Below are 72,089 nucleotides of genomic sequence, written 5' to 3'. Positions count from 1 at the left end.
GGCATACTTACTCTTTTCCATGGCACTAACCAAGAAAAAGAGCATGTGGCTATCATCTTTAACTGTCTATCCCTTCCAAGGTCAGCCTGGGGAGGAAGGTGCAGCTCCTGCTCAGTAATTACCTCTCATCTCTTCAAAATAGAAGGTTCCTGCTGCTACTCAGACTTTTCCTTTGTGGTACTGAGAATCTTTGTCAAAGCCAGGGACAGAAGTAGTAGAGTTTCTACTTCTCAAATTCTATATTTGATAACTGATTTAAGCATTTGCATTGTACTTTCTTGTTGCTGTTCTTCCTGTGTTGTGTCATCCTTCTCTGAAGCAAAGACAGCTGCAGATCTGATGCTTGGGACAGGCTGGGGCAGCAGAGTACGGAGGGTAAAGAAATTTCTAAAGAAATGAGGCAATCTGCAACTTTGTCTGCAGAGAAAAGTCTTGGAAGCCCCAAACAGTTGGCTTTAAGCATGGGTAAAGTTATTAGTTTGAATCACATAAAATTATTAAATAAACTAGGATTCAGTTCAGTTGCTCCGTTGTGTCCAACTCTGCAACCCCATGAATTGCAGCACACCAGGCCTCCCTGTCCATCACCAACTCCCGGAGTTCACTCAGACTCACGTCCATTGAATCAGTGATGCCATCCAGCCATCTCATCCTCTGTCGTCCCCTTCTCCTCCTGCCCCCAATCTCTCCCAGCATCAGAGTCTTTTCCAATGAGTCAAATCTTTGCATGAGGTTGCCACAGTACTGGAGTTTCAGCTTTAGCATCATTCCTTCCAAAGAAATCCCAGGGCTGATCTCCTCCAGAATGGACTGGTTGGATCTCCTTGCAGTCCAAGGGACTCTCAAGAGTCTTCTCCAACACCACAGTTCAAAAGCATCAATTCTTCGGTGCTCAGCTTTCTTCACAGTCCAACTCTCACATCCATACATAACCACAGGAAGAACCATAGGCTTGACTAGACGGACCTTAGTCGGCAAAGTAATGTCTCTGCTTTTGAATATGCTATCTAGGTTGGTCATAACTTTTCTTCCAAGGAGTAAGCGTCTTTTAATTTCATGGCTGCAGTCACCATCTGCAGTGATTTTGGAGACCCAAAAAATAAAGTCTGACACTGTTTCCACTGTTTCCCCATCTATTTCCCATGAAGTGATGGGACTGGATGCCATGATCTTCATTTTCTGAATGTTGAGCTTTAAGCCAACTTTTTCACTCTCCTCTTTCACTTTCATCGAGGCTTTTTAGGTCCTCTTCACTTTCTGCCATAAGGATGTTGTCATCTGCATATCTGAGGTTATTGATATTTCTCCCGGCAATCTTGATTCCAGCTTGTGTTTCTTCCAGTCCAGCGTTTCTCATGATGTATTCTGCATAGAAGTTAAATAAGCAGGGTGACAATATACGGCCTTGACGTACTCCTTTCCAGATTTGGAACCAGTCTGTTGTTCCATGTCCAGTTCTAACTGTTGCTTCCTGACCTGCATACAGATTTCTCAAGAGGCAGGTCAGGTGGTCTGGTATTCCCATCTATCTCTGAATTTTCCACAGTTTATTGTGATCCACACAAAGGTTTTGGCATAGTCAATAAAGCAGAAATAGATGTTTTTCTGGAACTCTCTTGCTTTTTCCATGATCCAGCGGATGTTGGCAATTTGATTTCTGGTTCCTCTGCCTTTTCTAAAAGCAGCTTGAACATCAGGAAGTTCACGGTTCACGTCTTGCTGAAGCCTGGCTTGGAGAATTTTGAGCATTACTTTACTAGCATGTGAGATGAGTGCAATTGGGTGGTAGTTTGAGCATTCTTTGGCATTGCCTTTCTTTGGGATTGGAATGAAAAACTGACCTTTTCCAGTTCTGTGGCCACTGCTGAGTTTTCCAAATTTGCTGTTATATTGAGTGTAGCACTTTATTATCTTATAAAAAATAATTTTGTATGGCTTAACCTAATATAAGTGTATACATGTTATAATAAGTCAGTTCATCAGCTTAACATATTTTCTCTTTAACAGGGAAATCAAGGACCATTCTGAATCTATATAAAGTATCTTTCTCTGTAGAGGAGGAATACAATTCCTTTCATAAAACCAGAAATGGCGTTGAATATAAATTGATATAGCCATTATAGAGAACAATATGGAGATTTCTTAAAAATATTAGGAAAAAAACTATCATACGACCCCACAGTCTCACTCCTGGGCATATACCCTGAAAAAACTACAATTCAAAAAGACACATGTAGCCCGACGTTCATTGCAGCACTATTTACAATAGCCAGGACATAGAAGCAACCTAGATGTCCATCAACACATGAGTGGATAAAGACGTTGTGATGTGTGCATGCTAAATTGCTCAGTTGGGTCCAACTCTTTGCGACCCACTGGACTGTAGCCCACCAGGCTCCTCTGTTCACGGGATTCTCCAGGGAAGAATACTGGAGTGAGTTGTCATGCCCTCCTCGAGGGGATCTTCCGGACCCAGAAATTGAACCCATGTCTCTTATGTCTCCTGCATTGGCTGGTAAGTTCTTTACAACTGCTACCACCTGAGAAGCCCTGTGGTACATATATACAATGAAATATTACTCAGCGACAAAAAGGAATGAATTTGAGTCAGTTGCAGTGAGCTGGATGACCCTAGAGCCTGTTATACAGAGAGAAGTAAGTCAGAAAGAGAAAAACAAATATCGTATATTAACATATATATGGAATCTAGAAAAATAGTACTGATAAACCTACTTACAGAGAAGAAATGGAGACACAGACATAGACAATGGTGGACACAGCAGGGGAAGGAGAGGGTAGGACAAATTAAGAAGTATCACTGATGTATATACACTATCATAGATACTGAGCAGGAAACTGCTGTTTACTACAGGGAACCCAGTCTGGTGTTCTGTGACGAGCTAGAAGGGTGGGGTGGGGGAGGGGAGGAAGGTTCAAGAGGGAGGGTGTATATATATATATATATATATATAATTATGACTGATTCATGTTGATGCACAACAGAAACCATCACAACACTAAAACAACTATCCTCCAATAAAAAAATTTTTTTTTAAGAGATTAGGGTCATAAACTCCATTACCTCTGAAATTTTATAATATAAAAGCAATTTGGACAGATTATGAATATCTAGAAGTGGCACTGTGTACTTTGGCATGTAAGAGAAGGTACCTTGGAGCCAGATAGCCTGGGTTCTAACCCCAAACTCACTATCTGAAAGCTGTATGACCCTTTGGTGCCTCAATTTTTTAAATCTGTAAAGAAGGGATAATACTAGTACCCATATCACAGGGTTTATGAGGATTGACTGAGTTAACATCTGGAAGCGCTTGGCAGAACAGTGTGTGGCTCATTCTATGCTGTGTGCTTGCTGTTGATGTTTAAATATTATTAGGTATTACCTATTGTATTCTGTCCCCTAAATGTTCATAGGTTGAAATCTTAATCCCCAGTACCACAGAATGTGATCTAATTTGGAAACAGTGTGGCTACAGGTGCAATAAGTTAAGACAAAATCACAGTGGAATAGAGGGAACCTGGACACAGACAGACATGCCCTCCAGGGAACACCCTGGGAGGATGAGGGCAGAGATGGGTGATGCTTCCGGTAGCCAAAGGATGGCAGAGATTTCCAGCAAACCTCCAGAAGCTAGGAGAGGGTTGTGGGACTGATCCTCCCCTGAAGCCCTGGGAAGGAACCAACCCAGCTGACATCTTGATCTTGGACTGCCAGCCTCTGGAGCTGCAAGACAATAAATTTTTGTCTTTAAGCCATCCAGTTTGTGGTATTTTGTTACAGCAGCTCTGGCAAACGAATACATTAGATAAAATGCTCCTATCTAAAGAAATGACCAAGAAACCTACAATAAATATGCTTACTCTTTAAAAATACATCCACTTTCCTTAAAACACAGTGAGCTATGACAAAGAATAGCCTCCCCAAGTATTGATCACAGCTAGAGAGAACAGTGGCCGTGTTCGTAGACAGCCCACCCGTGGTGATAAGACACCGACAGCCTGGGAATTCCTGGTGCCTGCCAAACAGGCTTTCTGCATGCACACATACAGCCAGCATAGGGTTCAATATGGTGTGCATCAGGCCTCCTTCTGACTCAGAAAAACACCTGAGCCAACAGGTCCAACATTTAAACTCAAGATCAACTACAACTCAGGATGGACTCAAAATGATCTGAAAAAGTATTTCTTTTCTCATTGAAAAACCAACAGAGGGATTATCGATCAACATTTTCATCTCTCAGGTGATATGTCTTGGCATCTAATTTATTTGTTTCATTTCTTCATCTCTACATGAATAGCTTCTGCTCTTTCTTAGGTCAGTAGCTGTGGTTCCTATACAGAATATAACCTTTAATGTTATGATTTGCTTCTGAAAGAATAATGCTAATTTTGCCATCCTTTGTTGTCGGGAAACTAACAGATCTCTTTTTTTCACTCTTAAAAAAAAAATACATATACATTCCCCATAGTCATGACCTCACAGAATTCAATAAAGGATATTTTATTATGAAATCCTCAGAAAAGGTGACTCTATAGAGACAGAAAGTGGACTAGTAGTTGCTGGAGGCTGGGGAGAGGCTGCAGTGGGCACGCAGTCTTTGGGTTGTGAAATTAGACTGTGGCTTCAAAATGAGTGAATTTTATGGTATATGAATTATTTCTCAATAAAGCTGCTGAAAATATTTCATAAATACGTCTCCATGTGATTTGTATTTTCATAGCCATCAACACAGAGTTGTAGACATACAGAATGGTAAAGTTTAGGGTTGTTAAAAAAAAAAAAAAGAAAAAACCGTTGCCATAGTACAGCTAATTAACATCTTTACTATCCCATTTCCTTCAACAAGCAAAAGTATCTCTGGTCATCCTCACCACGGAAATATTCCTAGTGTTGGGTTATGCGTGTGTCTTTATTAGTTTTGCAATCTCCATTTAAGGAAAAGCTAGTTGATTCCACGCCAGGACTGGCTGCCTAACATTCAGACAGCATCCACTCTTACGTTCAAGATACTATCAATTGAGAAAGGATTATTTACGATGGCAAATTTTAAATGGAGAATAAAACATAAGTTAACTTGAAAAATGTTTCTGTGCCAGAATCATAAGTGCCTTGCCAGAGGGAAATCAGACTTCCCTTTAAAGTGGTTTTAATTATTCAGTCTCTGACGTGGTTTCAATGTAATCCAACCCAAATGCTGTCTGACTCTTCTGCGCCAGCTCGGAAGAGCAGTGTGACAGTGCACTGCGCTGTTTAGGAAGAATCCTTTTCCCTTCCCGACCGTGTGGGTTCTGTACTCAAGCATCCTGAATCCCCGTGAAGACTGAGTCAGTGAACTGGAGGCGCTTACGTTAGCTGAGCTTCCTGTGTATCTTAAACCCTCTTTCAAGGGTCAGATCAACACAGTCTACAACCCCAGGTTCCTGGGCTGCCAAGTCACTCATCCAGGAAGTCTTCATGATTTCCCCAGAAAGACACAGTCCCACAGTATCTTTTCAATATTATCTTGCATAATTATTTTGTTTTTAAATTGAGGGGTAGCTGACTTACAATGTTAGTTTCAGGCATACAACACAGTGATTTGATATTTTTATACAACTGATCACCACTATGAGTCTAGTAAACATCTGTCACCATACAAAGCTATTGTAATATTACTGACTATATTACTGTGCTATACATTATATCCCTGTGACTCTTTATTTTATGACTGGAAGTTTGTACCTCTTAATCTCCTTCCCCTATTTCTCCTACTCACCTCCCATTTCCTCTGGCACCCATAAATTTGTTCTTTGTATCAATGTGTCTGTTTCTGTTAAGTTTGTTTGTTTGTATTTTAAATTCCACATTGAAGTGGAATCATGCAGTATTTGTCTTTGTCTGATTTATGTCACTTGGCATAATACCCTCTAGGTCCATCCCTGTTGTCACAAATGGCAAGATTTGTATTCCATTGTATGCACATGCATATATACCACATCTTAACCATGGACATGTTGGTTGCTTCCATATCTCAGGTACTATTGTAATAATGCTGCAGTGGAGTGTTTTTTCTAGTCCTCTTTTCTCTGGGTGCTCATTTCTGCCAAAAAGCCTTACCTGTTCTTAAAGGCAGAGACCATGTCATTGTTGCTGCTGTTCAGTAGCCCAGTCGTGTCCGACCCTTTGTGACCCCATGGACTGCAGCACGCTAGGCCTCCCTGTCCCTCACCATCTCCCAAAGTTTGCCCAAGTTCATGTCCATTGCATCAGTGATGCCATCCAGCTATCTCATCCTCTGACGCCCTCTTCTCCTTCTGCCCTCAATCTTTCCCAGTATCAGGGACTTTTCCAATTAGTCAGCTGTTTGCATCAAATGACCAAAATACTGGAGTTTCAGCTTCAGTATCAGTCCTTCTAACGGCTATTCAGGGTTGATTTCCCTTAAGATTGACAGGTTAGATCTCCTTGCTGTCCAAGGGACTCTCAGGAGTCTACTCCAGCACCACAGTTCAAAGGCATCAATTCTTCTGCACTCCACCTTCTTTACCGTCCAGCTCGCACAACTGTTCATGACCACTGGGAAGACCATAGCCTTGACTATACGGACCTTCATCGGCAGAGTAATATCTCTGCTTTTCAACACACTATCTAGATTGGTCATAGCTTTCCTGCCAAGAAGCAAACGTCTTCTGATTTCATGGCTACAGTCACCATCCACAATGATTTTAGAGCCCAAGAAGAAGAAATCTGTCAGTATTTCCACTTTTTCCCTTCTATTTGCCATGAAGGAATGGGGCCAGATGTCATGCACTTAGTTTTTTTAATATTCAGTTTTAAGCTGCTCTTTCACTCTCTTCCTTCACCCTCATCAAGAGGCTTTTTAGATCCTCTTCGCTGTCTGCCATGTCATTAATCACCTTCAAATATCCAACTATCAGATTTCATCCATTTTTCAAGCACTATCTCAATACTACCCCTTCCATAATATACTTATATCATCAATCATACATAATTTATTATTTCTGGTATACCCTCTCTTTATGCCAAATCATTTTTCAAAAATTACTGTACTCCCTTTCATTGCAGAGTAACTTGAGTATTCCTCCCATTCCTCATTACACTGTAAGCCTGTGAAAACAGGAGGTGCTCTGGGCTACCTTGTGTTCTCCATTTCGCTCCCAGCCCTCAAGCTGTCCCATAGTCATTCTCAGAATTAGAATGGATTCAATAACCTCAATTAAATCAATTAGTAATGGCTCTGCCATCCTCACCTATAATTATGAGATCCATGTACACTGACTCCAAAGTCAGAAACAATGAACAAAACATGCCTTATCTAGCTTCTGTCTCTAAGGAACAAAAAAAAATATTTCTCTTCAATGAGAACGTCTCTGTGAAAATTTTGAAGGGGTCGCATCTCTTACCAACATCCTTTTGCCAGTGTATCCACACACCTCCCCACTCTGTGTTTTGTATCCATCAGCATCTCAAGTGACTTTTACATCTCTTTACCGTCTGACACACAGAGCAGTGTGGGGTAGCCCAGAAGATGAGTGCTTTGCAGTCACTCGGACTCAGTTCACAATTATGTGGCTCAGCTGGAAGATCGTGGCAGGCTGCTGACCCTATCTGAATTCTGGATTTGTTTTCTGTAACATATGAAGATCAATAACAGTCCCACGTGGTTATTGTGAAGATTACATGGGAAAATGTGTTTAAGATAATTTGCAATGCTCAGCATATTAAAAGTACTAACAGTATTAAATTAAAGGTACCAAAACAACTAAATAAATATCTATTTGCATGCCCACCAAGGGCTTTGCGCTAATATACTCTGAGGACCCCAAAATGAACAAGGCTGGCACAGGCCCTATTCTCAAAGAGCTTAGAGTCTACTGAAGGAGACAGACACTTGAATATGCAAATAGAGGACCCATGACAAGCCTAGTAAATGTGGAAGCAAGCACAGCATGCTTGTAGGGCTCAAACAAGGGGCACCATGGCATCAGAAAAGACTTTTTTCACTCTTCTGATATCTTCAAATTGCAGTAAGAACTTAGTACCTACAAAGGATGGTCATTATTAACACAAAATCTACTTCATGGTCCAGTGCTGAGGGCACAGTACAAGGTGCTGGGTACCAGCTAAGAGAAGCATCATGCCTTCCAGGGCATGCCACAGTCCAGAACCCACAAGCACAGTCATATGGAGAAACAGGAATCAACCCCCACCCCACAAATATCCATCCATTAGATATGTAATACAAAAGAGCCTCAAGGCAAAAGCACAGTCAATACACATGTTCTGCATTTGCATATTTTCCTATTCTGGGTAATAACTCAAAACTCAATGTGAACAGAGACTGCTTAGCAGTTTCTGTAAAGCAGATGCTCTGTTATGCTTCTAAAGCCTCCTCTCTTCATTGTCTAAAATAGCATGCTAATTTTAAAAGGCAAAATAATGCAAGACACACAGAGTGGTGAGTGGAAAAGTTTCAAGACTTACAAGTCCAATTTCTCATTACAAGTGGCCCCTGGGGAGTAATGAGAAACCACACTCCACTCACCAAACAGGAACCTGTGCAGTTATTTTACACTTCACTGTACTTACAGCAGCTTCAGCTGACCAAGAAGCTTCCAGTTGGGGGAAGCAACATGAGTTTAGGTAAATGAAGGCTGGTGGCTTTACTGTTGAACACAAATGACAATGGTGACAGAGGGCCTTGAGTTCATCTGTAGGGGGCATGGCCTCTGCTCTGAATGGGTTTGGCAAAGAGCTGCAGGAGGGAGGCCCACCATGTCTCCACCCCTCCCCAGACAGGTATCACCACACTCCTGCTCTGCTCTGCGCCCAGGAGAGGGGTGAATATGCAGGCCCTGACCCATGTATCCTACAGCTTGAACGTCCTGGGCGAGTACAGCCTAGAAGTCTTCCATTTCCTTTCAATTTCTAGTCAGGTCTGCTTATATTGACTTCAAACATTGTCCTTTCTTATAATCAAATTACTTTGCTTTACTGTGTCTTCCAGGGAATTGACAATTATACACAAATCACCATAAAATTTCTATAAAGCAGCATCCTCATACCTCTGGTCTACTTCCATTTCTTTCGCCTGGATTAAGTCTTCTGTGTTAGCAACTGGAAAAAAATAATGAAACTAACTACTATGTACTAATGCACACTCCAGCTCCAGCTCTTGCTTAGCAGAGGATGGGATAGAAGGGCCCCCACTAACTGCACTGCAGCCTGTCAGAGAAGAAGAGCTGCCGGAACTGCTAGAAGGCTGATGAAACCTAGGATCTGTAACTAAGAGCTATGTGATATTGAGCCCTAATCTTCTCCTCTGAAAAGTGAAAGTAATAAGCTCTCCCTCCAAAGGTGGTTGAAAGGATTGGGTGAAGTTCTGAGCTCACTGTGCCCATCACAGGCCCTGTATAAATGGTACTTATCGCTATTGTTATCACTCTGATCAACAGGCATTCCATAATAACCTTGGGACATATGTAAACATGAAATGCAATGGAATTCCTCAAATCTAGTGATTGTGGGCCTGAGTGTCCAGCAGACACGTGATATCAGGGAAAACCCTTGGACCAGAAGTTAAACCTCTGGTCACCAGACACAGCTCTGCACACTCACCTGTGTGACCTGGGCCACCCACAACCTTCTTCTCTTCCCATTTTCTCATTTGAAAATTGAAGCAGTTGACCTAAATTGTCTGTACTACCCTTGAGACGCCACTGGCTGTTATTTTTATGAATCCTCTAGATTAAGCAGGCCCCAACTACAGTATCTGAGAAATCAGAGGTCTGGGTCTGACTTCATACTTTACTTGGTGAGGAAATACAACTAGATAATGTGCAGGAGCTTTGGGGAGAGGCCATGGACAGCACATAAGCCCTTTCCCTGCAGAACTGCTAAGCAGAGCACTTGAACTCCTAAAATTCTTCAGACTACATCCTCCAGGGGGATTCTGCCAAGATCCCAAATTCACTTTCTGTTGGAAGGAGCAGGCTACCATCCTGATTGATAAACAGCCTATCTCCCAGGGCTCGAGCACTTGACAGATTTTATCAGGCTAAACTGTTAAAGAGTCTGAGAGCAGTGAGAAGAAAAATCCTTCTACTGATAAGGAATCTGAAATACTGAAAAGTTAAGTGACTTTCTCTTGAGCACCAAGGAAGGCAAAAGCCAGGGAATTCTGCAAATTCTCTTTACTCCTCAAACCTTCTAATTAGGTCAGCTGCAAAGGCCCAGGCCACTTGGAAGGCCCCTGCTGTGCATCTCACCCCTGGTGGCCACCGCTGTGCTTCCTCCTTGAACTCCATCCCCTCATCTCAGTGCTCCCCCCATGTGACATTTGAAGCTGCCCTTCACTCCACCATAAGCATCACTCTCAGCTCCAGTATGCAGCCTCTCCTCTCTCAACAACTTCAGGCATGGCCTCTGGAAACCTGGCTGCAATGCGAAGAGGTATCCATCACTGATGGGCCCAAGGGACTGTGTGTCAGTGTGTCTGTGTGTGTGTGTGTGTGTGTGTGTGAATCCCAGCACTAGTCAAGTGACCTTGCACTTGGCCCACCTGGAAAGAGGCTTAAGCCCGGAGAAGTTCTCCTCAGCAGAGTTTCCTTTCTCTAGGAAGACAGACAAAACATCTAATTTCTCATTCTCTATAACCAAATGCACATTTGTCAGCTAAGAACAGCTCTGCCAATTAGCAGAGGCCGCAGCCTGAATCAATAAACTGCAGCCTAAAAATAAAGCCACACAATCCCTTTGCAGTACTGCTTGACTCAAAACAGACCAAAGTGGAATATTCCTTAATTACCACTGTTTCATAACAGTGTTTTTTTTTTTTTTACCCTCTTTTCTCAGGCATGTTTGACTCACCAGGGTATTTCTAGGCATTGCAATTCAGCAATTTTAAATCTGTTTCTAATCTCCAGGTAGTATTGTTCATCCTACCAAACAACCTAGGGCCTTGATAGAAAATAAAAATAAAATAATAAGAAGTGTGTTTGATATTGTCTCAGTTCTTTTCATTCTTTTTACTTTATTCTCTGGAAGTTATTTCCAATATTTTATCTTCTAGCTCATTGATTCACTCTTCTGCTTCAGATATTCTGCTATTGATTCCTTCTACAGAAGAGAAAAAGAAAGGGTACGAGAAATTTTTTGAAGAGATTATAGTTGAAAATGTCCCCAACATGGAAAAGGAAATAGTCAATCAAGTCCAAGAGGCACAAAGAGTCCCATACAGGATAAACCCAAGGAGAAGCATGCCAAGACACACACTAATCAAACTAACAAAGACTAAACACAAAGAAAGAATATTAAAAGCAGCAAGGGAGAAGCAACAAGTAACATACAAGAGAAACCCCATATGCTTAACAGCTGATCTTTCAGCAGAAACTCTGCAGGCCAGAAGGGAATGGCAGGATATATTTAAAATACTGAAAGGGAAAAATCTACTATCAAGATTACTGTACCCAGTAAGGATCTCATTCAAAACTGATGGAGAAATAAAAAGCTTTTCAGACAAGCAAAAGTTAAGAGAATTCAGTACCACCAAACCATTTTTACAACAAATGTTAGAGGGACTTATATAGCCAAGAAATACAAGAGAAGAAAAAAGATCTACAAAATCAATGACAATTAAGAAAATGGCAATAGGAACATATATATCAATAATTACTTTAAATGTAAATGGATTAAATGCTCCAACCAAAAGACACAGATTGGCTGAATGGATACAAAAACAAGACCCATATATATGCTGTCTACAAGAAACCCACTTCAGACCTAAAGACACATATAGACTGAAACTGAGAGGATGGAAAAATAGATTCCATGCAAATGGAAAGAAAAATAAAGTTGGAGTAGCAATCCTCATATCAGACAAAATAGACCTTAAAATAAAGAAGATTACAAGAGATAAGGAAGGACACTACAAAATGATCAAGGGATCAATCCAAGAGGAAGACATAACAACTGTAAATATCTATGCACCCAACATAGGAGCACCTCAGTACATAAGACAAGCACTAACAGACATAAAAGGAAAAATTGACAGTAACACAATAGTAGGAGACTTTAACACCTCACTCACATCAATAGACAGATCCTCAAAACAGAAAATTAATAAGGAAACATAAGTCTTAAATGATACATTAGATGAGATGGATCTCATTGGTATCTTCAGGACATTCCATCCAAATGCAGAAGAATATGCCTTCTTCTCAAGTGCACGTGGAACATTCTCCAGGACAGACCACATCTTGGGTGACAATTCAAGCCTCAGTAAATTTAAGAAAATTTAAATCATATCAAGCACCTTCTCCAACCACAACACTATGAGACTAGATATCAATTACAAGAAAAAACCTGTAAGAAACACAAACACATGAAGATTAAATAGCACATTTCTAAATAACCAATAGGTTACTGAAGAAATCAAAAGGGAAATCAAAACATTTCTAGAAACAAATAACAATGAAAACATGACAACTCAACACCTATGGCATGCAGCAAAAGCACTCCTAAGAGGGAAGTTTATAGCAATACAGTCCTACCTCAGGAAACAAGAAAAACATCAAATAGACACCAAAACAACTAGAAAAAGAAGAACAAAAAAACGCCAAAATTAGTAGAAGGAAAGAAATCATAAAGAACTGAGCAGAAATAAACGACAAAGAAATGAAAGAAACAATAGTAAAGATTAACAAAACTAAAAGCTGATTCTTTGAGAAGATAAACAAAATTGACAAACCTTTAGCCAGACTCATCAAGAAAAAAAGAGAGAAGAATCAAATCAACAAAATTAGATGAAAGAGAGGTTACAAGAGACAATGCCGAAATACAAAGGATTAGAAGAGACTATTATGAACTATATGGCAATAAGATGGTATACCTGGAAAAAATGGACAGGTTCTTAGAAAAGTTCAATCTTCCAAGACTGAACCAGGAAGAAATAGAAATTATGAACAATCCAATTAGAAGCACTGAAATTGAAGCTGTCGTTAAAAAAATCTCCCAAAATACAAAAGCCCAGGACCAGATGGCTTCACAGGAGAATTCTATCAAACATTTAGAGAAGAACTAATGCCTATCCTGAGATGGGAATCCCAGACCACCTGACCTGCCTCTTGAGAAACCTATATGCAGGTCAGGAAGCAACAGTTAGAACTGGACACGGAACAGACTGGTTCCAAATAGGAAAAGGAGTACGTCAAGGCTGTATATTGTCACCCTGCTTATTTAACTTATATGCAGAGTACATCATGAGAAACACTGGGCTGGAAGAAGCTGGAATATAGATTTGCAGGAGAAATGTCAATAACCTCAGATATGCAGATGACACCACCCTTATGGCAGAAAGTGAAGAAGAACTAAAAAGCCTCTTGATGAAAGTGAAAGAGGAGAGTGAAAAAGTTGGCTTAAAGCTCAACATTCAGAAAATGAAGATCATGGCATCTGTTCCTATCACTTCATGGGAAATAGATGGGGAAATAGTGGAAACAGTGTCAGACTTTATTTTGGGGGGCTCCAAAATCACTGCAGATGGTGACTGCAGCCATGAAACTGAAAGATGCTTACTCCTTGGAAGGAAAGTTATGACCAACCTAGACAGCAGATTCAAAAGCAGAGACATTACTTTGCCAACTAAGTTCCATCTAGTCAAGGCTATGGTTTTTCCAGTCGTCATGTATGGATGTGAGAGTTGGACTGTGAAGAAAGCTAAGTGCTGAAGAATTGATGCTTTTGAACTGTGGTGTTGGAGAAGACTCTTGAGAGTCCCCTGGACTGCAAGGAGATCCAACCAATCCATTCTGAAGGAGATCAGCCCTGGGATTTCTTTGGAAGGAATGATGCTAAAGCTGAAACTCCAGTACTGTGGCCACCTCATGCAAAGAGTTGACTCATCGGAAAAGACTCTGATGCTGGGAGGGCTTGGGGGCAGGAGGAGAAGGGGATGACAGAGGATGAGATGGCTGGATGGCATCACGGACTCCATGGACATGAGTTTGAGTGAACTCTGGGAGTTGGTGGTGGACAGGGAGGCCTGGAGTGCTGCAATTCATGGGGTCACAAAGAGTCGGACACAACTGACAACTGAACTCAACTGAACTGAACGCCTATCCTTCTAAAACTCTTTCAAAAAATTGCAGAGGAAGGAATACTTCCAAACTCATTTTACAAGGCCACCAATACCCTGATAACAAATCCAAAGACAACACAAAAAAAGAAAACTACAGGCCAATATCATTGATGAAATAAGATGCAAAACTCCTCAACAAAATTTTAGCAAACAGAATTCAGCAAAAAGCTCATGATTAAGTTGAGTGTATTCCAGGGATGCAAGGATTCTTTGATACATGCAAATCAATCAATATGATATACCATAGTAACAAATTGAAAGATAAAAACCATATGGTCATCTCAATAGATGCAGGAAAACCCTTTGACAAAATTTAGCACCTATTTATGATTAAAACTCTTCAAAAAATGGACATAGAAGGAACCTACCTCAACATAGTAAAGGCCATATATGATAAGCCTACAGCAAACATTATTCTCAATGGTGAAAAACATAAAGCATTCCCCCTGAGATCAGGAACAAGACAAGGGTGTCCACTTTTGCCACTATTATTCAACATAGTTCTGGAAGTCCTAGCTACAGCAATCAGAGAAGAAAAAGAAATAAAGGGAATCCAGAACGGAAAGGAAGTAGTAAAGCTCTCACTGTTTGCAGATGACATGATACTGTACATAGAAAACCCTAAAGATGGTATCAGAAAATTACTAGAGCTAATCAGTAAATTTAGCAAAGTTGCAGGATACAAAATCAATACACAGAAATCACTTGCATTTCTATATGCTAACAATGAAAGATCAGAAAGAGAAATTAAGGAACCAATCCCATTCACCATTGCAACAAAAGGAATTAAATATCTAGGAATAAATTACCTAAGGAGACAAAAGAACTGTACACAGAAAATTATAAGACATTGATGAAAGAAATAACAAATTATATAAACAGATTGGAGAAATGTTCCCAGTTCCTGGGTAGGAAGAATCAATACTGTGAAAATGACTATACTACCAAATACAATCTACAGATTCAATGTGATCCATATCAAATTAACAATGGCATTTTTCACAGAACTAGAACAAAAAATTTCACATTCATATGGAAACTCAAAAGACCCCATATAACCCAGCAGACTTGAGAAAGAAGAATGGAGCTGGAGGAATCAACATTCCTGACTTCAGATTATACTACAAAGCTACAGTCATCAAGACAGTATGTTACTGGCACAAAAACAGAAATATAGACCAATGGAACAAGATAGAAAGCCCAGAAATAAACCCATGCACCCATGGGTACCTTATTTTTGACAAAGGAGGCAAGAATATACAATGGGGGAAAGAAAGCCTCTTCAGTAAATGGTGCTGGGAAAACCAGACAGCTACATGTAAAAGAATGAAATTAGAACACTTCCTAACACCATACACAAAGATAACTCAAAAAAAACGACCTAAATGTAAGACCAGAAACAATAAAACTCTTGGAGAAAAACATAGGCAGAACATTCAGTGACATAAATCAGAGTAAGATCTTCTATGACCCACCTCCTAGAGTAATGGAAATAAAAACAAAAGTAAACAAGTGGGACCTGATTAAACTTAAGAGCTTTTGCACAGCAAAGGAAACTATAAGCAAGGTGAAAAGACAACCCTCGGAATGGGAGAATATAATAGCAAATGAAACAACTGACAAAGGACTAATTTCGAAAGTATACAAGCAGCACATATAACTCAATGCCAGAAAAACAACCAACCCAATCAAAAAGTGGGGAAAAGACCTAAACAGACATTTCTCCAAAGAAGATACACAGATGGCTAACAAACACATGAAAAGATGCTCAACATAACTCATTATTAGGGAAATGCAAATCAAAACCACAATGAGCTATCACCTCACACCAGTCAGAATGGCCATCATCAAAACGTCTACAGACAATAAATGCTGGAGAGGGTGTGGATAAAAGGGAATGCTCTTGCACTGTTACTGGGAATGTAAATTGACACCGCCACTGCAGAAGATGGTATGGAGATTCCTTAAAAACCTAAGAATAAAACCACCATATGACCTAGCAATCCCACTCCTAGGCATAAACCCTCAGGAAACCAGGGTTGAAAAAGACACATATATCCCATAGTTCACTGCAGCACTATTTACAATAGCTAGAACAGGGAACGGAGAAGGCAATGGCAACCCACTCCAGTACTCTTGCCTGGAAAATCCCATGGATGAAGGAGCCTGGTGGGCTGCCGTCTATGGGTCGCACAGAGTCGGACACGACTGAAGCAACTTAGCAGCAGCAGCAGCAGAACATGGAAGCAACCAGGATGCCCACTGACGGATGAACGGATAAAGAAGTAGTGGTACATGTACACAGTGGGCTTTACTCAGCCATAAAAGGGAAAGCATTTGAGTCCGTTCGGATGAGGTGGATGAACCTAGAACCTATTATACAGAGTGAAGTGAATCAGAAAGAGAAAGATAAATATCGTATTCTAACTCACACATACAGAATCTAGAAATATGGTACTGAAGAATTTAATTACAGGGCAACCATGGAGAAACAGACATAGAGAACAGACGTATGGACATGGGGAGAGGGGAGGAGAGGGTGAGATGTATGGAAAGAGCAACATGGAAACTTACATTACCATATGTAAAATAGATAGCCAATGGGAATTTGCTGTATGGCTCAGGAAACTCAAACAGGGGCTCTGTATCAACCTAGAGGGGGGATGGGGAGGGAGAAGGGAGAGAGGTTCAAAAGGGAGAGGATATATGTGCTGATTCATGTAGAGGTTTGACAGAAAACAACAAAATTCTGTAAAGCAATTATCCTTCATAAAAAATAAATTAAAAAAAAAAAAAAAGAAGTGGGCTTCCTAGGTGGCACTAGTGGTAAAGAATCCACCTGCCAGTGCCGGGGACAAAAGACATGTGAGTTTAATCCCTGGGTTGGGAAGATCCCCTGGAGGGCATGGCACTCACTCTGGTATTCTTGCCTGGAGAATCCATGGACAGAGCAGCCTGGCGGGCTACAGTCTGAGGGTCACAAAAAGTCAGACACGACTTAAGAGACTTAACACGCACATTTTAATAAGTACTGTCTATCACCGCTCACATCATCCAATATGACCAGCATTTTGAACTGCCAGCATTATTCAGAAATGTCTGGTGTTTTTCAAGTGTCATCAAATTCAAGCACATTTTGCTTTATGTTACATTCTGAAATACTGACCATCAACTGAGTTTCAGAAATTTAAACTAGAGAAATTCACTAAGGGAATCGTTTCAGAATTCTTTTGTAAAATAAACCACTGCTTTCAGTATGAATAATCACCCCATAATCTATATTTTCTGTCAGATACTTTACATATTCTGGCAGTAGGCAGCATATACTGTGCTTGGTCAAAGCATCATTGCCCAGGCTGCATCATCTGAGGCAGATAACTAAAATTTGAAGCACTGCATTCTATTTATTTAACTTATGAAACCTTGTTACTAACACTTCAGTGCCGAGGCCAAGTTCTCAATATGAAATGAATCAACTACAGTGAATACAGTGCAGCAAGAATAGGACAAGATTTCTGTAACTACAGCATCTGTTCCACACGTCTTTCTGCTAAAGAAAGACATCTGGACACACGTGCCTGAAAACTCGCAGTTATTACATAAAACTTGAAATTAAAATGTAAGATATGTACAATTCTCTAGTTCTCAGTCAGAAGTAAATCAGAAAAGGGATGTGAGATCTTACAGTAAAAAGAACACAAAGTTCAGGGGCTAGGAGTCCTGGATTTTTTCTGATCTGGAACAATAAAAAATAGATCAGTTTCTCTGTCAATAAAATGAAGCTTTCAACTCGACTATCTCCAAAGTTCCTTTAAACACTAAATTTCTTTGATAGAATTTCTGCTTTAAAACAGGACTGGAGAAGCAGCTCTAGTACAAGCTCTGCAACTCGTTACACAGAGAACACCAAGATTTAAACATAGGAGTTTCACCCTTGTTGTAAAATTCTCATTCACAAAGCTGTTCAGCAAAGGTATTAAGTAACAATTAACTAATATAATTTTCACACTTTATCCTCTGCCTACTTAGAAAAGCAATAAAATGGGGTACCTGTCCACTAACCTGAAAAAAAAATGCCATCTTCCCTATTATATTTGAAAGTTTTCAGTAGTTAAACAAATTTCATGTTTTATTAAACATTATTTTCTGTTTTATTTGAAAATATGTCTGGGGAAAATGGATGTTTGCGATGACAATCCAGAAATTTTTCTCTTTCAGACTCTGTCACTACCTCAGTCCCTCTTATCTAATTCCTATTCTGTCCCTTTCCTTGACTTCATCTATAAAAATCATGCAATAATCTATATTGTCAGGGTGTTTATATTCAGAATGCCTCATATGATTCTAGGTCCCCAGGATTATATTTTTTATAATGGTAATATTTCTCATTTTTCTTTGTATATAATTTTCTTTGGACCAAATTATTTTTCCTTTGTGTAAAAATGCTTTAAGCATAGATTTTCTATATCTTGAAAAAACACTTTTATTTAACTGACTAGTTCTACAGTTGCTAAAGCAATCCCCACATACTCAAACTTGATGGAGGGAAATATGTATTTTTTTATGGAGGAAGGCACATCAAAGTAGATTTCTAAAGCTCTGGGATTGCAATTTTTTTAATTTCCTGCTTCTCCTAAAAATTAAAGGTATTTTAACTCATTTTATTTGCCTATAATATCCTTCCAAAGGTTCTACTATGTAGTTTCATTCCATTTTTCAGATCCAAAGACAAACATTTGCTTTGTGTTTATTCTAGTTCCTTATTTGATAGACTCACAAGGACTCTATTGTTCAAATTTGCATGTTGCATAAAAATACATATTTGAGTAAATTATACTTACAAAACTCAGAATCTGCCGACATCTGTCATTAACTACTATACTAATTATAGATTATAAAAAGGTTACAGGGAAGACACAGGGCTGTCTCTAAGGAAGGTTTGTGATGGGAAACCTTACATAATATAATCCTTCTCCCTAAATTCCACAATTTTTACAAAAGTAAACATTGGCTAAAAGAACATTAAAGGTAGTTTTTGCTTTCAATGAGTCTTGTCAGAAAGGGAATACGTTCATGAATCGTTCAAATACTGACTGAGCATCTACTGCCCCAGTCTCAGGGCCCCATCCACACATGCAGGCTGAAGGCTGGGTGAGCAGACAGGATTCCTTTGGTCAAGGAAGAAGGAGAGGCATGCAAGTTGACCCTGAATTCTCTACCCTTTGAAGTTCCCTCCCCACCATGGAAGGAGTTATTTCTTCTCAGACTGACCTTTCTTCTGAGCCACTACCTAGCCAGCTGCTTCCCTGAGTCCCTGGACACCACAGAGACAGCCAAAAGAGGAATGGAAGTCTTCATCACCACTCACCACTGCCCTGGGGACAGATTTGTTTTGTTTCCAGAGTGTCAGCATGTTTTGCAGTAGTGATCTGCACAAGGGCCATTTTAATCTCTGCAATTATAAAAAAATTAAACAAAGCACAGGAAATATGGCCCAGGTGTGTTTGTTCCTCCCATCTAGAGCAGAAAATTCACACACCTCACAGGAAATCCCTAGCTTGTATAAAGAATAAGGGTAGTGAGGTGAATTGTTTAGATGATGAGAATCCAGATGGGCCTCAGCTCTGCAACCATGTCCAGCATGCCCAGTATGTTTCCAGCATTTCTCACTTAAAGAAGCAAATGATGGTGTTTCCATCTGTGACAACAAGGAAATACTGGAGTTCCAGCTTCCTTGCTATTTCATTGCATTTAACTTTGAAAAAAATACATGCATTATATATTATACATACATACAAAAGATCTTCTCACTACCAGATACATAGAAATGTGAGGGAAAAAAATATTTTTATAATAAATAACCCCAGAGCAGAGTTGAGCTCACAAATGATAAAAGAAACCCCCAAGGAAAAACAGAAGGGATTCTAAACCAGAGCAGGGCTGTAAACTAGAATGAAATGTATAGCCAAGCTTAGCATTTGCTAATCTCATTTATCTAGAAGGCCAGCTCTTAGGAGTCCTTTGAAGACCAGAAAGAGAGAGCCCAGTGTGTATTAAGGTAGGAAGATGAGTCAAAGACCCTCAACATACTGCATCTTCAGGGAGAGAGCAGACAGGAAAGTCCAGTTAGCTGAAAAGACTGAGGACAAGACTGAGTAAGTGTGCTGGATTCAGCCCACTACCAGGTGTGTGCTTTGCTGGATTTATCATTTAAGCTTACCCTATCTGTATGATCCAGGGACATCCCCCCACACTCCCACCCCAAACCCCAAGTCAAAAACTAGCAAAGCTGTCCTGGGTTGGAAGGGCCTGGGCCCCCTGACAGAGCCAATGCAAATCCTCTTTAAAGGGGTGTAACCTCAACCTCCAGCAGAGGCTTCCACAGATAATGTGAATGTACAATAAACCTAACAGATGCATCTCAGTCCAAATGAAGCAACTGTGCAATGTCTTCTTTTTTCCAGGAAAAGAACATCATTTTCCTAGCTAAGTTAATGTTGCTTTAAATACAGCAGGGAAAAACAATCAACTTGTTACTGGTCCCTGGAGCCTAATTGGTGAGGACAGAATGAGACTGCTTGCTACTTGCTCAGGAGAGAACGGAAACCAAGCAGGGCTGCTGTCGCTGTGCAATTAGGAACTGGAGATCAGGGTCCTGAGAGCATTACTGATTTCCTGGGAGGCCAAGAGAACAGAGTCCGAGCAGCCGCCAGGTGGAAACAATAACTATCGCACATTAGTGACTGAGCTTTTTAAGATCGCACATTAGTGACTGAGCTTTATAGGCTGGCAGAACCATGATTGTCACAAAGGCATCTTTAGCGTCAATCACTTGAATGAATGCAGACAAAACTGAAAGCTAGTTTTAAGTGCTATTTAAGCGCATTCTGTCCTGGGAACAGTGTCCGATGCTCTGTTAACCTGCTTCCAATATATGTTGTCACTGTTTCTGGCTCACACAGGGGAGAAGCCAAAGTTAGATTGTGTCTAAATTGGCAGCAAGTCAGAGCCGACAAGACCAGGAGGTGAGTCAGGGCTCAGTGGCAGACACGGGGCTACACACTAGAACATGGACCTTGAGTGCATGACGACAGATCCTGGCTCTGTCAGGATGCAACATGGGAAGGCAGTGCAGAAGAGAGGGTCGGGTGTCAGGCTACGGCAGATCCAGAGTTGAAAGAAAGCAGGAGCAGACTCCAGTCATCCTGCCCGGGGCACAGGCGGAACGAGCAGAAATCCACTCAGAAACCAAGGGGATTCAGGAGAGGCAATGCAATGCAATGCAATGAAATGAAATCCCTCATGAAATGCAAATCATGAATATGTGCTCACCCCAGAGAAAGGGCCTCATCTCTTATTCGGTGATACAGTGAGGACTGCGGCTAACAGACTAGTAGTCTGGGCAGTTTCTTAGAGCAAGATATTATGTATGAATGACAAAGAACTCAGATGTTTCCTAAATTTTTAGTAAAAATTCCTTATCTTTGTAGATAAGAACTTGAATAAAATGTCTTTAAATTCTTTAATGAAAGAATGTAGAGCTAAAAAAAATGCTTAAAAAATGCTTCTGTGAAAGACTAAAGAGGATACGTCTGGCATATTCACCTCACCCGAGACTGGCTTTGACAGATTGTTCCAATTCATTTTTCATTTGTCTTTTTGAATTAGCAAACAGGAATGAGCATTTTTATACAGTACTAAGTATCACTATAAATGTTTTTATAACTTATTATCTAACCATTTAATGTTCAGTTTAAAGGAAAAAAACACATTCTAATTGAGTTTTTCTAAGTATCAGATGAACACAGCTAGAAATAACTGCTGAATATGATTATAAAATTTGGTTTGAAAAGAAATACACCTCTGTGGGCAGCCAGAAAATAAAAGTTTGCACTTCCATAGAAGTTCTTCACAGCAGTAAGTGACTATTCCATATGCTCTCAAAGCAGGTTTTGTGGATACGTCAGAAAATCTCCCATATGGGAATGAAAACACTGCCACAACCTGTCGACTACTGGCTACATTTCTCTGAAGAACTCACCAGTGCCTAGCAGTCAAGACACTAGGCGTTTCTATTGCGTCTAGAATATACTAAGAAGTTCTACCCTATGAACGAATGGCAACAACTATGTAAGTAGGACACACTGCAAATAGTAGGCTTATTTCTTAAACTACCACCACCACCAACAACTATCAGTATCCAATATTTCATTATTTTATTCCTATAAAGTTCATTTTGGATTTTAACCATACAAAAATATTAAATATTAACTGATCGTACGCATTTGAACTTGTGTGACTTTGGACTTAGTTTGGCTGAAATAGAAATAGAGTAAATGCAGATCGAAGTTAATCAGAAAAAAAAATAGCCTTTCAAAGGCAATGGTGATGCAGAGCTGCACCACCAGAAGCCCCAGGATCCTGGTACCCACCTTGACCTGACACCCCTGAATCAGTCACACCCTCTTAGGCACCAAGAACTGCACTGCTCCAGCCCATTAATTGTCCTGACCTACGCTTTTCCAGAGAAACCACAATTGCTATGGGATCTACCACAAGCGTCCACACCTGTTCGGGAATCCTTCCAGGACTGCCCTCTATCTCCCCACTCTTACTCTTTGTTCCACCGGCCCACTTTTTTGTTCCCCAGCCCTTGTTGATACCCAGTTTTCACTCTAGAGGAAGATGCTCCAGTTTTGTTGGGTTAAACAGTCTTTGAAACTGCCACTCATTCAGAGTGTTACTTTCAGAAACTTCCTGCCTGCTTCCTGGACCCAAACCATGAGAAAGAGGAGTCATTCCTGAATCCCCGGCTCGGTGCCTGTAGAGTCTCAAATATTCTAAAATGGGGAAGGAAGTGCATAGCTAGAAGCCAGTGAAAATGACTGCATTCAGCAAACGGCCCGGATGGTTCCCAACTAATCCAAACCTCACCCTTTATTTCCTGCAACATTGCTTCATCTATTCAGCTTCTGACTTTCTGAAGTCTGTCTGCCTTTTCTACTCCCACACTTACCATTTAGGCTTGACATATTCATTTCCCTGGGTTTAAACCTCAAAATCATAAAATACACAAAAATATAACCTTCTACATCATTAGGCTCCTAATTACTTTAAGAAACACTCCATCAACCTCAGCCTGCTCTTCTTTCCTGCTGTTTTATTTAGCATTCTTCCACCCTCTCTCCATTTCTCTCGCCCCATCACCCTACTCCTCTCCCGCCCCCGGACACACACATTTACATCAGACATAGGACAGGGACACTGGCAATCTCACCACCCTCTAAATTCACCAGTCCTCATCTGCAGCGCTGTGCTGTTTAGATTTTAACAGGTGTTTTAACAAATTGGAGAATAATGGGAAGTCCCAAAACTACCCTGGGAGGAACAGTTGAAAGAACTAGAAAGATTTAACTGGCACACAGGCCTCTTTAGATCTTTCCCTTGTTATGTCTTTAGCAATTTGACTGCTCCAGATTGATTTTAATAGTTGTTGATAATTTGATAGCAAGTGTTTGCTGTGGTAGCCAACTTTAACTTTAAGCTATACATTTTCTAAAACTAGGAAAATTAATAACTGGGGGGAAAAAAGTTGACTACTAAACTGAAGATTTCATGGAGCTACGGCTTCCAATCATCTGGTCATTTCAGATGGGCTGACGATGTTAGATAGAACCTCTTTATCAGCAATGCATCGCACCGCACAGCACTAATTTCCATAGACGACACAACCTCTCTTTGCATAGATATGTATGTAAAAACAGAACATTCAGTACAGAGGCCAGAGTGCCATCGAAGGTAATTACAGGGACAGTAAAGTTCTTTTATGCCAGCAAAAACACTGGGTGTTTCAGGGAATTTCAGAACCTGATTTCAAAAGGATCATACGGGGAGGAACTAAAATTTAGCATGGTGGACTCCTCTACAGCATATATTTGTAAGTATGAGATTCTGTAAAATAGCTGAATACAGTGATGCTTGCTCGATATAAATGACTGCTGGATGTTTATTTCAACAGCAGAAGTGTTAGCAGTTTCCTTCTACGGAAACAAAGAAGCAAACTAGTAAACACACATTGTGTGGCCTAGGTTTTGAATACTTAAAACTTAAAGTGACATGTGTATAAATGAAGCTTCTAACTTGAGCAGTAAAGGAAATATTACAGTTTTAGAGTATGGTCTCTCATTTTATGTGTTTTCTGAGTGATTGTGTGTACATGTTTAGATAAGAATATAAAGTCAGGTATTTCAAAATTGTTTGTTTCAAAAATCATGCATTACTAAATGATTAGTTCCATCATATAATAAGCTGTACTGATTTCAGGTGTAGGTTGTTAGTTTCTATGAAGCATTAACTTGATTTTATGAAATTTCTTCATTCTTTAATGTTATGCCTAAGCACACTACACATATTACTTTTTTAAAAAGGCAATAATTTTGTGTGCAAAATTTTTGCAAACAAAAAAATTTTGTTTTACAAACAAAATCTCACTAAGATAAAAATTTTTTCTAAATCTTGTATGACATGTTACACTGTACAATAAACTCATTTAAATACCAACACAACTTATGAACATAAAGACCATCAGGACAAAAAAATGGTTTTAAATACGTTAAAAGCCTCCATTTAAGAAAATGTGTTTATTTTCCTATTAGTTTGAGAAATTTCATTTAAATATTAGAGGAAATTGAATCTATTCCTGGCATATTATATATCTGACTCTATTAATAATAATGCTTTTAAAACCAGTCTACAAATTCAATCTCATAGATAAAAAATAGTCTTTCTTTAAAATAATCAGGAAAAAAGTTGGAGGCAACTTTTCTATGCTTACTATCTTACTATTCTATGCTTAGACAGTAAAAGTGCACACTAGTTTTATCCAGATGATATAAAATAATAGGTAAATTAACACACAGTATTAAGTAAGAAAAAATAATTTTAATAAAACAATGGGAAATACAAATTAAAAGTATAGGAATTTTTATATCAATGCATGAAACTAAAAAAAAAAAAAACTAAATAATGAGCTAATAAAAATGGGGATAATCATAATCCAGTACTTACAAAGTGGAAAAAATATTTGCTTAAAATGTAAGGCAGGGTTTTACAGAAATCTTTGCCAAATATGTGTTCTCCATAAAGCACATGATAATTTTTTGTTTGTTTTTGTTATTGTTTTATCTTCAGGTCAATGGAATTTTTCCACATATCTTACCACCAATATGAGAAAAAAATGATTATTGTTGATGTGAAACTTGGTGAGTTTCTCCAATTTAAATCAATTTATACCTTCTCAGTTTAACTCATTTTTTTCACAGGAAACTCTTTTTCTTGTCAAAACAGAATTGTAGTTCTATGGAATAGTTGAGGCTCATTTTTATTTTTACCAGTAAATGACCATGTGTGCTCTAATTTAAAGGGTCTAATTTCACCAAAAATGTTCTTAATTGGATTTAACTATAAGCAAGACAAATCTGATTTATCAACAGGATATTTTAATCAAATTCTAACTGTCAAGAACTATACTTTAAATTTTCTTTAGAATTTACTCCTTTGGGGAACAAAAATACTTCTTAAAAGTTTGCAATTGTAAATAGGGAAGTGTTTCACTCTGTCACTCTATGTTTTGGTACCTCTAGACATGGATGCACTACTTAATGATAAATATCATTGAATGCAAGGCTGCAGACATTTCTCTTTAAAACCACTAGTTATTTTGGAAGTTCTTTGTCCTCACACTGTGTATTATATTTTCTTCATTTTGCCAGATGAAGTTCCCAAGTCTGCCTTTTCTATTCCCCTTTTAGAGGTATGAGAATTATAATTTCTAAAGTTTACCTGCTCTCCATCTTCCAGAATTTGTTTGAAATACTTTGTTTTCTGTCTCCTTGTTTAATCTCCCTTTTCCTTCATGTTGAAGACTTATACATTCCTTTACTATAATTTTAGTAGTGTTGGTTGGAAGAAGTAATAAACTCAGAAGTTCAGTCTGTTCTAGTACTAGAAACTGGGTTAAATATCTGTGCATCTATCTCTTGGTTTCAATGTCGAAGGCATTACGAGGACATGGGGAGTGTTCCGTGATACTCCAGCAAAGTGGAGGTGCATATTGACAGTGAATCCAGCAGCAATGGAAAGGGGGAATGCAGGCATACAAGGGACACGCAGTCCCAGGCATCTTACAAGATGAACAGCGTGATTCCAGTCACCAGGACAGTAACCAATAAGTTCCATTTCTTAATGGACTAGAAAACCAGAAAACGTCACCAAACACAGCTTTATGTGTTTAATTAGTGATCTAATTTTTCTATGTAAAATACATCTTCTACATAACTCTGTCACAAAATATTTATGAAGGAAGATTACAGGGAATGTATGCTGACACACTGAAACACGAATAAGATTAACTGGAACAATTTAAGAAGTCTGAGCTGAACTTTACAAAGAGGAGGGAAGATGGTCTGACAACGCATGCTTCCTGTGCATGCAGAAGACTTAGGAAATACTTTCTGATGGGCAGGGTATAAGAAGCCGAAGGAGGATCAATCAGATTAACTGGAACAGAAAGATTGTGCACGTGTGCTTTTTTTCTAAATATTTGCAGTTCCGTTTTAGAGAAAAGGAAATTAGGCAACTGAGAGTTTAGTTAATACACCTAAGTTCACACAGCTAGTAAGAGCCTGAACTCAAGCACATGTCTGTCTGGCTTCAGAGCCTGGGATTACTTTAATACACCCTGCCGCTTCTCAGGAGCTGCAGGAGCCCCCTAAATGCCAGTGCGCCTGGAAATTAACCTTTGCTGTGCTTCTGACCTTGTGGGTGTTACACGCTAGAACTGCCCTGCTTTTGTCAAACAGGTCCATGGAATTTTTAAAAGAAAATAGGATGGCTTATCAACAGACATGGACTTTAGATACACAGATCACCAATGTATGCCTGTAGAGCCAGTAGATCAAGCAAGGTGACAATGAGGTATAAAAACTATGGGTAAAGTAGAGATGGGAGCATAAGTCCAGGCCAGTGGAAGGCAGATGACCAGCAACACTGACAGGAAAGGCACACGCAGGAAAGAAGTCCTCCACCATCCTCCCACTTACAAGACAGGCAGAGAGTCATCGGGGAATCTGTGTCTTAGAGGCCATCACAGAGATGGAGAATCTTGAAACCTGGACAACATTAACATAGTTCAGGGTCTGTCTGATTTACACACAGGATCAGTTAAGTACCGCCAGTCACTGCAATGGTTTTCTCAGCCTCCATCATTTCAGTGTTAGTCATCTTCAGTCAGATTTGTTCTTCTAGAAAAAGACTTATTTTCATCACACTATTATTTAAAGTCCTCAGTGAGTTATTCCTACCAACAGAGTAGAGCCCAGCCCTGAAGGCCATCCAGAATCTACCTGCATGAGCAAACACATCCCTATAATAAACTCTCCCTTTGTTTTAATTTGCATGTATCTATACTTGTACTCCAGAGTCCTACTTTTGTCCCATCCTACAGAGATATTTAACAATCTGTCCCTTGGTCCCCCTGAGAGCAGAGACTCATACAGATAGTGGAGTCCATCAGACCGCAGCACCCATAAGCTCTCACCCAAACCTGTGAATACACTTAGATTTGCTCCTGCTTTCCCCACCCCTCCCAGTTACAAGCAGAGAGTAACTTCCTCCTGTGCTTCCACCAAGACATCTCAAAGTCCAGGCTCCCACATTCTGAATCCCTCCTCCTCCTCATTTTCCAGAAACCTGAAATTCTACTGATTTTCTCTCTTTCTCCTACGTCTTCATCTTCTGCCCATGGTTACCACGGCCAGCCTCAGGCCGAACCACTCCCAGTGCTGACTTCGTGAATGATGTCCCCAGAGAGGTGCAGGTCAGGATGGCCACACAGCACAGCCCTGCCTCTCCATCTCCAGTATGCCTATCTACAGCTCTCAGAAGGAAGGAAGGAAGCAGAGAAGGAGGGAGGGAGAGAAGGAAGGAAGAAAGAAGGGAAAGAAAGTGCAATAGTCTATACAAGCAGCCCTATGTGTGTCCAGGTCTCCATTTCCTCTTATTTTCTTCCTTCTTCTTGCCCTTGCCACTCCACTGAAACTACGCTCACTGGGGTTATAGATGACCTTCTTGCTTCTGATGGACAGTTTCAGTCCTTTGTTCTCTGAATCTCTACCCATCTATCTCTAAGAGTTAGCCATTTTTCCCTTTTGATAGTTCATACCTTGGTTTCTGTGACACTTTATTATTCTGATTTTCCTCCTGCAAGCCTCTCTATATCAGTCTCCTTCTGAAATATGTGTGTTCATTCATCTGTCTGGAGCCACCTGCTTTTCTCAGGTTACACTGTCTCCTGGACCATCTCCCCTTTTCTTTTGGCTTCTCCTATGTGTTTTATGAAAACTGCCCACGTTTACTTTGAGGTTGAATCTCTTACCTGAATTTGTTTTCCGCTCTTTCTCCCACCAGGAAGAGCCAATACATCAAGTTTGGGAGGAGGAATTACCATAACATGTTAATGTATCCCTTCCCACTATTTCTGATGCCGCCTTCCTCATCTAAGCCTGTACTGTCCCTCCCCTGGACTCCTGTGGTCACCTCCTAACTGGTTTTCCCAGTTCCACCCTGGCCAGCCTACAATCCATTCTTCCACAAAACCAATTTCAAATGTTAACACGCCTATTCCATATTTTCAAACTTTCACTGACTTCCAGCTTCTTACTGTGAAACTGATGGTATGGAAGGTCTGTGGTGCTTGGCTTCTCCCTCCCTGATAACTTCATCTCCTGCCACACTCCTGCAGCATTGAACACTTCAGAACCTCTTTGAGCCCTCCCTACCACACTGTGGACTCACACAGTGACCACATCCTCTCATTTCCTCAGCAAGGATTTGACCTACTGCCTCCTGACCTGGACCCAAGCTGCTTCTCCCCTTCACTCAGCAGTCCCTGCTCATCCCCTAGGTTCCACTTCACCTCAATGCGTTCTCTCACCACCTCCAAGGTCCGGTTAGGTTCTGCTTCTGTGTGTACTCATGGGCCCTGTGCTTTCTGTCCCAGAGTCCCCACCACATAAATTTTCACTGCCTGTGAGTGAGGATGGGAAGAGGAAAGACAGGATCTATGTAGACCCCTGGCAACCAGAACCTGACACATAACAAGTGTTCAACAGAGGCTTCCCATGAGTCAATAAAGACTGATACAAAACTATTTATCCTTGATAACTCATTGTAGTTAAGTGTGAATATATATTTAGCAAAATATTTCCAGCCCTCATTATAAAGTGTAGATTTAATTATTTTTAACAAGCGTTTGAGTTTTTTCTCAAAATCCAGAATTAAAAACTTTCTATGCAATACATTGTCAGATAAAGCCTGGACATTGTCAGATAAAGCCTGGGCTGACTAAACTCTACCTGAATTTTAAAGTCAAAGTTACACTGACCGGAGTGGGGAAAGTCAGGTAAGCAACACTCCACTCAGAATTTGCCCTTAAAAAAATCTTACTTTTTACTTGGCTATTTACAATGTTTTATTTGGTTAACTACAAAGAGGCCAGCTCTTGTTCCATATATTGAGAGATCTTCCTATAAAAATGAATTACTTGACATGAGAAGACTTGGAAATTGGTAAATTCATTGTTGGGAGGCCCTACATGGAAAGATTTTTTTGGAAGAGCTGTATTTTTTTAAAGATGTTATTAGAGAATAGGTGGGCCAGATGGCTTCTAAAGTCACAACTCAAAGTGCGTATATTCCTATATTTTCAAAATTATTTATGACATATTTATGAGTCATTTTGTTCTCATCCCTACAGTAGTTGTGTTCCATTAACTTCAAGAGCCCAGCCTTATTTTTTATGATTAAACTTTGTGTGTTCTCTAGAAATAGACTCTAACATATAGTAATTTTAAATGACAAATTATTAAGTAAATGCTGCATTTCTCTAGAAAAATGAGCAGGCGGAATTGTTGGATTTGTAAGATGTGCAGAGATGAATCTAAGAGACCCCCTTCAAAGTAAGTCACGTGTAAATTCTATTACCACTTTAATGCATATTTTTCACATGATAAGTAGGTGTATGTTTATTCAACTTCGGTCAATACATTTTGCTCAGAAAGTAAAATTTGCATTTACACATGAGTAATTCCACCAGAAGGGTAATCATGTATTACACTAAAGTTCCATTTTCATTATTCATGGTTTACACTTGAGAATTCAGCAAGTTAATGTTTTTAGAGAGTCTTTTATGAACAAATATTCTTAGATTTTTTTTTAAGTCCTATATAGCTAAAACTTTACATGTTAAGATGAGATTCTTTGATCCAAAATATTTACATAGTTCAAGTCCTTTATCTACAAAGTGCCAGACCTTATCCCTGGTTGGAAAAGGTGAGACTGGAGGGATAACCAAATGCTCATCAAGTGTCCAGGTCTCTTCTACATTTCGTCATAACTCAAAACGCAGCTGTTTGGATGGGGCAGTGGCTACACTAAAGTGGAAAGTGTAATGCCTGAGGAGGGTAACAAACCATTTGAGTGGATTTCCTCACCTCAAAGAACCCCCAGGTGGAGGATCCCTGTGAGGTTAGTCAGGGAGCCCAACCATCTGCATGGAGACTCAGTTGTAGAGACAAGCCCCCACCCCCATCACCATCGGAGATCCTGGAGTGCAGGCTCCCTCCCTGAAGTGCCCAGCATCCAAAGATGCTGACCAACTACCACATTTATGGGGAATGGAGAGTCTCTGGTGGTGGGTGGGAGACGTGGGAAGACCCAAAGCTCAGCATTTCAACTGACCAGCTGATGCTGCTGAACTGCACAGACCTGTGTGAGAAGAAAGAGGAGAAGGCTGGTTTGGGGACAGCTTCCTTCACTTTTGCTGATAATTTTCATAGAGCATCACCATCAATGCCTGTCTTCCTTCTACCTGTTCTGGAGACCCATCCTCAGGGAAAGTGAAGGCCAAGGAAAGAAAATTCATGTTCCTCAAAAACCAGGAGATAACAGTTTCTTGATAAATGCTTTATATTCTTGACCTGACTTAATTTTCATGATAACTTTGTAGATAATGAAACAGAAGCTTGTAAATTTTAATTTAGACTAGTAGCTATCGAGTCCAGCATAGGAATTAGAACCAAGGACTGTCAGACTCCAAACACTCCTCATTCCTCTCTGCGCAATGTCGCAATGGCTCAGATGTTTCCGTATCTGTTTGGTACCTGCTCTCTCTCTACCCAGAAGGAGGAGGGAGCACAGAAGTGGAGCGTCTTATCAGAGAATCTGGTAGATGAGGGAACAAATCTGATTGGGATTATTCTGATAGGGGGAAAGGAGAACATGAAATAGGAAAAACCACAAGCAAAACTGGGATTAAACCAAAACCAAATTTAGCTTCACAACTTTACCCCTAACCATAATCACCCTAATCGTGATGTATCTCCATAAATCTCATGCCCCTTGGAGGCACAGGAGTTCCCTTGCCAACGATCACCAGCACCAAACTCTGAGCTACCCCAAGACAGCAATGGCCTCTCCTCCCATGGTGAAGGTCTTCTTTCGTCCTACATGATGACTAGGTCTGCTTTACACCTCACCAAACGCTTTTCATCTCACTGGATTGAAAAGGTTATTTTAGGCTTCTGTTTTTAGAGTTCTAATAAGAGAACAATGAGTCAGACACCATTTCATGGAAATGTTTGTTGAAAGTGATCTCCACGTAGTGTACTGTTAAGCCTCAGCAATGATGCATACAGTCCATCTAGAACCAGCAAACGTCATCTGAAGGCTCAGAAAACAAAGGATATTGGACCATTTTAGGACTCCCAGCATTTTCCATGTCTCAGATTACTTTTTTTAGCCTCTTTAATATGCCTTCATTGTGTTAAGTACCTGATGGCTGTCCCCTCAACAATGAGTGCTAAGCTAACTGTACCAGGTAACAGCCAATGGGCAGTGCTTGCTGATATCTGTAGTGGCCTTTGATTAAATGCAGTCATTAAAATGAGGAAAATTAAGACTGTATCATAAACTGAATGGCAGTGAATGCACCGAGTATTTTAAAGGGGGGAAATAAAAATGACTCACAAGTAAGAACAGTCACTTACCAGTTCACCTCAAAAAGACCACTAAAATGAACAGAAATGAAGTCTTGAAGCCAGTATCTTCCATGGATATTTTCAAAACCATAAATAGCTTTTCTCATACTGTTTGGATCAAATGTAACTTGACATATCATTCAGAGTATTAAAAACTAAAACCCTCAATATGTTAAAAAAAAATCAAATAACCAACCAAGCAATATTTATACATAGTAAATATGGAGTTACTAACCTTATCACATGAATGCAGGCCAATAGGTTTTGTGGATAAACTCTAAGATTCTAGTAAACACGTCGGCAAACACATGGCTGGTGGCAGCGGCACAAGACCGATAATCCTTTTTAAAGCATTGGTTCTACTCCTGTTAATCTTGCAAGGAATTATCTTATCCGTGGGCATGGCAAGCCTCAATGACAGCTGGGGCATATTTGGCTTTCTTGGTAAAAAATTATAAGTTATCAAAACACTCATTGAGAATAATTACATACACTATGGAATGCCCCCTTGTAGATTACTGCATGGTCACTGCAAATGATAGTGACTATCAGTGATTATAAACTTAAAGTTATAAATTATAACACAATAAATGGTTATTAAGACAATTGTGAAGACAGAAAAGGCTGATTAAAAGGGTGTGTGCATGTGTGTATATATATACACATATGTATGTGTACATATATACACCCACACACACATGAAACATGCACACACACACACATACACACATGATCAGAATGATTACTTCTCAGTTAAAAGCACACAAACATGCCCACAACCAAAATACTAAAAAGAAATACATCAAAACATTAACAATGGCAATTTGGGGTACAGAGACTATAGATTGTAGAACACTGGTTCTTCATCTTTTTAAAATTCATCTTAAAACATCTTATCAGGTTTTCAAGTTTATTCTACATTTATATTTTTATCATTCTAACCACTTAGTAAAAATAAAATGTAAAAGATCACTGGGAAACAAATTTCCATCCAAAACTATACAAAAAGAGAGTACAACTATATTGTGACATTATTTTCAAGATAGCGTATTTCTACTTACAGGGAAAAAAAAAAAAACAAAAACGCTTGAGAATATTTTAGTACAATGAGAATCTTTTGTTTCTTTTCAAAGCCTTACTCTGGAAGAGGTATTACAGTGGGCCCAGTCTTTCCAAACATTGATGGCTACAAAATGTGAGTATCATGTGTATGTCACTTGTTAATAACTAGTCAGTTTTATGCTTGGAGGAAAGCAGGCACTTGATGATGTACACGTGCTGCTCTTCTCACATCCTTCTCAATGGCAACTGCCAGTTAAAACAAGAAACCTGAAAATAGTTTGTCGTGTCAACCACTATTATTTTCTTTGGTGTTAATTAAAGCAAGATTAGTCACTGGGTATGTTTATTTTTCACGAGTTTATGTGTAAAATCCCATGGAAATATGCTTAAATAGTAACACATACTGAAATATACTGCCTTACTGCAGCTTTCTAAAGTTATAATTTAAAAAAAAAACTGACAATTTGCTGTTCTCAGTGTCTTGAAAAGTAGAATAAATTTGAGTTTTGATGTTCTAAAACTCCTCAAATTTTGCTTCTAACTTTATCAGTGTCTGACTGAAGTGGGACTTTATATAAGTCCATATTTAGTTATATGTATCAGCATTCAGATTGTATAAATGGCAATAAGTCCATATTTAGTTATATGTTTCAGCATTCAGTTCAGTTCAGTTCAGTCTCTCAGTCGTGTCCGACTCTTTGCGATCCCATGAATCACAGCACGCCAGGCCTCCCTGTCCACCACCATCTCCCGCAGTTCACTCAGACTCACGTCCATCGAGTCAGTGATGCCATCCAGCCATCTCATTCTCTGTCGTCCCCTTCTCCTCCTGCCCCCCAATCCCTCCCAGCATCAGAGTCTTTTCCAATGGGTCAACTCTTCGCATGAGGTGGCCAAAGTACTGGAGTGTCAGCATTCAGATGGCATAAATGGAAGATGATAGCAATGGATGTGAGGAAGATAAAGTAAGTTAACACAGGAAATTGAAGGAGCAGTCAACTGTGCTTGGTTGGGAAGTTGGGAGGCTGCACGGAATGATAAGCGGCTTCTTAGATGGTGCAGTGGTATAGAATCCACCTGCCAATGCAGGAGATGTGGGTTTGATCCCTGGGTGGGAAAGGTCCCCTGGAGAAGGAAATGGCAACCCACTTCAATATCCTTCCCTGAAAAATTCCATAGACAGGAGAGCTTGGTTGGCTACAGCCCATGGGGTTGCAAAAGAGTCCAACACAACTGAGTGACTGATCACACACACACACAAGAAATGATAAACACAGAAGACAGGTACAAAGAACAATTAGGGGAAACTCAAAGAAAATTCCTTTGTTTGCTGAACTTGGCAATTTTTTCAAAATGCCATTTGTTCCCCTCAAATGTCTGCTAATGATTTATACCTCTTCTTACTTGAGAGTACCTGTTAGCCTCTCTGTGACTGTTGAATCTGTTCACACCTATTGACTGCGGAAGTGAAGTTGGCTGTGCTTCCAATTTGGGCTTCCCACGTGGTGCTCGCGGCAAAGAATCTGCCTGCCACCAATGCAGGAGACACAAGAGACCCGGGTTCAATTCCTGAGTCGGACGATCCTTTGGAGTAGGAAATGCAAACCCACTCCAGTATTCTTGCCAGGGAAAGCCCATGGACAGAGGAGCCTGGTGCCCTGCAGTTGTTCTGGGCAGGGTGCTTCCGGTCCCCAGGGGCTCGCCACGCTCTTCTGACTCCAGTGCTCCACCTGGTCCCGAGACAGCTGTTGCTGCCGGGCCTGCAGGGCCACGGCGCAGGCGCAGAGGCCTGGCCCCGCCTCCTGGACCCTCGGCCAGCTGCCCTGGCTCTCGTGGCCCGGCAGGGCTGGGACCCATGGTCCCGGGCTCCGTCACCCCTGAGCCCACCTGACGCAGCAGCCCTTCCTGGTGAGCAGGGAAGCCTGCACCTTCTTTGATGCCATCACCCTTGCCTCTCACTTTTCAGGGGGACCTCATAGTCTGTGATCCAGTTTGCCAGCATGATTGCCGATTTTAAGATACTCTTTCTGGTCAATTTTAGGACACTGGTATAGAAGGAAGGGATAAAGGTGTAAGTTCAGTTGATTACACTATAATAATTTGGAGTTCAGTCCCAACCACCAGCTATCCACATTGTGCAACGTTGCCAAGATTAATTTCCCTCCTGGAGTTTATTATTCTTCATCTGTAGAATGGTGTGATGTCATCTCTCCCTTCAGCATTGCTGTGCAGGTTAGATATACACCCCCTCGCTCAGTGCCTGATACAGATGAGGCACACAGTGATTGAGAGTTACTTTTCTTAATAAAAAAAAAAAAAGTGCTTGTTTTGAATATCATTCCTTTTTCTCTGCTGCCTACTCAGAAGTCCAAAATCTCCAGCTTGGTTCAGCTCTGTACCTTACCCCAGTGCTCTTGCTAACACGGACCTTCAGCTCTGTCCCTTAACATACATGCCCTTCTGCCCATGTGATAACTGTTTCACCTTCTACGTCCATGACTCCCTGGTCCAGCTCTACACTAAGTCTTCTCTGGCTCCTTATCTACTCTGCCCATCCTTAAAGGAAACATTCAACTGCTACCTTCTCCTCTTGGAAAGCTCTTGGAAATATATTTTTTTTCTCTCTTCTATTAGTTAATATCATTATTTACTTTGCTTCTAATTATAGCTCTTTTGTGTATTGGGTTTTTTCCCATATCCCCTTTCTCACTAGATTATAAATTCCTAAGAGCACAGATCACTTCTCATTCACCTTTCATCTTTCCTCCCAGAGGCCAAAAGCGTGCTTTGTACCTAATGGGCATGCAATAAATGTTTAATGAATAAATACGAGGCCAATGCTACTAAGAAAAGATCAAAACACCAAACCATATTATGTAAGAGTTTCTGTGCCAGTCTTTTCAGCCTTATAAACAAAGTAAATGAAATTAATTACTTGGGAAAAAAATTGCAAGTGAGATCTTGGCTACACTTAGCAACTTCAAGATTGAGCATCATGAGACTAAGTCTAGAGAAAAAACGAGCACAGGGAGACAGCATACCGCTCTTTACAGAAAGCACCAAAACAGAGTAGGAAACTTACCAGAAGTTGAATTACTGTGAACTTCATGTACAAATTCAACAATCACACACTTCAAAGCTGATAAATCCTTTTCTGAGATATGCAATCAGAAAGATAAAACTAAGAATATAAACATTGAATGTGCCAGAGAATAAAGTGTGTTTACATTAACCAAGGACAGGAGTAAAATGCTTCCTCCAGCTAAGACGTGTAGATGCCTCCATATAGATTAAAAGACAGTTTCTAACAACATGTAGTTCAGAAATCCACAGGGCAAAGTTTCTGTCAAGGGGCAAATTTTGAGCTGAGGCTTAAATGACTCAAATTTTTGTAATTTGATAAAGAGTTCTGACTCTAAGTATGTTAAAGATAGGGAACAGTTTTAGAAGAAGTAAAGACTAATGAGTGCTTCTTTCAATGAAGGTATAGGATTCCTCAGGATTTGCTGTGAAAACTGGTCTCATTAAAAAATCTCCACAGTGAATTAAATAGAAAGTACCCTTCAAAAGATGACAGAAAGTCCTTCAAGTTTCCAAACATCAATGATTTTATGAAAAAAAAAATAAATTATTTTCAAATGGCATAAAAGTAGTAATAACTTTTTGAATGGATCAGGAAAAAATTTGTCTGAGCTGTTTACTCACTGCCCCATAAAAACAGCTGAGTATTATCAAAGATTTTTCCTTGAGTGAAGCTGACCTAAAACATGTCATTGCACCCCAAACTATTATCAGAGTGAGAGGCATCACTAAGATGTAAAGTAGAAAGAAAACCCTGTGGGTATTTCTGAAGGCTAAATCCAGTAGAACTAGAAAAGACACAGAAATGCACATTTGAAAAGACCAGGGGGCCAATGACCACCTAAAACCTGAGGGCTCTACAAGCTGGAAGGTCAAGACTAAAAAAGAATTAAAATCAAAACTTTGCTTAGCCAAAGTTTTTATTATTATTTTGATTAAAATGTTAAAGAGTACAGAAGGCTCATACATATATTTACTGACCAAATCTCAAAAGGTGAGGATAGAGGTTTATTTATGTTCGAGTAAACATAAATAAAAATAAGTTTGAAACTGCAACTAATGCCCTTGGATGAGTCATTCAACCCTTCCATGTGTTGGGCTACCTTTCAGGCACCAGACAGCGCAGTGAGAGGCCCAGAGGGTCACTATGCTCAGCTCATGTGCACCCTCTAGAGGGAGGAGAGAGACAAACAGGCAAGGCAATTAATAGAAAGCGGTTAAGTGCTTTGAAGAAAATAAGCCAGGCTGTATGACAAAGAAAGGCAGGAGTAAGAAGGAAATTCAATGACATGATTAGAGGCAAACTGTAGGACGGTGTAAAGTTTTGAGCCAAGAACTGAATGACAAGGAGTGGCCAGTAGCACTGGGGTCAGAGAAACCCAAGCAGAAAACAGGCCCTGAAATATGAGTGAGGTTAGCATCTTTAATCAGCCAAAAGAAATTTAGTAGGACAGGAGCACAAAGCCTTACAGGCCACATGAAAACCTTAAACAGCAGAGTAATGAGCATTAAGGTACTTTTATAAATACTCTTTGTGGGGGGGGGGGGGTAGTAAGGGAGGAAAGGGTATTAAGAGGTACAAACTTCTAGGTATAAAATACATAAGATACAAGGATGCAGTGTACAACACAGGAATATTACCAATATTTTATGATAACTTTATACAGAGTACAATCTATAAAAATATCAAATCATTATGTTTTATCCCTGACAGTAATATAACAAGTCAATTAAAAAGTCAGTAAAAAGTCCCCACTGGTTCTCTTCTGAAGAAAAGAAGCTGAGAGACTAGTTAGAAGGCTATTTCAATACACCAACTAGGACTGGAATTCGGTGGGGAAGACAAAACTAGGAGTAATTAGCATAGAGATGTTAATCAAAGCCACAGGGCCATGAGATCACTTAGAGGGAGAGTTTAGAGAGGTTAGCAGAGATCCAGACAAGGGGCTTAGGTGCACAGGAATATTTCCAAATCCAGAGATGAGGAGGAGTTTGTGAAGGAGGTAGGAAAGGAGGGTCAGGCAAGTGAAGGATGACCAGGACAGCTTATTTTCACTGGAGGCAAAGAAGAGAGCACTTCTGGAGGTGTACATTGGCTAAGGCTGCAGGAGAGTCAGGGAAGAGGCAGAAGGAAGGGTGACCACGGGGAGTGGCAACATGGAGATCAATGGTGCCCTGACTAGAGGAGTCTGGGGGTTGTTACTGGTTTTACTTGGGAAATAGAGCAGCACATTTGCAGATGACGGCAACCCTTAGTGAGGAAGAAACTGATGGCCTAGAACAGAGGGGGGCGCCATTGTAAGAGCAAAGGAGAACCACAAGGTAACTGAGAAAGCAGAATTAGGTCGGAGCTACAAAAGAATTGTCTGGCCAACCCAAAAGGAGCTGGGATCCTTCCCCTCAGGAAGAGAGTTAGAAAGGGCAGGTACAGTGGAGGGGGCTTGGTTGATTTGCTGCAGGGAAGATAAGGGAACCTCCTCCTAATTACATGTGTGTTCTCAGCTAAGTCTGAGGCAGCAAACTGAGGAGAGGATGATTTGGCATTTTAAAAGGGTCAGTTCAGTTCAGTCGCTCAGTCGTGTCCGACTGTTTGAGACCCCATGGACTGCAACACGCCAGGCTTCCCTGTCCATCACCAACTCCTGGAACTTGCTCAAACTCATGTCGATCGAGTTGGTGATGCCACCCAACCATCTCATCCTCTGTCGTCGCCTTCTCCTCCCCACATCCATCCTTCCCAGCAACAGGGTCGTTTCAAATGAGTCAGCTCTTCGCATCAGGTGGCCAATGTATTGGAGTTTCAGCTTCAGCATCAGTCCTTCCAATGAATATTCAGGACTGATTTCTTTTAGGATTGACTGGTTGGATCTCCTTGCAGTCAAGGGATTCTCAAGTCTTCTCCAATACCACAGTTCAAAAGCATCAGTTTAAAAGGGTAGGGAATCGTTTCTTGAGATTTTGGAGAGGCACAATATTCATGGAAGAGAGCAGGATGACTATCACTCAGGGTGATACTGAGGGCCTATTTTAAAATTTTCAGTGATGATTTCAAGTGAGAAAGCACGTTGTGTATTTTTCCGTGGCCTGCTCCCATTCACTCGGGCACAAACACGAGAATAGACACGTAGTTAAGCACTTTTGGATCAGCACGTGTTCTGACTCTGAATTAAGATGGCATCTAATTTTGGTCAAAATCATCCTTAAATGTACTGAAGGCTTCCCTCGGTTTCTCAGTAGTTATAGCTACCGCGGACAGCCTTGGAAACGCCAGGTGGAAAGTGCAGGCTTATCGTAGTCCTGGAGGCACAGCGGCTGCTCCAGACAGTGAAGGCCTGCCTGCTGGGGAAGCTTCCTCACGGCAGAGGGTGGACACTGCAAGTCACTGAGGGACACCATCGTCCCTCCTGGGTGTCCCCTCAGCGCTCCACATCTGCGCTGCTCCCTGGGGACTGGCAGCCTCCTACACCATCCTTTATTCTCCGTTTCGCTACCCACTGTGGTTGCCAACGGTCGCCCTCCTCAAGCTCATACTCCCGATGCTGCCACGCCCAGTCCTTCATCCTTCCTGCTGGCACTTTTGGTTTCTCTAACTTCTGATGCAAAAGCTCACCTTGCAGGGAAAACAATCGAACAAAACCTGGCCTTTTCTAGACCTCGCTGTTCTGTTAGTACATCTTCTCTCTCTCTCTCAATAAACCAGAAGTAGCAACAGTGCCTCCTATAAGCCTCTGGTCTTGGGTGCTTCCTGGATGCTGAATAATTAGAGGCAGTCTCTTCATTTTCCTAAACCTACAGACAGTCTCTTTAAAATACAGACGCATGAGGGATCCAAAAGCCTGGACAGACCATTTCCTTATTGGGACCAACATTTTCTTATCTGCTATCTATGACACAGCAGGTTGGCACAGGGCATGCAAAGGTGAGGGCGGGGCAGTCCTCGTTCTCAAGGGGCTGGCAGATGCGAGGAGAGTAAGAAGTAACCCAGCAAACAGAATAGACCCTGACACAGATGGAGATAGAATGAGAATGAAAATAAGTGTGGATGATGTGCTGTTCGTCAAATGACAGGAAGTACCTGTTTAACCTACTGGAGGGACAGGGGCTTCAGAGAGATTTTTTTCAGAAACTGAGATACCGAACCTGGGTCTGAGATCAGGGTACAAAGCCCGCCACAAAGAAATGCATACACAGCAGCATGGTGGTCACATGCTGCCTGGCCAGGAACAGCAAGGCTCACATCAGGACAGTGTTCAGGGGTGACAGGGGGAGGCTGGAGAGGTGGGGACTAATCATTAGAGCAATGGGAGAAGCTGAAGGCTATAAATAACAGGGCATGGCCAGATTTTTGTTTTAGAGATTTTTCTCTAGTAAAAGTGCAGGAAAGACTGAAAGCAGATCGGATGGATGAACTTAGACTTTTTAAGGTTAGAGAGTTTACAAACACTTCCCTCAAATCATAAACAAAAGTAACATATAAAAGTAAACAGAAGATAATGCCATAAATAAAAGATAGTCTTTAATATACAAAAAGATCTAGAAATTCAAGAATACACTAACAATGCAAAAGAAAACTAGACAGAAGATCTGAAATTCACAGAAAGAAAAGAAATGAGCTGGAAGAAAGAAAACACGCTTAAGCATTAATATTTTAAAATACAAGTTTAAATAATTACAAGTCACTGGTTTTACACAATCTGATTGAATGGAAGGAGTGAGTGGGCATGTCAACACTGCTGTTACTAATGAAAAATAACGAAATCTTTCTGAAAGAAATGTTATAATAGGTATCAGGAACCTCTAAAAATATTACATCATCAATCTAGTAATTCTACTCTTTCAATTCTAAGGAAATAATTAGGGATGTAAAGATTTATAACCCAAAATGTTCAATTGTAGTACAAGTTATAACATATAAAGGGTAAATAAACATTCAATAATGACAACTTGGCTAAATATAATATAGTGCAGCAGCCCCTGCAGTGGACCATTGCAACCTTGAAGAGTTCAGTTTAGTTCAGTCACTGAGGAAGGCTTTCTTATCTCTCCTTGCTTTTCTTTCGAACTCTGCATTCAATGGGTATCTCTCTTTTTCTCCTTTGCCTTCAGCTTCTCTTCTTTTCTCAGCTATTTGTAAGGCATTGTCAGACAACCAATGAGTCAGTTATTTGCATCAGGTGGCCAAAGTACTGGAGTTTCAGCTTCAGCATCAGTCCTTCCAATGAATATTCAGGACTGATTTCTTTTAGGATTGACTGGTTTGACCTCCCTGCAGTCCAAGGGACTCTCAAGAGTCTTCTGCAACAGCACAGTTCAAAAGCATCAGTTCTTCAGCACTCAGCTTTCTTTATGGTCCAACAATTCAAAAGAATCAATTCTTTAGCACTTAGCCTTCTTTATGGTCCAACTCTCATATCCATACATGACTACTGCAGAAACAATAGCTTTGACTACACGGACCTTTGTTGGCAAAGTAATGCCTCTGCTTTTTAATATGTTGTCTAGGTTGGTCATAGCTTTTCTTCTAAGGAGCAAGGGTCTTTTAATTTTAAGGGTAAACAGGAGAAAAAAAAGCAGTAAAGAGAAAGTGTTTGCAAGAGTAATACAAAATTGCTTTCACTGTATAATGTCAATAGGGTAATTTGAGAGTGTGTCTGTGAAGATGAATGAATACTGTTTAGAGAGAAAGTTAAACATGAGCAAAAGACTAGAAGAGCAAAAGGAACTATATCAAGTTGTTAAATTCTGTATTTAGAAAACACTTAATAGTACTTTAAGTTCTTTTGCTGTACAGTAATACAGCAAAGAGAAGTTAGGAGAAAAAACAGAAATGATTAATGTCATAGAAGTCAAATCAGAGAATTTTAATAAAACAGACTTATTTTAAAACTTCATGCAGAGGCTGGTAGAATTACGGAGCTCATTTTCCCTGGTGGTTTATATTAAAAATAAAATGGATTCAGTATTGCTTTAGAAACATTTCTGATGCTGCCCAGCTCACTCTTAGGATTTAATGCATTCCATGAGCCTTGCCGCCTTGCAGAAAATGGTCCTGGGATAGATGGGCCACCATTCTGACCCAGACAAGAGCAATGTCACGTTAGTTTCTTACATCGAGATACCAGCATGTGTCACCTTGTGTATCATGGAAATACTAATTTTGGTGACTAATTTATGAAGAACACACTAGGGAGCACCAAAGACACCACTCTCATTCTTCAAGGAAAACAGTGTACACTACATGTGAGATAAGCCTAGTTCTTTCATCTTCTCAGTTTAATGAGCAGTTCTGCTGTTTATCCCTATTACTCTGCTCAAGCAGAATCGAGGTCTCTGCAGCAGAGCACTCAGAATGGAGCAGGACGAGCCACACTGAGCTGCATCACCTGATTTGGAAAAGGCTTTCCCACCTTGTAATCCTCTTGTTGTAGAGTCAATAGAAATGCTAAAGTGAGCATCTCAGATCTAACTTTAATAATAGCTTGGATTCCTGGAACTCTTGTACAAATGCATTGTAGGCTGCTTAACTTGCCTAACATAAAAAATTATCATATTAAAGACAAAATCCTATAAAACATACCCATCATGTGAGCATTTGTTCTACAAATCAATCATATCAGAAATCTCAGACAAGTTCAAGTGGCCCCAGTCAGCTTTCACTAGGTTATGATACAGTAACACTTGGTACAAAACCCCCTAATTTATTACAAGAAAAATGCCTTTCTTGTTCACACTACACAATGACTGGGGTCAACTGTAGCTCTGGTGCAGGTCTTTACTCTGGCCTTCAGACTAATGGAGCAGCTCTCCCAGAATATGTCCTGCTCACAATGGGGAGAGGAGCAATGGTGGAACCACCTGATGGGCCTCAAGCCTTCTTTCTGACCCACACACGGCACTGTGCATCACTGACACAAGTTCGGTGAGCAGAGCTGATACAAAGGGGACATGAAAGTAAAATTCTCCTACAAGAAGGACAGGGATAGTTGAGAACTATCACCATCTACCACATTAGATATCTATAGAAAAATACATGTGGCAACGCAGAGATGGCTTCATCAGCAGAGGACTTGGGAATACTGAGAATTATTGACCTACTTGGCTGGCCCCAAAAGACCCCTCCTCTGCTCAATCAGGAGGGAAGTTAAGGAAGACACAGATGCAGGCAAGTTCTAGAAAAAACTTTTCACTATAAAATGAAACTAAACATACAGACAAACTCAAATTCAGAATACTATAACATGGAATCTCATACTGGTTTCCAAATTATCCCCCGACCCCACTCCATCCACTCAACCCATGCAACCAGCCTGGTGGCTAAGTCTCATTCCAGGGTCTGCAGATTTCATCTGACAGCTCATTTTTCCTCTATTCCACAACTCGTTTATTTTAGGATCCTGTTTTCTCTTCCTAATGAAGCACTCAGTCAAAATTTCTCCATGTACAAAGTATAAAAAATGGCTTTTTATTTTCTTAAATAGAATTCCAGTTCTTTCAATGCATACTGCAAATTATTGGGTTCCAGCTTTACTTGTTAGGCCAGAAATGGTTTTCTATTTTGATTTGTTTTGTTTCATGATGTGCCTACCCATTCAGCTCTTTCTCTAACAGGAATGCCAATTGCTACATCTGTATTCTCTGACCCCAGTTTTCTGTACCTGTGATGAGGTTAGACACATCTTAAACTCCTGTGAAAATAAACGTTCTTGTTTTAAGTTTAAGGTATATTCCCCATTGGGTAGAAATATTGAATCCCATATCCTTTCCTGTGTTACATTTTTATATATGCCCTACCCCCTTCTCATCTGTCCTCTCAATTCAAACATGCTTCTTTTGAACCATCTTCTACCCAATGTTCTGAAGGCTACACTTGCTTCCATAATAATAATGAACTAAGCTCTAATTTTGTGTCTTCCTAGGGTAGCACATTTCTTGCTGATCACCAACTTTCTTGAACTCTAAAGCTTCTTCAGAAGGCATTATTAAAATCTGTCTCCATTTGAGTTTTTCTCGTGAACACAGAATACCTTAATTGTCATCTTCATTTTTTTATATGTGCTAACAAGCAGTAGAATCCAGGAGTGAAGGAGCCTGGTTTCTATGCTGCTGCTTCTGCTGCTACTGCTAAGTCCCTTCAGTCATGTCCGACTCCGCGCAACCCCATAGACAGCAGCCCACCAGGCTTCCCCGTCCCTGGGATTCTCCAGGCAAGAACACTGGAGTGGGTTGCCATTGCCTTCTCCAATGCATGAAAGTGAGAAGTGAAAGTGAAGTCGCTCAGTCGTGTCCAACTCCTAGCGACCCCATGGACTGCAGCCCACCAGGCCCCTCCATCCAGGGGATTTTCCAAGCAAGAGTATTGAAGTGGTTTGCCATTGCCTTCTCCGGGTTTCTATGCCAGGAAACGCATTAGAACCACTGTCTCATGTGAAGATTTAGGAAAATATGATTTTACTCACCACAGCCATTCCCTCTGATTACTATTATTTCTTGTAACAGCTAATGATTCTAAGTTACTGTTCATCAAAAGCCTATGTTTCTTCACATATTCAATATGCCTACATACCTGTTTCTATCACTATCAATGGAAAGTTAACCCATTATCTACATTTAGCAATTCAGTTTCTCAGATGTGCCAAGAGACTTCCTAGCCACCAAAAGAAGTTTTACGTTTTCCTCAGAGTGTTCATCCTTAATCTTCACAATACTTGATCTCCTCAAAGACTCTTACTATGAGATTTCTGAAAGCTCACTTAACTCTCTTCTTCAAACATTAGCACCCACAGAATAGTGGCTTAATGGAGAAAGTTCCTCCCACATGTCTGCCCTTATCTTCCCACTTCAGAAAAGACCAGAGCACAGGACGGCCCTCTCTGGCGTTAAGTGTCACTTAATGGTTGTTCTGCACATCCTCACTGTGCTGTTCTAGATTCTGGGATAGTTTCCAACACCCCATCTGAATTCCAGTCATTGCCTATTCCTTCATTCCTGGTGTGAACCATAAACCACGAACATGAAGTTGAATTTTTCATTATCCATGTTCTCCTGCTTTAATTGCATATGAGACACATCCCAGGCTATACAGCCTGACCACTTTATCATTTTTACATGGATTGGATATTTTCTTTTCAACCTTAATCTGCCTGTTTAGCTTTAAACCTTGCTCTTATACTCTAGTTTGTCTTGAGGTTTTAGATTTTTCATCTCAGTTTCATGATCAGAGCTCTGTCCACTGGTCCCATGTAAGTCCTGTTTCTGGGTCCCTGTGACCTATCCCAGCCACACTAGTAGGCATCTTGCTGAGTTACACAGGATAAAGGGATGAAGGAATGACCCCACCACTGACTGGTGTTGTCAAAACACACTTCCGATGCATAGAACTAAGTGAGATGTGGGGTGTGTGTGTGTATCATTATATAATATAGTTAAATAACATGGGGGCTCTGATTCAGGCATTAGTTTTAAATTGTACTACATATTATTCACTTTTTTTTATGATTTTGACCCATGAAAATAAACTGATTTCTCCTCTACTTCTAGATGGTCCAGTGGTCTATGCAGCATACTTAAAAACAGAGCACAGTGATGAGAATATTAAATTCTGGAAGGCTTGTGAAACCTATAAGAAAACTGCCTCACAGTGGAACAGAACTTCCAGAGCAAAGAAGCTTTATAAGGTTTACATCCAGCCACAGTCCCCTAGAGAGGTAACCATACCTGACTATGCCGGAAACTGGAAATCAGTACCTCCCAGGAAAGCATTAGTGTCTATCAAGCACACATATGGGCCAACAGTCTATACCCAGTACCTCCTATAATGCTATGAAGTCACTATTGTTAACCTCAGTTTACAGATAAGAAACCTAAGAATCTGAAAAGTTAATTTATTAATACCTTCTCCAGTATCACACAGCAGTTAAGAGGGAAAATTAGGCCTGTCTGGCTCCAAAGCCTCTCCTCGTTAAATTATCTTAATTCTCAGGAAAGTATAAAAAGAAGTCCTTATAAGAAGAGTTGACTGTGCTACAAGGACCTACAGATACACATACCATAGTGGTGACTTCTCTAGCAGGGTGGGCAGAGCCTGGCCCACCCCACCAGGGCTCCTGCTCTGTTTAGTTTAAAACCAGCAGAGGGGTCACACTGTTGTTACTGCCCATCACTTACAACTGCAGAAAGAAAATAGAGTTATGATGAAATAGATACACTGAGACTCCTCCTGGTAGAGAGAGAACCAGGAGTGAAAATTCTGATCATGAGGATGAGGACAGATGGTTTACGAGATTCCTGTCTCTCAGGAGAGTCTGACATTAATCGACTTGTTCCTCAAAACTCATGTCTGGAAAATATTTGGTTTATTGAAATAACCACTTCTCTCCCCTATGTCTCTACTTCTCTTCACTTTCTTCCCATTTCAGGAGATGTTCAGTTAAATCAACATCTATGACTATTTAAGGAAGGTAAACTTTAAAATAGCACCAACTTCCCTTTCCTTTAAAAGAGGACTCCATCTCATAAACTTCCTTCTTTGCAGACTCCACTAACAAACCACTTGCATCCGCCTAAGTAAGCAGTGGTTTCTGAGATTTCCCTGGCCATGGGCTTCATGTTTTGTGTGTGTGTGTGTGTGTGTGTGTGTGTGTGTGTGTTTAATCTGGAATGTAGAGTTGGATGTTTATTTTTTGAAAAGCAAGGAGCTTATCTCATACAAGTCTTTTAAGATGTCTATGAAAGTGCAGACAAAATTACCCTATTCCACTGAAAAGTAGAGCAGGAAATAAATTAAACCTTGCCATTCTATTTTCATCTTCAATTATGCCTACTTATGCTTCACATGTAATTTTACTTTGCAGATTAACATTGACAGTTCAACAAGAGAAGCTATCATCAAAAATATTCAAGAACCCACTCAAACATGTTTTGAAGAGGCTCAAAAAATAGTGTACATGCACATGGAAAGGGATTCCTATCCCAGATTTCTGAAGTCAGAAATGTACCAGAAACTTCTGAAGACTATTCAAGCCAACAACAATTCTTGACCACCACTCAAAAGTTTAAATTGAAGATGGTATACAGAAAGTGTCGGTTTTGTTCTTCTCATATAAAACTAAATAAATAAAATCAGAAATAGAGTAGAAAAGAAATAGAAGAAATCAAGCCATAAATTGATTTCTGGTTCTCAAATAGAAACAGATCCTGAAAGGACTACAGAACTCTTATAACGTGAATAACACAATTTATGGCACACCTATGTAGCTCACAGGTATATATATATTAAAAAATATATATGGAGAAGGAAGGTCTTTCTTCATAAATAACATGTAACATAAATAACAAATATATATGAAAAATGGATTTTACTGTACAAATAAACTAAATGGTAAAGTTTTTATTGTACAAATCAACTAAATGATAAAGTTTTTACTGTACAAATCAACTAAGTGGATTTTTTAATTAATGAAATTTTGCTGTCATAATGCACAGATAGTTCATTTCTTTAAAAATTGTAGCTATGAGTTGTGTCTCTAGCATGAATGTATTCTTTAAACAGAGTGCTTATAGTAATTTTATTAATAACTAGTAGACAAACCCGGTGCTCAGAGAATAATCAATAGTATTATACCATGAGCAATATAAAAAGATGTGTTCTTGAAGGATATTTTAAAATTTTCCTGATATTATGTTCATAACTCTACTTCTATATATCTTTCTACATGTGAAAAATTCCAAATGAGTCTAAGCTATTTAAATGTATGAATTTCCTCATTTATTTCTGTACTTATATTGCTATAGGGTAGGAAATTTGGTTCCTATATTTTGAGATTTTTTTTCTCACAATGTGAATCCATCACTATCCTGATAATCAATAAATACAAATATACACTAAAAACTTTATAAGTATGCTATTTTTTTGAAAGACATGATCCAGTAATTTTTCCAGCTAAAAGACTGTTTTATATGCCCTATTATAGAAGTTTCTTAGACTCTGTCAAGAGATTCCAGAGAAAGAACTCATATGTCTGTTTGACTTGCTTTGTTCACTGTAGGAAAGTTTTGATTGAGATTTTTAGCTTTAGTAGGAAAAGTATTTCTCAGGTCTCGAATTTCATTGCAATAGCATTGATTATAAAATGCCTATAAACCTAAGCTGTATCACATGAAAGTAAGGATTAACTGGAATCATTCTCATTAAACAAAGAATTATTCTGACACAGAATCAATATTTAGGCGCTCATTTCTTTTTTATTATTTTTTAAAATATATTTATAATTGTAGGTTAATACTTTACAATATTGTGGTGGTTTTTGCCATACTTGAACAAATGAACCAGCCATGGGTGAACATGTGTTTCCCTGTCCTGAACCCACTGCCTGCCTCCCTCCCCATCCCATTTCTCTGGGTTGTTTCAGTGCATCGGCTTTCAGCGCTCTGCTTCATGCATCGAACTTGGACTGGTCATCTATTTCACATACGGTAATATACATGTTTCAATGCTATCCTTTCAAATGCCCCCACCCTCGCCATCTCCCAACAGAGCCCAAAAGTCTGTTCTTAACATCCGTGCCTCTTTTGCCGTCTTGCATATAGGGTCGGCATTACCATCTTTGTAAATTCCATATGTATGTGTTAATATACTGTATTGGTGTTTCTCTTTCTGACTTACTTCACTCTGTATAATAGTTTGCAGTTTCATCCACCTCATTAGAACTGACTCAAATGCAGTCTTTTCTATAGTTGAGTAATATTTCATTGTGTATAGGTATCACAGCTTTCTTCTCCATTTGTCTGTCAATGGACATCAAGGTTGCTTCCATGTCCTAGCTATTATAAATAGTGCTGCGATGAACACTGGGGTACATGTGTCTGTTTCAATTCTGGTTTCCTTGTTGTGTTTGCCCAGCAGTGGGATTGTTGGGTCATATGGAATTTCTATTTCCAGTTTTTTAAGGAATCTCCACACTGTTCTGAAGTGACTTAGCAGCAGCAGCCACACTGTTCTCCATAATGGCTGTACTAGTTTGCATTCCCACCAACATTGTAAGAGGGTTCCCTTTTCTCTGCACCCTCTCCAGCATTTATTGTTTGCAGACTTTTTGATGGCAACCATTCTGACCAGCATGAGATGGTACCTCATTGTAGTTTTGATTTGCATTTCTCTGATAATGAGTGATGTTGAGCATATCTCATGTGTTTGTTAACCATCTGTATGTCTTCTTTGGAGAAATGTCTGCTTAGATCTTTGGCCCATTTTTTGATTAAGTCATTCATTTTTCTGGTATTGAGCTGCATGAGCTGCTCGTATATTTTGGAGATTAATTCTTTGTCAGTTGCTTCATTTGCTATTATTTTCTCCCATTCTGAAGGCTGTCTTTTCACCTTGCTTATAGTTTCCTTCACTGTGCAAAGGCTTTTAAGTTTAATTAGGTCCTATTTGTTTATTTTTGCTTTTATTTCCGTTACTCTGGGAGGTGGGTCATAGAGGATCTTGCTCTGATTTATGTTGGAGAGTGTTTTGCCCATGTTTTCCTCTAGGAGTTTTATATTTTTTGGTCTGGTCTTACATTTAGATCTTTAATCCATTTTGAGTTTTTGTGTATGGTGCTACAAAGTGTTTTAGTTTCATGCTTTTACAGATGGTTGACTAGTTTTCCCAGCGCCATTTGTTAAAGAGATTGTCTTTTCTCCATTGTATATTTTTGCCTCCTTTGTCAAAGATAAGGTGTCCATAGGTAAGCGGATTTATCTCTGGGCTTTCTATTTTGTTCCATTGATCTATATTTCTGTCTTTGTGCCAGTACCATACTGTCTTGATGACTGTGGCTTTGTAGTGTAGTCTGAAATCAAGCAGGTTGATTCCTCCAATTCCATTCTTCTTTCTCAAGATTGCTTTGGCTATTCAAGGTTTTTTGTGTTTCCAAACAAATTGGGAAATTATTTGTTTCTAGTTATATGAAAAATACCATTGGCAGCTTGATAGGGATTGCATTGGATCTATAGATTATTTTGGGTAGTATACTCAATTTCACTATATTAATTCTTCTGATCCATGAACATAGTATATTTCTCCATCAATTTGTGTCATCTTTGATTTCTTTCATCAGTGCTTTATAGTTTTGTATATCTAGGTCTTTTGTTTCTTTAGGTAAATTTATTCCTATTTTATTCTTTTCATTGCAATGGTGAATAGGATTGTTTCCTTAATTTCTCTGTTTTATCATTGTTAGTGTATAGGAATGCAAGGGATTTCTGTGCATTGCTTTTATATCCTGCAACTTAACTATATTCAGTAATTAGCTCTAGTAATTTTCTAGTGGTGTCTTTAGGGTTTTCCATGTAGAGGATCATGTCATGTGCAAACAGTGAGAATTTTACTTCTTTTCCAATCTGGATTCCTTTTATTTCTTTTTCTTCTCTGATTGCTGTGCCTAGGACTTCCAAAACTATGTTGAATAGTAGTGGTGAAAGTGGGCACCCTTGTCTTATTCCTGATTTTAGAGGAAATGCTTTCAATTTTTTGCCATTGAGGATGTTTGCTGTGGGTTTATCAGAGATGGCTTTTATTTGTTGAGGTATGTTCCTTCTATGCCTGCTTTCTGGAGAGCTTTTATCATAAACGGGTGTTGAATTTTGTCAAAGACTTTCTCTGCATCTATTGAGATAATCATATGGTTTTATCTTTCAATTTGTTGATATGGTGTATCACATTGATTTGTGAATACTGAAGAATCCTAGTATCCCTGGGATAAAGCCCACTTGGTCATGATGTATGATCTTTTTAATATGTTGTTGGACTCTGCTAGAATTTTGCTGAGGATTTTTGCATCTATGTTCATCAGTGATATCGGCCTGTAGTTTTCTTTTGGGGGGGCATCTTTATCTGGTTTTGGTATTAGGGTGACGGTGGCCTCATAGAATGAGTTTGGAAATTTACCTTCCTCTTCAATTTTCTGGAAGAGTTTGAGTAGGATAGGTGTTAGCTTTTCTTTAAATTTTAGGTAGAATTCACCTGTGAAGATATCTGGTCCTGGGCTTCTGTTTGTTGGAAGATTTTTGATTATAGTTTAGATTTCTGTGCTTGTGATGGGTCTGTTAAGATTTCCTTTTCTTCCTGGTTCAGTTTTGGAAGGTTATACTTCTCTAAGAATTTGTCCCTTTCTTCTAAGTTGTCCATTTTATTGGCATATAGTTGCTGATAGTAGTCTCTTATGATCCTTTGTATTTCTGTGTTGTCCGTTGTGATTTCTCCATTTTCATTTCTAATTTTATTGATTTGATTCTTCTCCCTTTTTTTCTTGATGATTCGGGCTAATAGTTTGTCTATTTTATTTATCTTCTCAAAGAGCCAGATTTTAGTCTTGTTGATTTTTGCTGTAATCTCCTTTATTTCTTTTTCAGTTATTTCTGCTCTGATTTTTATTATTTCTTTTTTTCTAATTTTATTTATTTTTTTTTGCTTTTTTTAATTTTTTTATTTTTACTTTATTTTATTTTACAATACTGTATTGGTTTTGCCATACATTGACATGAATCCACCACGGGTGTACATGCGTTAATTTTTATTATTTTTTTCCTTCTACTAATTTTGGGGTTTAGCTGTGCAAAAGAAAATTTTTTCTTTGAAAGTTTAGAGTTGATTAATGAGGCTTTAGTTGCTTGTAGAAGGTGTTACCACAGCAGTCCAATTTTGTCTAATCCATTGAACTGAACTTATTTCTTTTAAAAATACCAATACAAAAATTCAAATTTAGGTCTTAGATATCTGAACTTGATAATGATCCCTAGGCACAACAGATCTCTTCCCTGGTGGCTCAGACAGTAAGGAATCCACCTGCAATGCAGGAAACTGGGTTCAACCCCAGGGTCAGGACGATTCCCTGGAGAGGGAAATGGCTACCCACTCCAGTATTCTTGCCTGGAGAATCCCATGGACAGAGGAGCCTGGCCGGCTACAGTCTGTGGAGTCATGGAAGAGCCAGAAACAACTGAGTGACTAAATCACTTCAACAGGCACAAGAAGCCAGGAAAAATAAAAATGCTTCCACATGTGTCAAATAATCTCATCAACTTACTCCACTGGCAAACATATATTTATGGACAAGTCATAAAAGTCATACACCCATGCATGCCCTTGAGACATGTGGTTTCAGGACACCTTGATCCCTTCTCATGCAATTATACTAAATCAGCCAGACACTAATGCAACTAACAAACAGAATAATCAGCATTGTTTGCTACTTATTTCCCCCCTTGTATTCCAATACAAGATAAAGCTGTTATGTGCTGACATTACCTTCTAAATACACTCCCTCTGCCCAGCCCTCATAGCATGTTCACCTCATGCTGGGGAAACCCAGTGCTCCATGGTAACAAGAAACAAAAAGTTTCAGCCAAAGCCACTGGGCTAGTGTCTGTTCGTGCATCTGAAGTCTTTGTACCTGTAGTAACAAAAGACCTCAGTTTCCTCATCTATAAAATAAAGAAATGGGTCTAGTTGATGGAATGAACCCCATGCAGTATGCTTTAATACATCTGATTACTACTGTATTCCTCCTTTCCTTCAAGTTTGAAGTCATTTTGAAAAGTAACTCCTCCAAAAATTGACATTTTCATAGGAAAGTGGATAACGAACTATTTCCTGTTTAACACCAGTTGAGGGAGTTTTAATTTTTTTTACTTAGGAACAAAGAATTCAAAGTGCCATCTGTTCAAGAATATTTGGAAGTATATATTTCATGTGACTGATAGTTAAACTAGTTTTCATACCATTTTAACTTAATATTTTAAATCTTACTTGTTTTTCTCAGAATTCAAAAAAATAATAAATATTTCATCATATTAAAATAATTCAAAAATTGATGATATTTCTCAAATGGTTATGTGGATATGTTCATGCATTTTTACACATTTGTTTTATCCTTAGTATTTTCAGATTAATAAATTTAAACATATATTCAATTTCTGATGTAAGAATCTGGATGTATTTATAATTTTTTCCCATTTTTAGATATATATTTTCAAATTTGGGAGACACAAGATAAGCCTTCATTGTTTCTCATAAAAAATAAATTCTTATCTTCTCCAAAAAAGATAACAACAAAGATTTGTACAATTCAGATTCAAGCATCTTGGCAGAGATGAACACTTTCCTGTTTATAATATATCAGCCACACCACAGTTTTGTCAACTACAGAGGACTTTTTAACCAATTTTAGAAGGATGATTACAGAAAAGAAATGTACAAAGCTTTCTCCAAACACATAATAGGGTGTGATTTGAAGAAAATTATAAGATTCCACAGCCCCAAAATAGTTTCCCCATATCTAGGGCCTGAAATTTCCATCATGATCATAAAAGATTAAAAATGGCATCTGATTTCAAGTTTTAAGTGAAGAATGAAACACTAATGCTGACATATTACCTTTTGACCAGCAGAAAGCAAACTCCAAGAAAACAGGCACAGGCATATAGGGTCAAACAGGAAAAAAGGCTGAGAGAACAAAGATATCAGGATAAATAGAGGTCACCACATACCAAACACAAGTGGGAACTTGGAGGCCAAGTGGAAAAGAATATCTTATTAAAACCCCCTTATGTTGCTAATAGAAAACCAAAAGGGGAAGGGGACTTAGTTTAAAAAGCAAGTACTAAGAGGTACAAACTGTGCTGTGCTGTGCTGTTGCTCAGCTGTGTCTGACTCTTTGTGACATTTTGGACTGTAGCCTGTCAGGCTCCTCTGTCAATGGGATTTTTTTTCAGGCAAGAATACTGCAACGGGTTGTCATTTCCTAAGAGGTACAAACTACTAGATATAAAATAAATAAGCTATAAGAATATATTGAACACCATAGAGAATATTGCCAATACTTTATGATAACTTCAAATGGAGTGTAATGTATTAAAACTCTGAATCCCTAATATGGTACACCTGAAAGTAATATAATATTATAAGTCAACTATGTGCTGTGTTGTGCTAAACTGCTTCAGCAGTGTCTGACTCTCTGTGACCCTACGGACTGTAGCCCACCAGGCTCCTCTGTCTGTGGGATTCTCCAGACAAGAATACTGGAGTGGGTTGCCATTCCCTTCTCCATATGTCAACTATACCTCAGTAAAAAAAAATAATAATAATAAAATAAAATATACAAGAAAAAATCTGCCTGAACAGGCTATTTTGAAATACAGTTTACCACTGAATAAAGAGATGGTGATTGAATAAAAGGCAGTTATTTCCTGTTAATTTCACATTTTAATAGAAAAAAATGAATAGCATGCCTATAAAATTAAAATACCAAGTATTATATTCCCCAACAAATAGTATTTATAGAAGCATTCCTTTAATCAAAACACCTATCCAGTTCCTACTGAGTACAGATACTATACATATGGACATTAATTAGATGAGGTTTCTGCTCTGAAGGACATGTAAAGTGACAATTAAAATGCAAAATAATGGCCAAGGTTGATACGTAACATAGTGCTGTGAAACCCCGCAGAAGCATCTGTTTCTACCCTGGAGAATTTGGAAAGATGTGAAGAGATGCTGTGTAAGATGATTCTTGAAGAGTGATTAAGGGAACATTCAGAGGAAGGGGGAAAGGCAGTGTAGATGGAAACAAGGGCTCAGGATGGGGAATTCAGCAGCACTGAGGAACGTATAAAAGCTGGTGGAGGCTTTGAAATCAGATCTAAGCTCAAATTCAACAGTGAGTGACTCTGGGAATTTAAGAAACTACTTAAACCTCACTGAACTTTTTTTCTGTGCATCTGTAAACTGATAATAACAATAATATTAACATATACCCCATTCCTGGTGGCTCAGACAGTAAAGAATTTGCCTCCAAGGCAGGAGACCTGGGTTCAATCCCTGTGTCAGGAAGATCCCCTGGAGGAGGAAATGGCAATCCACTTCAGTATTCTTGCCAGGGAAATCCCATGGACAGAAGAGCCTGGCAGGCTGCAGTCCATGAGATCACAAAGAGTTGGACACGACTGAGTGACTCTCACCTCACTTTAATTCACCTCACAGGCTTCTCTATGTTTAAATGTAATCAAGTCTTGATACTGTGTTCAATAAAATTTAATCATATTATGAAACTGCCTTCAAAGTCCAGATGAGAGGCAATGTAGTCAGAGCTAGGCAAGTGAGGAAAAGAGAGATGTTTTTGAGGGAGAAACTGTGAACTGGTCAGACAAGGGCAATGAGGGCAAGATCAAGGCTAATCTGAAGATCCTAATTCGAGCATCAGGGCTGGTACTGTGCCACGAACAGAGAGAGGCAGACTGGGAAAGGTGAGCAGGACTGAGAGACCTGCTGAATGAGTGTCCACAAGCCACACCTGGGAACCCAGAGGGAGGCAGAAATGCAGATCTGGGCATTGTTAGCACGGCTGAGTCCCTGAGCAGAGATTGTTTAACAGGGAAACAGAGGGTAGAAACCCAAAGCACTCACCTAAACCTTAGAGAAAAAAATAACACACAAATGACTCCTAAATTCTCACTGTAAGCTCATCATGATGTTTACAGTAATGATAAGGATCATTTATTGAGTTACTCTGTGGATACTGTGGATATTGTGCCAAGGGTTTGGTTACATTATTCATCATTCAACAGGTACAGAGCACCTGTCAAACTGTCAACATGGTTCTCAGGAGAGAACCTGAGATTCACCAACAAGCCAAGCAGAAGACATGGCTACCGCTTGCATTGTCTTGGTATAACAAAAGCATTACCAAATAAAGAATATGACATCAGATTATGACATGTGCTACAAAGAAAAAGAAAGAAAATAATATGATGTAAGTAGGACGGGGACAGCTAGAGAAAGGTCAGGGGGTCTTCTCTATACAGTCCATGTGCTCCTCCGTCCTACCAACCCTAATTGAGGCTGACTCCAAAGTTTTGAGAAATTAAATAACTTTTTCAGATTTTTCTAACCAATACCATAATCACAATAAGTACAGACTCCCACAAACAGCTAAATGGCAAGTAAGTGCACAATAAATATATTAAAATACACATTCAAGTATAAAGTGCCATTACCTACACAGACAGTTTTAACATGGAAGATCACTGTCACATTGTCATAGCCATCACTAGGCACTGCTACTAATAAACTCACGCAGGTGGGCTTAAAACATCACTGAGGCTTAGGTCTCTTCTAGAAAGAAGAAATACCAGGCAACTGATTGATGTAATGATGCCCAAGTGCCAATAATAAGAGGGAACCTCCTCTCTAGTTAGCAAATACAGTGTTTAAGCCAGGAACTGAAATACACATTCTGAGTAGTCAGCATATATTCATTAAAGCAAAGGCAGGAGAATGAAGAGGAGCCAAGTTATCCGCCTGGCAAGAGGCTAGAGGTCATGGAGCTCACCGTGCAGCATCCCACGCTCTCACCACTGTCCTGGGTGGAAAACGAGCAGGAGACCCAGGCTCAGGACCACAGCCATGGCCCGTCAGTAGTGACAGCTGCATCTTCCGTTTGAAAGCCTGGAGGAATGGGTGTAGGCAAATCATGAAAAATGCCTTTAGAAACAACAAAAGCCAAAGAAAGAAAGTGCTGAAGGAATCTAGGCTCTACAGCTGATGAACTTAGAGAAAATAAAGTGGGAAATCATGAGTGTATTTTATCTGTTTTAACAAGCAGCATCTTTCTCATCTGCGGTCATTAAAAAAAAATCTGTCAGCCATACATGCAGCAGCATCTGCCACTTTCTGAAGACACCACCCAACATCTGGCACCTATCACAGTCACTTTGTCCTATGGCTGTGCTTAAAACTAGGAACCAGTCACTTAGGGGGTTAGATCATTTACCTAACTAGAAAGAGATGTGTTTACTAAAAGGATTTGACCAGTGGTATTTTCAAATTTGAACACTTTATGGGCAGAATGGCTTAGAAAGAATAACTCCTTTTCAGTAATCAGTGACGTCTTCAGAGTTCAAGAAAAATATTGATATCCATTATTTTACTTGTGCCTCAAAAAAATCCTACCACGATGCCTTTTTACTCCTGTATAGCGAAGGAGAGTGGTGAGGGCCAAAGAGCACATGGGCCCGTGGTTGAGTTGGGGGAGGGGTCCTAACTGCAAACAAAAATCCAGTAGCAGGGAGTAACTGGAACTGCCCCACAGACGTGCAGCGTGAAGTGAGTTGATGGATCAGACGCCCAGACCACTGTAACTGGCAGGTCACCGTGAGCCTAAAAGAGGTGTTATTCAGACAGAGTGTGGGATTTTAGAGAGTAATGGCATGTGAGAACAAAAGTGGAGGAAAGCTGCAGAAGGAATACAAAAGAAAAATAAAATGAAGCACACTAAAGTAAAACAAGAGAAGCGGTGTTGTAAGTGCAGGGGAGCAGCAGTCTCGGATGGCAAATGCCAGAAAGGAGGGGGAATGAAGAAATAAGCTGCGTGCAGAAGTGCAGTGATAGTAAATAAGCAGCACTAACAGTGATTAAGTCTTCATTAGGGAGCTTCCACTCTTAATAAGGAAAGGAAACTTTTCAATACAAGAAAAGAACCTGCCAGATCTATAAACATACTTAGTTTGAAACTTATTCTTTAAAAGGAATGGTATACAGAAAGAGGGCTTCCCTAGGAGGTGGGAAAACCTACTGGATCATTTGACTTCTTGACAGGATTATAGCTCGTCTTGCTGCTTCTAATTAATAATGCAGTTAGCGATATTATTAGACATTTGGATGTGTTTTTTCTGGCAGCAGCAGTAACTGAGTTCTTTCTCACCGACCTCTGCTAGTAAGAGGGGTAATAAACGACAGTCAAGGTAAATACAGTCTGCTGTTAAGCTGTAAGTCTGTCTGTTAGCAGCCCAGCCCTTCAGTGACTCATACACAAGTTACATCCAAAGCAACTAACCCTAAAATCGGACTATATGTGCTAGCTCAGATTCTGTCTTAGTGTGGCAGTTTGCTTCCAGAGTTGCCACAAATGAATGTTATTATTAACTCAAAGGATTGGTGAAAAGTGACATCGATACTTACTCTTTGAGAAGAAGAAACAGAAAAAAAAGTTGCTGAACATGCTGTGTCCAGCGAAAGAACTTGGACAGTACCAGGTGCCAGGCACTGCAATCGTCATTTTGCACTTCTCATCTCATTTTACTCTTACAATAAATGTGCAATGAAGTTATTATTAACTACATTTTAAGCTTGAGAAGACTGAGGTTCAGACAGATTGGAAACTTGTTCAAGTTCCCTCAAGGAACCAGGAAACCAAGCCAGAACTAAACCTAGGAACACTCTGGCTCTGAAATACCCAATTTTCCCATAAATCAAACAAGATTTTGCCGATTAAAGACCAAAATTACAACTTCTTTCAGTCAGTCACATGCTTACAACTCAGCCTCTGAAATTGAAGAGACTCTTTGGTGACTAAATAGTGACTGGTTTAAAAACTAAATCTCAAACGAGATACTGTCATCATTAAATTATATGGTAAGGATGGTCACAGTCATCATCCTAAAGATGGACAAGTTAGAAAGTTCTTTGTATGCAGTATGGAACAGTTATATGTGCATATTTTAAGGGAAAAAAACATAAAGACTTAATTTTTAAAGACATTACTATCTTTAGTAATTCCCTGTCTTCCCAAAAGCAAGAAAATTATTCAGATAAATTGAACCGAATAATCTGAATTTTTGGAACTGAGTAACCATTCAGAAAACAGGAGGATGTTTCGCAATCGTCATGCCCTTTCTTCTTGCTAGACTTCTCTGGAGTGGTCTCTCCCCTACTGCAGGATCACTAATCATCTGCTTCCCCCAGCTGAGAGTCCCACCTGAACTCCAGACCTGCACTGTGCAAGGCCACCACACTTCAGAACCACCGCAAACCCTGCACCCTCTTTGTCACTTACTGCACTAAAGATGGAAGAGAGTATTATCCCTCATCCTCAATAACTCTGAAAGGGGGATGACCTGAATCCCATTTTTCAGATGATGAAACCGAAATCATAAATCAGATGGTGAAACCTGAAGCCATAAACCTAACAACTGATGGAGCCAGGCAGCAATTCAAGCCCAGGTATTACTGCTTCCAAGGTGGATTCTTGTGCCCCATGTCCTGGCTGCCTCTCCGTATATTTCTCAGTTCCCACTTGGCAGTTCCAAAGCTCTCCTGATCTTTTTGTCTATAACTGAATGCCACTGTTTCCCCCTATAATTCATCTCCACTTTCTTTTTCTCTTGGATTCTTTTTCAGGATGCATGGCAACACTTGCAAATTGTAATATATTTGTATGTTCACTTACCTTTCTCTTCTAGTAAGTTCTCAGTTACCCTTGTGTGCCTACAACCTTTCAGAAAGGCTGGCAAAGAGTTTGACACACTAATACATAATTATTTGTGAAGTAAATGATGCTCTCCAGCCACCTTAACCAGAACCCCACAGGTCAATCAAGACTCATTCCTCTCCTGTCCCCAAGACTCTGTATTACTTTAAATATCTCATGATGCTGTCTTCAGTTTTCCATCGTGGCTGACTTAGATATGGGTTCTGCCATTCTTGCTTGGATTGCCACAGTTTTCTTCTGAATGATGGAAACACCTTTCTCTCTGAGGTGATTCCCGTCAAAAACACTGTAAGTGTGGTCCAGTTTTTCAGTAACTCATCGCCTCTTCCATGATACATGTCTCTTCAGAGCTCTTACCCTTGCAAACCACTCTAACCTCAGCATTTACTGGCTCTCTCTTGCCTTCTCCCTCCCTCCGTCTCGCCCCCTTCTCCACCGCCCACAGCTGCACGTTTGCACACAAACACATACACACACAGAGTATGACCCAGACATTATAAAACACCTATAAGCCCCTTAGATCTTTGCGACTTTTCTCCACTGTATGGTTTCCTGCACAAGAAATGCCCTTTTTCTATTTACTAACTTCATACATTTCAAAATAAAAGGACAGTCAAATAATTTGTCATCCTTTTAAAGTGACAGTCTTCACATCTGGTGGACCAAGATGGCAGAGTAGGAGGCTCACAAGTGTACCTCCCCCCCACATACACAATGAACCACAACCACATGTAGAACAACTATCTCTGAGAACAACCTGAGGGCTAACAGGACAGAGTTTCTACAATTAAGGATATAAAGAAAAGGCCGTATGGAGATGGGTAGAAAGAGAAGAGATGCAGTCTAGTCACAACACACCCTCCCGATGCAGTGGCCCACAGGTTGGGGTGGGGGCGGGGAACGACACAATCACAGATGTCCCCTGAGGAACAAGGGGTCCACGCTTCACAGTGGGCTCCCCAGCTCAGGGGACCTGCACAGGGAAGATGAGCCCTTTAACATCAGACCTTGAAAACCAGTGGGACTTATATCAGTGAGAGCCACTGCTGCTGCTGCTGCTGCTAAGTCGCTTCAGTCGTGTCCGACTCTGTGCAACCCCATAGACAGCAGCCCATAAGGCTCCCCCGTCCCTGGGATTCTCCAGGCAAGAACACTGGAGTGGGTTGCCATTTCCTTCTCCAATGCATGAAAGTGAAAAGTGAAAGGGAAGTCACTCAGTCAGACTCTTCGCGACCCCATGGACTGCAGCCTACCAGGCTCCTCCATCCATGGGATTTTCCAGGCAAGAGTACTGCAGTGGGGTGCCATTGCCTTCTCTGAGGGAGAGCCACAGGGCTATGGAAAACCAAGACTCTGCTCCTGAAGAGTCTGTACAGACTCACACTGTGTCAGCACAGAAGAACCAACTTGAAAACTGCCTGGGTCAGACAAGGAGATCAACTGACTAATTTAGGGAGTGTGCTGGAGTGGCAAGGATCTGGTAAAACTTTCTTCCTGAGAGAAGCACTGGTGGGTGCCATTTTCTTTTGCTCTCTTTCTACCTGCCTGGCCTGGCACTGGCAGGTGCCATTTCTGTTATTTTTCATCATCTTGGTTAAAAAAAATGCTCCTGCAGAGGTGTTCTCCCAAAGTGTTCTCTCCTGCTCAATACACCCATCCCAGAGGACCTCTCCAAAGCAGCTCCCAGCCCACCCGCCCAGCAAGTGTCCTCCACCAGCATCAGCAGCCCCTCCAAAGCAGCTGCTGCTCCAGAGGGTCAGCCCCCAACCACAGCATGTTCACAACAGCCATAGCAAGGCTTCAGAGCCACTCACAGTGGGGGCCAGTCCCACATTTCAACAAACTCACAGCAATCACATGCAGACCTCTCAGCCAGCTGGCCTGAGGGAAAACCCTGCCAAACAGCATGCCTGCAGCAATCACAGTCCAACCACAGCAAAAGGACACATACAGCCCACACAGGGGATACACCTGGAGCAGCTGGCTCTGGTGACCAGGGGACTGCGTCACCGGGCCCCACAGGACAACATCTACATAAGGCTACTCTTTAAAGACTGGGAGATATACCTCATATGCCTAATACATAGAAACAAACACAAAGAGTTAAGCAAAATGAGGAGACAAAAACACTACCTTCCAAACAAAAGAAACAAGACAAAGTTTCAGAAAAATGGAAATATAAAATTTACCAGGTAAAGAGTTGAAATAAATATTCATAAAGATTCTAACTGAACTTGGAAGAAGAATGGATGAACTCAGTGAGAACTTCAGCAAAGAGATAGAAAATACAAAAAAGAACCAATCAGAGCTGAAGAATACAATAGCTGAAATGAAAACTACACTACAGGGAATCAACAGCAGGTTAGAGGATGCAGAATAACAGGTCAGCAATCTGGAAGATATGGAAATGGAAATTAATCTACTGGAAGAGAAAAAAATAATAATAATACAAAAAAATGAGGATAGTTTAAGGGATCCTCTAGGACAACACCAAGTGTGCTAACATTCACATGATAGAGGTCCCAGAAGGAGAGAAAAAAAGAAATAAAAACAGAAAACATCTGAAAATATAATGGCTGAAAACCTTCCTAACCTGGTGAAGAAAACAGTTGTCTAAATCCAAGAAGTTAAAAAAAAAAAAAGAAAATTACAGGTGAAAATCCCTGAGAAACATAAATTCAAAAATCCTCAACAAACTACTAGCAAGCCAAATTCAACAACACTTTGAAAAGATTATTTACCATCAAGTGATATTTATTCCATAGATGCAAGGATGATTCAATATAGGCAAATCAAACAATGTGATGCACCATATTAACAGAATGAATAATTAAAATCATATGATTATATAAATAGGCACAGAAAAACCATTTGATATAATTTAATATCCATTCATGATTTTTAAAAAACTCTTAATAAGTTAATAATACATTCTAATTAGGCATAGAAGGAACATGTATCAAATTAAATAAAACCCATATACAACAAACCCACAGTGAGCATCATATTCAGTGGTAAAAGGCCGAAAGCATTTCCTCTAAAATCAGGAAAGAGATGAGGATGCTCACTATTTCCATTTTTATTAAACACTGTACTGGAAGTAATAGCCACAGCAATCAGAAAAGGAAAGAAATAAAAGGCATTCAAATTGGAAAGGAAGAAGTAAATCTGCAGATGACATGACGCTATATACAGAAACCCCCCCAAAGACTCCATTAAAAAATTATTAGAACTAACAAATAAATTAGTAAAGTGGCAGGATCAAAATAAATATGCATAAATCTGTTATAATTCTGTACAACGGACATGGAACAACAGACTGGTTCCAAATCAGGAAAGGAGTACATCAAGACTGTATATTGTCACCCTGCTTATTTAACTTATATGCAGAGTACATCATGAAATTCTGGACCGGAAGAAGCACAAGCTAGAATCAAGATTGCTGGGAGAAATATCAATAACCTCAGATGCACAGATGACACCACCCTCATGGCAGAAAGTAACTAAAGAGCCTCTTGATGAAAGTGAAAGAGGAGAGTGAAAATGTTGGCTTAAACTCAACATTCAGAAAACTAAGATCATGACATCTGGTTCCATCACTTCATGACATATAGATGGGGAAACAAGGGAAATAGTGACAGACTTTATATTTGGGGGCTCGAAAATCACTGCAGATGGTGATTGCAGCCATGAAATTAAAAGACGCTTGCTCCTTGGAAGAAAAGTTATGACCAACCTAGACACCATATTAAAAAGCAGAGACATTACTTTGCCAACAAAAGTCCATTTAGTCAAAGCTACGGTTTTTCCAGTAGTCATGTATGGATATAAGAGTTGGACTATACAGAAAGCTGAGCACCAAAGAATTGATGCTTTTGAACTGTGGTGTTAGAGAAGACTTTTAAGAGTCCTTTGGACTACAAGGAACTCCAACCAGTACATCCTAAAGGAAATCAGTCCTGAATATTCATTGGAAGGACTGATGCTGAGCTGAAACTCCAATACTTTGGCCACCTGATGTGAAGAACTGACTCACTGGAAAAGACCCTGATGCTGGGAAAGATTGAAGGCAGTAGGAGAAGGGGACGACAGAGGATGAGATGTTTGGATGGCATCACTGATTTGATGGACATGAGTCTGAGTAGGCTCCAGGAGTTGGTGATGGATTGGGAGGCCTGGCATGCTGCAGTACATGGGGTTGCAAAGAGTCGGACGCAACTGGGCAACTGAACTGAACTGAACAAACTATCAGAAAGAGAAATTAAGAAAATCCCATGTACAACTGTATAAAAAAGAAAAACATACTTAGGAATAAATTGAACCAAGAAGGTGAAGAGCTATACTCTGGAAACTATAAAATATTGACACAAGAAAGTGAAAACAACCAAACAAATGGAAAGACATACTGTCCTAGTGAATTAGAAGCATTAATATTGTTAAGATGTCCATACTATCTCCAAGCAATCTACAGATTCAATGCAATACCTCTCAAAATGCCAATGGTATTTTTCAAGGAATTGAAACAAATAATTCAGAATTTTGTATTGAAAACAGACTCTGAACAGAAAAAGAAATTTTAAGAAAGAAGAAAGCTGAGGTGTCATGTGCCCTGATTTCAAACTATACTACAAAGTTATAGTAATCAGAACTATATGATACTGGCACAGAAACAGATACATAGACCAATGGAAACAACAGAACTGGGAGCCCAGAAATAAAAATCATGCCTATACGGTCAACTCGTGTATGACAAGGGCTCCTTGGTGGCTCAGTGGTAAAGAATCTGTTTGCCAAGCAGGAGATATGGGTTCAATCCCTAGGTTGGGATGATCCCCTGGAGAAGAAAATGCAACCCACTCCAGTATTCTTGCCTGGGAAATCCCATGGACAGAGGAGCCTGACAGGATATAGTCCATGGTGTCACAAAAGAGCTGGACACAATGTAGTGACTAAACAACAACAACAACAACAAATAACAATGGGAAAATTGAAAAGCTACAAGCAAAAGAATGAAACTGGACCACTTTCTTATATCACGTATAAAAATAAACTAAAAATAGATTCAGTTCAGTTCAGTCACTCAGTGGTATCTGACTCTTTGCAATGCTACGGACTGCAGCATGCCAGGCCTCCCTGTCCATCACCAACTCCCAGAGTTTACTCAAGCTCATGTCCATTGAGCGGTGATGCCATCCAACCATCTTATCCTCTGTTGTCCCCTTCTCCTCCCAACTTCAGTCATTCCCAACATCAGGGTCTTTTCAAATGAGTCAATTCTTCGTATCAGGTGGCCGAAGGGTTGGAGTTTCAGCTTCAGGATCAGTCCTTCAAAGGAATATTCAGGATTTATTTCCTTTAGGATGGACTGGTTGGATCTCCTTGCTGTTCAAGGGACTCTCAGGAGTCCTCTCCAACACCACAGTTCAAAAGCATCAGTTCTTTGGTGCTCAGCTTTCTTTATAGTCCAACTATGACATCCATACATGACTACTAGAAAAACCAAAGCTTTGACTAGACAGACCTAAAATCTTAATTTTAAGACTGAAACCATAAAACTTCTAGAAGTAAACATTGGCAGTATGCTCTTTGACATCAGTCTTGGAAATATTTTGTTTGGATCTGTCTCCTCCGTCAAAGGAAGCAAAAGCAAATATTTAAAAAATGGACTACATCAAAGCAAAAAGTTTCTGCACCATGAAGGAAACCATCAATGAAATAAAAAGGCAACTTCTGAAAGGGAAATGATGTTGATATCCAAAATATATAAAGAACTCACACAATGTGATATTAAGAAAAGCAAACAGAGCATCTGAATAGGCGTTTTTCCAAAGAAGACATGCAGATGGTCAAAAGCATATGAAAAGATGCTCACAGTCACTAATCATCAGGGAAATACAGATCAAAACCAAAATGATATATCACTTTATACCTGACAGAATGGCTATTATCAAAAAGACAAAAAGACAGCAAATAACAGGTGTTGATGAGGATGTAGATTAAAAGGGAATTCTCATGTACTGCCGGTACAGTAAATTGGTGCAGCCTCTAGGGAAAAACGTATGGAGATTCCTTAAAAAACTACAAATAGAATTGCTGGATGAAAAAAAAAAAAAGAATTGCTGGATGATCTAGCAATTCCATTTCCAGGTATATATCCAAAGAAAACAAAAAGACTAATTTGAAAAGATAAATGTACTCTTATGTTCACTGCAGAACTATTTACAATAGCCAAGATATGCTGCTGCTGCTGCTGCTGCTAAGTTGCTTCAGTCATGTCTGACTCTGTGCAACCCCATAGACAGCTGCCCACCAGGCTTCTCTGTCCCTGGGATTCTCCAGGCAAGAATACTGGAGTGGGTTGCCATTTCCTTCTCCAGTGCATGCATGCATGCTAAGTCACTTCAGTCGTGTCCAACTCTATGTGACCCTATGGACAGCAGCCTACCAGGCTCCTCTGTCCACAGGATTCTCTAGGCAAAAATACTGGAGTGGGTTGCCATTTCCTTGCCAAGATATGGAAGTAACTTAAATGTTTAAAGCAGATAAAGAAGATGTGGTATATATACAAACAATGGAATGTTACCCAGCCATAAAAAAGAATGAAATCCAAAGCAATTTACAAATTCAGTGCAATCCCTATCAAGCTACCAGCCATATTTTTCACAGAACTAGAACAAATAATTTCAAGATTTGTATGGAAATACAAAAAACCTCGAATTGCCAAAGCAATTTTGAGAAAGAAGAATGGAACTGGAGGAATCAACTTGCCTGACTTCAGGCTCTACTACAAAGCCACAGTCATCAAAATAGTATGGTACTGGCACAAAGACAGACATATAGATCAATGGAACAAAATAGAAAGCCCAGAGATAAATCCACACACATATGGACACCTTATCTTTGACAAAGGAGGCAAGAATATACAATGGAGTAAAGACTATCTCTTTAACAAGTGGTGCTGGGAAAACTGGTCAACCACTTGTAAAAGAATGAAACTAGATCACTTTCTAACACCGCACACAAAAATAAACTCAAAATGGATTAAAGATCTAAATGTAAGACCAGAAACTATAAAACTCCTAGAGGAGAACATAGGCAAAACACTCTCCGACATAAATCACAGCAGGATCCTCTATGATCCACCTCCCAGAATTCTGGAAATAAAAGCAAAAATAAACAAATGGGATCTGATTAAAATTAAAAGCTTCTGCACAACAAAGGAAAATATAAGCAAGGTGAAAAGACAGCCTTCTGAATAGGAGAAAATAATAGCAAATGAAGCAACTGACAAACAACTAATCTCAAAAATATACAAGCAACTCCTGCAGCTCAATTCCAGAAAAATAAACGACCCAATCAAAAAATGGGCCAAAGAACTAAATAGACATTTCTCCAAAGAAGACATACGGATGGCTAACAAACACATGAAAAGATGCTCAACATCACTCATTATTAGAGAAATGCAAATCAAAACCACAATGAGGTACCACTTCACACTAGTCAGAATGGCTACGATCCAAAAATCTGCAAGCAATAAATGCTGGAGAGGGTGTGGAGAAAAGGGAACCCTCTTACACTGTTGGTGGGAATGCAAACTAGTACAGCCACTATGGAGAACAGTGTGGAGATTCCTTAAAAAATTGCAAATAGAACTCCCTTATGACCCAGCAATCCCACTGCTGGGCATACACACCGAGGAAACCAGAATTGAAAGAGACACATGTACCCCAATGTTCATCGCAGCACTGTTTATAATAGCCAGGACATGGAAACAACCTAGATGTCCATCAGCAGATGAATGGATAAGAAAGCTGTGGTACATATACACAACAGAGTATTACTCAGCCGTTAAAAAGAATTCATTTGATTCAGTTCTGATGAGATGGATGAAACTGGAGCCGATTATACAGAGTGAAGTAAGCCAGAAAGAAAAACACCAATACAGTATACTAACACATATATATGGAATTTAGAAAGATGGCAATGACGACCCTGTATGCAAGACAGGAAAAAAGACACAGCTGTGTATAACGGACTTCTGGACTCAGAGGGAGAGGGAGAGGGTGGGATGATTTGGGAGAATGGCATTCTATCATGTATACTATCATGTAAGAATTGAATCGCCAGTCTATGTCCGACGCAGGATACAGCATGCTTGGGGCTGGTGCATGGGGATGACCCACAGAGATGTTATGGGTAGGGAGGTGGGAGGGGGGTTCATGTTTGGGAACACATGTAAGAATTAAAGATTTTAAAATTAAAAAAATAAAAAACTATAAAAGAAAAAAAGAATGAAATCCTGCCATTTGAGACATGAATGAATCTAGAGGGTTTATGTCAAGTGAAATAAGTCATCAAAGACAAATACTGTACAAATACCATACAATACTTATATGTAGAGTCTAAAAAGCAAAAGAAAAAAACAAAACAGAAACAGACTCAGATACAGAAAGCAAACGGGGTTGCCAGAGGGCTGGGAGTGTGGGAATTCGGTGAAACAGGTGAAAAGATTAAGTACAAACTTTCAGCTATAAAATAAATTAGTCATGGGGATGTAATGTACAGCATTGAATTATAGTCAGTAATACTGTAATTACTTTGTATGGTAACAGATAGTTACTAGACATTGTGATCAATTTGTAAGATATATAAATGTAGAATCACTATGTTATTCACCTAAAGTTAATATAATATTGTGTCAATTATACTTCAATAAAAATAATGAAAATAAAAAACAAAGTGATAGTCCTTAAACATGTGATCCATTGCATAAAACTTCTAATCATTAAAATATATGTACTTAATTTTACATGTTCAAAATATGAAAATTTAGTGCTTGCATTAAATATAACCAATTATTTTATCTTATGTTATTATTTTTATATTTTAGTTGATCTGACCTTCATTACTAGGTAGCATTTATAGCAAAAAAAAAAATATGTGAGATATTAACCAAGATTTTTAATTTGTGGGTATCACGAATGGATGAAATGGGTGAAGGGGTCAAAGTATAAACTTTCAGTTATAAGGCCCAGAGATATAATGTACAGCTTGGTGACTAGTTAACAATAATAATACTGTATGGCATATTTGAATGTTGCTAAGAGAGTAAATGTTATAAGCTCTCTTCATAAGAAAAATAAATTTTGTTACCACAAAATAAATTTTGTGATGTATGTTAACAAAACACATTATGCTGATCATTTCACAATATAAACAAATATCAAATATTCATGTTGTATACATAAAACTAATATAATATGTCAATTATATCTCAATTTTTAAAAATACATTTCACTTGCATTTCTATGGCCCTCTCCTATTTTGTCAGCAGCAAACAATAGCTCAAGAAAACAGAGCCCCAAAAAGGAAATGGTCAAAGTCTTGGCTTTTGAGTTCCAAAATAAAGAACTGAAACTTGTAGTAAAGCCAAAGACCTTAAAGATTTTATCTGCAAGCACAGACTTCTCTGCTCTCAAATGGTTGTCTAGTTGTCTTGAAAACCCAGACATAGTGTTTATACCATGATAAAAGTAAATAAAAGATTTAATAAGGAGTGATATAAGCATCTGAATGCAGAGTTCCAAAGAATAGCAAGGAGAGATAAGAAAGCCTTCCTCAGCAAACAATGCAAAGAAATAGAGGCAAACAACAGAATGGGAAAGACTAGAGATCTCTTCAAGAAAATTAGAAATACCAAGGGAACATTTCATGCAAAGATGGGCACAATAAAGGATAGAAATGGTATGGACCTAACAGAAGCAGAAGATATTAAGAAGAGGTAGCAAAAATACACAGAAGAATTGTACAAAAAAGATATTCACAACCAAGATAATCACGATGGTGTGATCACTCACCTAGAGCCAGACATCCTGGAATGTGAAGTCAAGTGGGCCTTAGAAAGCATTACTACAAACAAAGCTAGTGGAGGTGATGGAATTCCACTTGAGCTATTTCAAATCCTGAAAGATGATGCTGCGAATGTGCTGCACTCAATATGCCAGCACATTTGGAAAACTCAGCAGTGGCCACAGGACTGGAAAAGGTCACTTTTCATTCCAATCCCAAAGAAAGGCAATGCCAAAGAATGCTCAAACTACCACACAATTACACTCATCTCACATGCTAGTAAAGTAATGCTCAAATTTCCCCAAGCCAGGCTTCAGCAATACATGAACCATGAACTTCCAGATGTTCAAGCTGGTTTTAGAAAAGGCAGAGGAACCAGAGATCAAATTGCCAACATCCACTGGATCATCAAAAAAGCAACAGAGTTCCAGAGAAACTTCTATTTCTGCTTTATTGACTATGCCAAAGCCTTTGACTGTGTGCATCACAATAAACTGTGAAAAATTCTAAAAGATATCGGAATACCAGACCACCTGACCTGCCTCCTGAGACATCTGTATGCAGGTCGGGAAGCAACAGTTAGAACTGGACATGGAACAACAGACTGGTTCCAAATAGGAAAAGGAGTACGTCAAGGCTGTATATTGTCACCCGGCTTATTTAACTTATATGCAGAGTACATCATGAAATTCTGGACTGGAAGAAGCACAAGTTAGAATCAAGATTGCTGGAAGAAATATCAATAACCTCAGATATGGAGATGACACCACCCTTATGGCAGAAAACTAACAGAAACTAAAGAGCCTCTTGATGAAAGTGAAAGAGGAGAGTGAAAAAGTTGGCTTAAAGCTCAACATTCAGAAAACTAAGATCATGGCATCTGGTCCCATCACTTCATGGGAAATAGATGGGGAAACAGTGGAAACAGTGTCAGACTTTATTTTTGGGGGCTCCAAAATCACTGCAGATGGTGATTGCAGCCATGAAATTAAAAGACACTTACTCCTTGAAAGGAAAGTTATGACCCACCTAGATAGCATATTCAAAAGCAGAGACATTACTTTGCCAACTAAGGTCCATCTAGTCAAGGCTATCGTTTTTCCAGTGGTCATGTATGGATGTGAAAGTTGGACTGTGAAGAAAGCTGAGTGCCAAAAAATTGATGCTTTTGAATTGTGGTGTTGGAGAAGACTCTTGAGAGTCCCTTGAACTGCAAGGAGATCCAACCAGTCCATTCTGAAGAAGATCAGTCCTGGGTGTTCTTTGGAAGGAATGATGCTAAAGCTGAAACTCCAATACTTTGGCCACCTCATGTGAAGAGTTGACTCTGGAAAAGACTGATGCTGGGAAGGATTTTGGGCAGGGGGAGAAGGGGACGACAGAGGATGAGATGGTTGGATGGCATCACCCACTGATGGATATGAGTTTGGGTAAACTCCAGGAGTTGGTGATGGACAGGGAGGCCTGGCATGCTGCAATGCATGGGGTTGCAAAGAGTAAGACACAACTGAGCAACTGAACTGAACTGAGAATCACTCTTTACTGACATTTTCAAAACTTTTTGTCTTTAGCAAGGAAAACTTTAATTCTTGTTTATGTCATACATCTATTCACTTACCTTTCTAGTTTTTATTCTTTATATTGTCAATAGAACTTTTAAAAAGAGCTCATCAGAAAAGATGAGCTCTTTGATATAAATCATAGCTCTCTATATTATGAACACTATTTCTATAAACACACTACTCTTCTCAGTTTGCACTTTTCCCTGTTAAATTTCACCTGTATGAAATGTCTGACCCTTTTTCCTTGGCTTTAAATAAATCCTGTTTCTCCCTTAATATCCAGTTCAAATCCCACTATGTTTTCCTAAAGTGCTTCATGATATCCCCAAGCTAGAAAGCCATCTCTCTCACCTCTGAATGCCCTCCACCACTATTATCAGTGAAATCCATGGGCCATAAATCTTGTGCCATTTTGCCATGTTTTCTTTATTGAACTACATTTTAATATTTTTATGATCATAGTCTTCTTGAAAATAGTACTCTTATTTCTGCAAGTAGAGTATAAATTTTTTGGAGGGAACTAAATATATTTTCCATTTTTATATCCACCAGAGACTGCATCAGTGTTTTGTTTGCAAGGAGTAAATACTAAAAGCACATTTGATATGGTATTTTATCTTTGGTGATGATAAAATATGATATTTTATCTTAATAATTTACTAAGCATTTACTATGTGCCTCGTGCTGTGTGAGTCTCTTCATGTGGATTATCTCCTTAAAATCTCCTACAAACTTAGGAATTTGGTTCCATTATTGTTTAACAGATAAAACAGGGTTTAGAGTCCAAAGTTTTAAGTCATTTAACTTGTTCTAGGCCACACAGCTAGAAGTAGAAAAATCATAACTTAGTTTTATCTTCAATGTTAAATTTCTACGTGTAGGAATCCACATGTAGGACTTCCTCAGGTGGACAAAATTTATTATCTGTTTTTTGATGTCATTGTTTTAGAAAAAGCATTCTTCATCAAAAGCTGAT

The 72,089-nt window shown here is 39.5% G+C and overlaps 1 protein-coding gene across 1 annotated transcript; it reads left to right on the top strand.

Annotated features, from left to right (window-relative positions):
* The first annotated feature begins 30,106 nt into the window (after nt 1-30,106).
* Nucleotides 30,107-47,429, top strand: RGS13 (regulator of G protein signaling 13). The gene is made up of 4 exons (XM_052654226.1): nt 30,107-30,171; nt 33,384-33,445; nt 45,931-46,097; nt 47,244-47,429. The coding sequence occupies exons 1-4, from the start codon at nt 30,107-30,109 to the stop codon at nt 47,427-47,429; spliced, it is 480 nt and encodes a 159-aa protein (XP_052510186.1).
* Nucleotides 47,430-72,089: the final 24,660 nt, after the last annotated feature.

The sequence above is a fragment of the Budorcas taxicolor genome, chromosome 16 (genome assembly GCF_023091745.1).
Source record: "Budorcas taxicolor isolate Tak-1 chromosome 16, Takin1.1, whole genome shotgun sequence".
In the NCBI taxonomy this organism is placed as follows: domain Eukaryota; kingdom Metazoa; phylum Chordata; class Mammalia; order Artiodactyla; family Bovidae; genus Budorcas; species Budorcas taxicolor.
This window is presented reverse-complemented; position numbering and strand designations above follow the sequence as displayed.

Bases quoted from the DNA above. Each gene is read 5' to 3' on its own strand.
- RGS13 (XM_052654226.1), top strand. From the start codon at position 30,107: ATGAGCAGGCGGAATTGTTGGATTTGTAAGATGTGCAGAGATGAATCT. The intron at 33,446-45,930 runs GTGAGTATCATG...CTCTACTTCTAG, and splicing joins AACATTGATGGCTACAAAAT to ATGGTCCAGTGGTCTATGCA. The intron at 46,098-47,243 runs GTAACCATACCT...TTTACTTTGCAG, and splicing joins AGCCACAGTCCCCTAGAGAG to ATTAACATTGACAGTTCAAC.